Raw genomic sequence first — 72,089 nt, 5'->3', positions numbered from 1 at the left:
TGCCCAAGCAAGACTGTAGGATGGATTTTGCAGTTCCCTGGGTCATCAGTTTAGGTTTTCTAAATATTGAGACTAGACACTATTCTCAGCAGTAGGCAAGGCTACAGATTAGTTTTCCTGTCCTGGCAGGGCAGAAAAATGGGCCCCAGGGCTCACACAGCTCACAGTTTGGAGACCCAAATCAGGAAAGATCATGTGCTGAATTCTCTGGCCTCAGATGAGGCCACTGATTTTGCTCGGCAGATGGAGGGAGCAATGACTTATGCTCGCTGTTCAAGTTCCACTGTACAGAGGGCTGCTGGATGGGCTATGCAGCTTTCTGTGTACTCTAAATAGGTTCAGTGGTTGGGTAGGCTGAAGGCTGTGTTTAGCAATGGGCAGGACTACAAACTAGTTTCCCTGTCTGGGAAAAGCTGGAGAACTGGCTTCAAAGCCAAAAAGTCTCTTTGTGGTCCTGACCAAATTCTAAGGCTGGCAATACTCTTTAAGACCTGAAGCAGACAAACCTTTACCCTGCCAAGTTTCCTGGTCATCCTGCTCCACTGTTTTGGCTCCACTGATGAGCGAAGATGTCGAGTTTGACACTTACTTGGGCACTGCAGGTAGGAACTCAGTCTACAGAGATGTGAGTGCTGATTGTTGCAAGCCCCTACCCACTTCTCCATCACAGTCAGATTTCCAAGGGTGAAGCCTCACAGATTGCCCTGCAATCCCATGAAATAAAACCAGAGTGGGAGTTTCCCTGGAGTGACCCACAATGCTGGGGAGGCAGGATGTCTACCCTGGGCTCTCATGTCCCTCTGGAGGAACCATAGGCTTAGGGGAGACTTCTTAGTGTGGTGCTATACCAGCCTGGAGAAGGGGCAATGTCATTAGTGTGGAGTTACTCCTTTTACACTTCTAATACAGTGTCTTGGTTGCTGTGGTACAAGGGGCGCTTCAGCCTCACCCCTGTGTTCTAGAATTTTCTCAGGTTATCTTGTCTGTGAACAGTTGTTAGTTACTGTCCTTGTGAGAAGGAAGCAAAGTCAGGAATGAGTTGTGTTGCCATATTGGTAATGTCACTCCTCTCTCAGGATCGTTGGACATGAGGCTTAGTCACCTAGCATTAAGTCACATTTACAAGCTGATGCCTCATAAAGAAGAGTGATTGATGTCCTATTGTGGAAAAAAGTCCATGAATGAGAGGTCAGACAACCTGGGGCTTATTTAGGGCTCTGCATTATTTGAATTTATTTGGCTCCAGTCTTCTAGCAAGTTTTTATTAGATTAAGTTTATAGGTGTTCCAACTCTAATATTCTTGGGTTTTTCTTAGTAAACATCAAAATGTCCACAATACAAGAGCAGTTGATATTTTCATGCAAATCTTTTATAATTCGAAAAATAAATGTACAAACTATCAGATTAAATTTTATTCAGCATGATCTTAATTCTAGGTATGTATTATTTTCATATTTAACTTTTAAAATTGGCCATCTACTTATATAGAAGTTTTTCTTAAATATAATTTGTTATTGACTAGCTCTTTATTCAACCTGGTTTATTTTTTGGATATTACAGACTTGACCTGAGCATGAGCTACCACAAATACTTCATGAAAATTGGTGAAATTTACATTTATTTCTCGGTAAAAATAAAGTAGACAAATAGTATCACCATAGATTGATCACGAAGTTGTCCAAGTCACTTTATATTCCAATCAGGAGTCTGTCCAAGAATAAACAGGGATCAATATTAGAGTATATTCATTATACCTAAGGAAATACACAATATTTCCAGAGCACTTAGAAAATTTAATCCCCAAAGCTTGAAATTTACAAATATATCCTGATGTGCTTATCATAGATTGCACCATTAATCTAGCTTTAATCCCTGAAAAATATTAAACACTTAAACACCACTTAGTGGAAAAAAATCATTAAAATGGAATTGAAGTTCACATTGTTATTTGGAGAGTCTTGTATTTATCATGTCCTATAAAAGTTCCAAGAAGACTATAACAAAAATACAAATATTGGCATGGGGCACACCACTTCTTTGCCTGCTTTTAAACAGATGTCTGTGACGAAGTTAATTGACATGAAAGAGAACATTAATAATACCAAATTCTCAAAGAGCATAAAACATAGATCTCTAGTGAAGTGATTTATCAGTTGACGAGCTTTCTCGCTTACCAATGACCACTTCAGAGAAAACAGCAACACTGGCACATCACTGACTGCACCACCTCCATAATATGTTTTCATTCCAAACACGAACAGTTGTATCTGGGAAATATTCATAACATGCCCAAGAAGTCTTTTTTTTAACAGATATTACAAATTTATGGGTCAGTTCCATAGCAGGGAAATGCTTAAAAGAATTATGAATAGATATTATATTTATAAAGAATTTAATAACATGGGGGGAGAGTTCCCTGGTGGCCTAGTGGTTAGGATTTGGTGCTTTCACTGCCATGGCCCAGGTTTAATCCCTGCTCGGGGAACTGACATCCCACAAGCCACGTGACGTAGCAAAAAAAAAAAAAAGGGAAAATGTCATGATATCATGTCAGTGAAAAAGCATAATACAAAGCTGTATATATAGTGTAATGTCCACCATATATAACATCTACAAATATGAATACTAAAAGTACTAAAGGGAAGTTTATTAAAAGGAAATGTACTAAAAGATCATTCACAGTTACATCTTAGTGTGACCTTTATTAGGTTCTTAATACTTTGCTATACTTTTCAAAGTATCTTTAATATTCATAGAAAGGAAAGGTGGGTAAGTATATAATACCAAATTTAAAAGTCTTTATCATGCTGAAAATTTCTAGCCATGATGATTAAAAGTAAAAGCAAAACCATTTAAAGGAGGAAAAAGAGTACTTCCATGCTCAATTTAGATAAATGAGACAGAATCAAATTCAAGTTAGAAAAATAATTTTTTTTAATTCAACCTTTAGCTAACCAGAGAAAAGTCTCTTTACTCAAAATGCTTTTCTTCACTAATAATAATCAACAAAAGACAAGAGTCATTGTCTATGCTCAGAATTGGAGTTTCAGTTTTTTCCTTTTTCTGTACCTCATGTTTCTTCCTACAGATTCCTACAACTCAGTGTTTTTCATGTTACTGAAGCTTGTGTCATCCTGCTGAGAAGCATTTGAGGCTATGTTGTAACCAGGTTTATTATGAGACACCAAAACATTGTTGTTAGGTAGAGTCAGGCACCTATGTTCACATCCTCCATTCAGCACTGAGTGCTACCCAGTTTCTTAACTTTTCCTATCTCAGTTTCCTCACCTATGGAATGGGCATTATAACCTCAGAGGGTTTTAAGATGACTAAAGTGATAATTCTCATAAAGCTGCTAATACCCCTCGCATTTCCCCAAACCTTAGTCTTCCCCATCTTATCTCATGCCAGTTCAGTCCTTTCATTGGCTTGGCCCAAGTCCTTGAAGTCATCCTAATCCCTCCTTTCTCCACACCCCACATTCAATCTGTCAGCAAATTCTGCTGTCTCTACCTTCAGAATAAATTCAGGCTCTGACCACTTCTCACCATCTCCACTACCACCAACTTGGTGCCAGCCGTCATCTCGCTCCTGCACCAATGCAATGGTCTCCTAACTTTCACCCTTGCTCCCCACAATCTGTTCTATGGAAATCACGCTGTAAGCCGCACCATGTCACGCCTTTCCCAAAACCCTTCAGTGGCTGTTCATCTTGCTCAGAGGAAAAAGTAAATTCTCAACCAAGACCTGGAAGGTCTAACAAAAGCTGGTCCTTAACCCCTACTGCTCTCCCCTGTGCCACTCGTCTCCAGAACAAAAGGCAAGGCTTGCTTTAGGACATCTGCACCTGCCGTTCCTTCTGCATGGCTCATTCCTCCCCTAGGCATTTATATTGTTTGCTCCCATACCCTCTTCAAACCTTCATTCACATATAATCTTTTCAACAAGGCTTTTCATATTCAAAATTGTAAATCCTCCCTTAGGACTCCCCATCCCATTTCCTGACTCTTTCTCTCTTCAACTTGTATCATTTTCTCATTTACTGTATAAATTGTTTGCTTATGCTATTTAGAATATCACTCTATGAAGGCAAGAATTTGATATATAAATGGGCCTTTAACAATGCCTCATACCTAGTAGTTAAACTTTTATGAATGAATGAATAAATGGATGAATGAATGAGTACATGCCCTTAGGACAATGCCTAGAGATAGCAAGTACTCTATACATTTTAACTATTCTCATGTTCTGTGAGAATATCATAGAATTGTGAAATCATAAAGTTAGAAAGAACTTAAACCATTTATTTAATCTACATATTTGAAAGGTGATCATTTGATCTTTAAGTAATCTCTTTCTCAATAAGCCATTTGCTACCAAAGAGCACCCAGTTTCTTTTTTTCTATTTGTTAGCCAGTGACAGGCTGTAATGTGTCTCCTGGTAAGTTCTATGCATTGATGCTCTGGTTATATTCTGCAACTACTCTAAGTGTGCCCATCTTCTACATGAGGGAGCATTCTGAATATCTGAAAGTAGTTAGAATGTCCCATTTAGGTCTTTTTCTCATAAATATTGTAAGCTCGTACACATCTTCCATTACACCCAGAAGTGAGCACAGAGGTGGCTACACCAGTATTTTCCATTATTGCAAACCAACCATTAATATTTTATCCAGTGTCATCACACCATTAGCTTATGTTGAACTGGTTGTGGTTTAAGATGGCCAGATGATGTTTATAATTTGTGTATTTTTCCCGACATTAGCTCCTTTTAAAGTTCTCTTCCATTCCATTCTATACATTTCCCACAAATACAGAACAATCTTCATTGAGATCCTGTCCTCTTAAGTTTAGAAATTAAATAGTGTAGTATTACAGTGGTAATGCTATAAACTCTCAGGCTATGAAAGAAAAATAATAAATTTTACCATCTATAATCAGAAACACTTGTTATATATTTAAAGCATCACACAGGTAACTTCCATAAATTATCTTTTTCCACCACACTGTCTTCGGCTAAAATTTTCAGAATTTGTGGTAAAAAGGATCCCATCTTCCGTGAAACATCTTCCCACACCCTCTCAGTAACTCTACACTCTAAACACACCTCATCGGTCTCACTGTGGTAAACCTGTCCTTCTGTCTACCACCAAAGCAGGATCTCAAGAACACATACAACTACAAAAAGACTCCTCACAAAGATTGTGTGATTAAATGATTCTCATGATGTAAACTGAAAATGTTGAGTAGAAACTTTGATTTCATAAATTGCTTTCTTGTGCTATGATTTCTGTAACCTCATTGTTCAACTCCTTTGTTTATCATTAAAAGCATGCTCATAGCATGATATCTAATAATACCAACAGTGGAATTAGATAGCTTTAGTAGGATGCATTTTGAACTCCTTACAAGACACATTATAAATGTATTTATGAGTTGAAGAATAAATAGATAAATTCAAGCAGTTACAAAGTGTTTAATAGCAGAACAAACAGCTTATTCCCTGTACTAAAATGCTTTTCATTTTATCATAACCCTCCCAAAGTCAGCTCTCAACATAGCTAAGGAGAAACAGACTTTATTCTACTCTGAAGATTCAATACATATGTTTAGGTACAAGACAAATTAGTAGCCAGGAAGATGACAAAGCTTACACACCCAGAAGCAGAACCATGTATATTGCCATCAAAAGAGATTTGCTGAATAGATTTTATGCCTCTCACAGAGTTTACACCTAATTATCCAAACCGGATATGAGAGACATGCATACATGCATATGGCCCAGCAGATAATGAAATGTTAATCAAAATATTTTTCATTTTCATTTAAAGGATTTTGGCTAAGAGAAGTTCCCTAGATTTAGCAAGTAAATATAGGATGACCAGTTAAATATGAATTTCAGATAAACAATGAATAATTTTTTAGTTTACATGTCTCCAATAGTGCATAAGACATACACACACCAAAAAATTATTCATTATTTATCTGAAATTCAGATTTAAATGTGTGTCCTCTATTTTATCTGTCAGCCTTAGGCTAAGATCAAAGTAACATGACTGTGATTGGAGTCACATCAATGTAAAGGTGTATAAATAAAGCTTCGGTCTAGGCTATAAAATGGGCTGCATGCCAAAGCTAGGGGCCAGACAGAGGGCAGAACTCACAAATTAAAAAATCACAAAAACTGGTTCCACTCTTCTTGGGCCATTCAGTGAGATCAGAATATAAAAAGGGGGCTTCCCTGGTAGCGCAGTGGTTGAGAGTCCGCCTGCCGATGCAGGGGACACGGGTTCGTGCCCCGGTCCGGGAAGATCCCACGTGCCGCGGAGCGGCTGGGCCCATGAGCCATGGCCGCTGAGCCTGTGCGTCCAGAGCCTGTGCTCCGCAACGGGAGAGGCCACAACAGTGAGAGGCCCGTGTACCGCAAAAAAAAAAAAAAAAAAGAAGAAGAATATAAAAAGGGGTCACAGCGTTCAGAGAAAGAGATATTGTGGGGGACTTTTCTATGGAAAAAGTTGGGCTTGAGCCCTACCTCCACTTCCCCAGGGGAAAGGAGAGGAGTTTGTAGCCCCTCATCTCAGTACAAGTAAGGGGTTCAGCCAGAGCCCTTGGAGGGCCTAATTCTCTCCATAGTTGGGGGATTGCATGGACTAATAAAGTGGCCTATTTCAGGACAAAAAAGAGAGGACAGGGCTAGGTTGGCAAAGGAATTATACTTCTACTAGCAAAAGTCAAGGAATGTTTGATTCCCATGGACCAAATTGTGGGCCTGTGGGGAAAGAGGTGCTCTGGAGCACAAGAGAACTTGGGTGTAGCACCAAGTTGGAAGATCACTGAACACTAGGGCTGAGGGCAGAAGGAAGACATTACTCACGCCATGACAGCTGCCACTACAAAGGGCTACTCAGTGGTCTTTAAAGCACCCACAGGAGAAAGTATCAGCTACAACCACCTGCCAAATTAGAGTGAGAAGCCAGCTTATGAAGATCTCAGTCCCCAGCCAGGAAAGAACTTCCCTTTTCTATTTCCCTTTCTTCCCTACTCCCTTTTCAACCACGGCATGGTCAAAAACTATAGTTTGATGAGTCCGAGTTCAGGAACGTTACCGATAAGTTTCTCTTTCTTCTCTCCAAATGCCCCAGCCTACCATCTACAGGTCTCAGCCTTTTACTCTGGATTAAAAATCAAAATGCTAATTAATATCTTGGATATTGATTATCCAAGATATTAATGGATTATTTGAAAAATTTTGCACCGTGACTGTGTCATATCTCTTAAAGTAATTGCATACTGTAATAATGGGCATAAACACTTTGAGGTCTGCTAAGTTTTAATCTGATAGAGAAAAGTTTTCTCCAACTAAGTAAATTATAAAGGAGCAGTGGGAGACAAAACTAAAACTGCTTAGATTATATCCAGTGATTCAGGTGGTTCATATGGTAATATTGGGACAGAGATGAAAATGCCCTTTCTGTGAGAACCAGGTCGGCTGAAACAGCTTTCAGGATAACTCCATCTGTGTCTACCTGTCCACCATGTTGATTCACCAAGAAAAACACTACCAGCTACTGTACTGGCGGCTTTTGCCAGGCTGCGCTTCTTTTGCTGGCCAAACATAGAGCTGGCGTCAATTTCAGAAGCCTATACACCATTTTATGCATTTAAAAGCATATCAATGAACACTTATTTTTACTCCTGATACTCAGCAACAATGTGAAGAGACTGTACATAAGAATATTTCTAAATTTGTCTGAGATTTTTCAGAACTAAAGGTTTTCCTTTGAGTCACTTTTCTCTCCAAAGACTTCATGTAGGTTTCTTCCCCACTACTTTTTTGTGCCAGTTTCACCCAACTCTTGAGGATTCCTAGATTCCTTTCTTCAAGAAAAGGAACAGGGCTTCCCTGGTGGTGCAGTGGTTAGGAGTCCGCCTGCCGATGCAGGGGACATGGGTTCGTGCCCTGGTCCGGGAAGATCCCACATGCCGCAGAGCGGGTGGGCCCGTGAGCCATGGCTGCTGAGCCTGCGCGTCCGCAGCCTGTGCTCCGTAGCGGGAGAGGCCACGACAGTGAGAGGCCCGCATAAGGCAAAAAAAAAAAAAAAAAAAGAAAAGGAACAAATGTTCAACAGATTAACCTCCAAACACTGAGAACAAGAAAGACATATAAACGTATCTGGAATCTGTACCAAAATCTATTGCAATCATGTATAACACAAGAAAGTCCTGACACAGCCAAAACACGATGCTAGCCAAACACTGCACAATGCTGAAGGCAGCAGTCGAGTTTGAAAATAAAAATAGTAGGTAGTATCAGCATAGACAGAATGCACAAATTCCTGTAATATAATTATCTTACTGGGAATGCAAGAAAAAGCCAAAAGTAGTGACCTGATCTATTACATGCATCTATCTTCTACAATTTGCAAATGTCCAAAATGGATAGAAGCAGCTATCCTGTTATATTTTCTTTGTTATTTTCTTTTATAATAAAAAGAATAATGTCACATTTGGGGGAAAAAAGGGCAAGAGGTACTTTTTAACAAAAGTAAATCGTATATAATATCTTGTGAGTCCCTCAGTGTAATTCAGATTTATATATCTAAAAGTATTATTTTGGTTTTTCTAATTTTTCATCTTTTACTGAGATATAATTGACATACAACATTGTACTAGTTTTAGGCGTACAACAATGTTTTTTTGTTTGTTTTGTTGTTGGGGGTAGGAGTTTATTAATTTATTTTTGCTGTGTTGGGTCTTCGTTTGTGTGTGAGGGCTTTCTCTAGTTGTGGTGAGCGGGGGCCACTCTTCAGCGCGGTGCGCGGGCCTCTCACTGCTGTGGCCTCTCCCACTGCAGAGCACAGGCTCCGGACGCGCAGGCTCAGCGGCCATGGCTCACGGGCCTAGTTGCTCCGCAGCATGTGGGATCCTCCCAGACCAGGGCTCGAACCTGTGTCCCCTGCATTAGCAGGCAGATTCTCAACCACTGCGCCACCAGGGAAGCCCCCCCAACATAATGTTTTGATATATGTACCTACTGGAAAAGGAGTACCACAATAAGTTTACTTAACATCCATCACCACACATAGTTACAATTTTTTTCTTTTGATGAAAACTTTTAGTATCTAATTTTCAAACACACAATAGAGTATTGTTAACTATGGTTGCCATGGCTGTACATTACATCCCCATGACTTATTTATTATATAACTGAAAGCTTGTACCTTTTGACTACCTACACCCATTTTGCCCACTTCCCATCCCCGACCCCTGGTAACCACAAATCTGTTCTCTGTATCTATGATGGTTTTTTTTCTTTTGATTCCACATATAAGTGATGTCATACAGTATTTGTCTTTGTCTGACTTATTTCACTTAGCATGATGCCCTCAAGGTCCATCCGTGTTGTTGCACATGGCAGGATTTTTTTCTTGTAAGTTTTAGGGCAATAACCAAGAGGTGGTATTTATTGTGCTTTTAAACATTTCTGAAAAGCTATGCACTAAGAGAGGCCAGTCCTTCAGAAGAAATTTTAAAAGAAAAAAAAAATACTGTTAGTGGGTTACAAATTAGAAGCCCTGGCTGCCATCTCATAACTTGAATCCTAGTTTAAGTGACTACATACAAACGTGAGAGAACCTGAGAAAATCTGGCGCACGCACACCCACAACCACACTTACCTTTGCTCCTTTCTAAACTGTTTATGGTACAGAAGCATTCATGGCAAAGACAAATTCCACCTCAGAGCCATAGTCTAGAAAGAGTGTCTAATTTAAAACATATTTGTCTGTAATTTCCCCTTACTTCCCACCCTACCCTTTCCCAGTACGAGGTTTTTCAGTGGAATAAGCAAGACTGGATGCAATATAACTGAAAATTCAAGTTAAATTCCAGCTTTCTTATGCAGGTTAATCACGACAAAGTTTTTGAGCCAACTGATTGCAAATAAACTAAGCTCTGCCGCATAACCCTTTTAGTTCTATTATGAGCTTCTCTTTGAAAGCTACTCCTATAACAGCTATAGTAGAACATTAAATTACACTTTTCAAGTGTTGGGACTTTCTTTTGGCCTTAATGGCAATGAGCTTAAGGGGCTCAGGCTCATTTATTACAATTCCCCTTTCTTTCTGATGGTTAAATTTACACTATTGTTATTGCATATAACTTATTTAATTTTTAAATTCAAAACATTTATGAACAGACTTGAAAATTCAGAGAAATAGAAACAAAGGTAAAATCAGTTTTCCTACCAACTACCTTCAATTACTTTTTCTAACAGTTATGGTCTTTTGTCTTCTAAGCCCTTGACAAAAATATGTGCGCTTAAAATAAAATTGTATATATGGCTTTATATCCTATTCTTCTCACTTAGCATTATTCCATTAGCATTTTCCATGTTCTTATATTATCTTTTTAAATATTTTAAGTGGTACATAATATTTTAATGAGTGAATGTATCATGGTTTATTTAATTTTTTCCTTGTTATTGGACATTCTGTTTCCAGTTTCTCACAATTATTAATGATGATCCTATGAACTTCTTTGAATGAAAGCTCCTTTTTATATTTAGGACTGTTTTATTATGGTAGATTCTCAGGGGTGGAATTGCTGTTCAGAGGACATCAGGTTTCTTAAGGCTCTTCGTACATATTGATAAATTGCTATCTAGAAAGGTCATACCACTTAACTCTGCCACCAGCAATAATTGGAGCATTCCGTCATATACTTAATGTTTTCATCCCAGGCTCATTAGCATCTTTGCTAACATGATAGGTAAAAAATTGAATATCATAACAGGTTTTAGTTCATCTAACAAAAATTAGACATATATGCCCATAAAGACTTAGAAACCTTACAAGGCCCTTTAAGGAAATAGTCATCTTCCAAATCCTTCCCTGCCTCACAAACACCCAATAACCATTTCCTACTTCCCAAAGACAGAACATGTTCTAGCCACTGTCGTTGCCTTGTCTTTTGACTGTGTAACCACAAGTTTATGGGCCTGGAGCAACATGAAATATCTCCCTTTCTATTTTGACTGCTGATCTATCAAGTGAGGCAGTCCACCTTGGCATGACAATGAGAGGAAGGTGTCCTTATGTTGGTGTGCAATAACATGCCCCCCTCATAAGGTCAGGATGTTAAAAAATCTTTTGTCTTGATTCTTGTCCCATGACGTTTCACTCAATCATCTATCCCCGGGCCACTCTCCCAGCCTTGTTCCAACAACCCAGTAACCCATAAGAACAATGATCGGGCCAATCGTCCTTGCTTAGCTCTGCTCGTGGAGCTGATTTTTATCATCTTCAACAGTCCAGATGCATTCAGTTAGTTGAATTACTGCTGCCTTCTCTCAAGAAAACCTTGTAGGTATTGGTCCTCTCCATCGTTTACCTTTGTTCTTCCAGAGTGAAGTACTCAAATAGCACACATCACAATGAGAAAATGCCAGAGGCTGGGGCGGGATGGGAATTCTGACCTCTATTATTCTCTGGTGTGACCTTACTGTCACTTTCTGATGTAACTCTGGGCAAGGTCCCTAATCTCCCTGTGGTTGAATTTTCTTGCCTGAAAAATGGGAATAATAATAGTATCTACCTCACAGGGCTATTGTAATGATTAAATGAGCTGCTGTGTATGTGTAACACTTAGAAAATGAGTGTCTCCCACATAAAGCACCATATATTTGCAAGCTATAACTACAATTTCATTCCACTTAATTCCTGCCACCTGAAATGATTCCTAGTTTATAGTTTCTTGCTGTATATGTTTTGTATAACTTAACTCTATATTACCTTCAAGGGTGGCATAGAACCTGGTTATTAACTTTCCTTCTAATGTAACACAGCGGTAAAAGAAGTTTTTTCTCATTGAGCCTGGTAGAGTGGTAAGGGTTTCGTGTGGTGGTCAGCTATTGCAGTCTAAGTACATGGGCTCTGAGACCATATAGATATGAGCTCAACTCCCAGTTCCAAGTTACTAGCCCACTGACTTTGACCCAGTCACTAGATCTCTCTGATTCTAGTTATTTTCATCCTTTCTCAGAGGTTACTCTAAGAGTTGAATAAAACAAAGAAGATGATATAACTGAAGTGATTCTAACATATATTACTTGTTAAATAGATGTTAGGTGTCTCTTTTCCATTTCCCTTCATCTTTAAAACATCACTCTTGAATCTTCACATTTATTTGTTTGACATATGTATAAACTGTATTAAATGACAGCCATTAATTCAGGCACTGAGATAGAAGTTCTCACAGTCTGATAAGAGATTAAACAACTAATTATAGTGTAGTGTAAAATGTGCCTTAGAGTTCAACTAATTCTTAGTGAAAAAATGAACAAATGGTTAAGTGAAAAGCTTAACCTATATTGTGTAACTCTTTCTGGAGATTTCAACTTAAAGTTATCACTTATCCTATATTGGCAAAGACTAAAAATTCCAGTTCATGTATATGTTAGCATAATATGCCTAATGTATATCTGTGGCTAGAATAGAGAAGAGTAAGATCTGGGAGATAGAAAATGGAGTATGTAGACCTTGAAAAGTAGAATGACATCATGGTTTTTGTGCCTCAAAAAAAAAGTGTTTCAAAGTAGAAAAATCTTCAGTAATTTGTTTTTATAAATACCCAGTTCCACATTGGCAGTGTATTCAAACAGTTCCATGAGAAAATGCCATTAGCACAAAATATCTCATAAGACTTCTAAATATCCTTTGACTGTTTCCTTTTCCAAGTTTCCAGTAAGAACTTAATTGTGAGATAAGGCAAAAGCACAAAATTTTTCCAATTTCAGAAAAATAAATAGACATCATTAAAGTTAAATCTAAAAATATATTCACCTATCATCATCCATCTCTACTTAGAAAACAATAGTTGCCTATCCAAACAGAGAATTTGATTGATCCTAGGTTCTCAAAACACACATGAATGGTTTTGGACAGATGTTTCATCAATGACAAATTGGCCTTGAGGGAAATACGACCACCTTGGAAAAAAGCCACATATCCAAATTCTTTTAGTTTCAGCAGCACTCGTTTGAAACTATTTTCTAATCTTAAATTTCTAAGTAAACTTCTGTAAAAATAAATATTAAAGAACTCTTTTAAAATCAGATTTAAATAAATCCTATAAAGGCTAAGATTACGGTTTTAAGTGACCCACTAATCAACTCTCCAATTTTTATGGCAATAATATTATTGGCAAGAGTTTGCAAAGTGGTTGATGGCATCAACCACAGAGCTCTGTTTATAAATACATATTATCACATTAGGGGCACACTGTTTTGATTTTTAGAGCATTCCATTTACGTTCCAACCTTGAACTGATCTGATTAATACTTTTTCTTCTAATCTGATCTACAATACTTAATGATTGTATTTCATTTATGACAACATTCAGTGGGAACAGAGAAAGTATTTCATTTAAAATTAAAGACTAAATATCTAAGATTAGCACTGTTAACACCAAAAGCTGTGAAATTATCTCTTAGACATTCTCCAGAAGTACTGTGGAGGAAAGATCTGTAGTAGCTTTATATAGTGTTTTCAAGAGGCAGCAAGACGAATCCAAGAATTTCATAGCGAGGTAAATCAATAATTACTGAGATGTTTCTCCTGAATTAATGTTAAATGTGTTCTCGTATCATGGTATTAGACCCTCACAAATACATTCACATGCAAACACCACCACCACATATAATGAGGGCTCATTACACTATGAACTTGTTCTCAATCTACCATCTTTTTTGTGTTGCTTTATTATTTCTTTTTATTGTATATTTTACAGCTCCATTATTATTATCTTGAGATCTGTTTTAATGGCATGTTCAAGAAATCACTGGACCAAACCTTAAATGCAAAGGGCAAATGCAGAAACAACAAAATATGTGTAAGATTCTCTTGACCTCATAAAAGTGGATCTATGGATATGTTTTCACATACGGACATAAACGCACATATGCACACACACACATTGTTTTCTTGGGTCAACAGTTCATAATTCAAATACTAAGGAAGATCTAGCAATTCCTGGAGAGTCAGCCATTGTTTGACTTTAAAATTTGTATATTTAATACTTCTTATAGAATATTCTTATGGGGGAGAGGGGATGAGTTGTGATAACCAGGTTTCAGCCTCCCTACTACCATCACTGTTTCAGCAACCTCAGAGCATTGCAGAAATGACTCCCCTTACTAAATTCTGGCCCAGGCCACCCAAGTTCTCTCTCCACCTGCTGCAGGAGATCAGAATGCCTAAGACCTTATATCCAAGGACACTAAAAGAGTCAAAGCTAGCAAGATCCATAGACATAATCAAGTCCAACACTTCTCACTATTTTCTAGAACAGTGACCCTGAGCTTCCCTCCTCTTCACCAGGCTAACACCTGCTCATCCTTCACATCTTTCTCTGGCGTCTCCTTCTCCAGAAATCCTTCCCTGATTGGCAAGTACTTTTCCTGTGAGTTCACTTTGAATTCTTTGTACATCTCTGTCCCTTCCTCAGGGAAATAATATTGAGTAGTCCAGATTTCAACTGCTCCCTCATCCCCATAGTTGAATCACATTTCATCAAAAGAAAAAAAATCACTGTGCAAATTGGTTTACATCACACACTCCACCATTAACAACTTAAAAATTCTGCTTGGGCATCTATCTTTCTTCATAAAAGCCTTTTTTTTTTTTTTTTTTTTTTTTTTTTTTACCAGTCTCCTGGTAGCACCCTTGCCTCCAGGATTCTTTAGTATCCCTTATGCAGAACAATTGCACTGTCAAGCATACCAGAAGCATTTCAGTGTTGAAGAAAACAAGACCATGGAAATAACAGTATCTGCCTTCTCCAGAGGCAATTTATCCAGTGTGGTGTTTCCCGATTTTGCTCTTTGAAATCTTTCCCTATCTGACGAAATAAAAGTAACATCAGGATGTTTCAGTTCTTTGCTCTGGAGCTCTACCAATGTGATTTAGCTACCCTTTATGTTTCTACTTTGTCTTCCATCCTACGTTTCTCCAGCAAATGCTTTCTTCACTGATACTGTCTGTATGACTTGTCTCTGCCTCATGCTTGCTTGCTTATTTGTAGTTTCTTCTTCCCTCATAACTTCAGCCTCTACATTAGATAATCATGACCTCTCTGACTTTTCAATTTATGCTCCCAATACTGCCTACTTCAACTATTTAAACTAAAAAAGCTGATCTCCTAGGTCATCTTTTAAACCTGGTCCTATCATAGCTCATTGGACAATGGATTGTCCATTTGGATTGGACAAATGGATTGATTGCCTCATATGGATTGACTGCCCTTTGTTCAAGGCCTAGCCCTGGTTGTCCAATCATGTGTCGCTTTGATTATCCCATGGTACAAAGATGATCATCCAGACTCACTCCTTCTGCAGCCATTGCTGCTAGCTTAGTTGTCCTTAAATTGGGCCAGAGGGAAGCAACTATTATGACTGTTGTGAATTATGCCAATTGCAGTTCCTTCTTTCCTATTGCAATAGGTAGGTGGTGCCCAACCCATATCCCCCTTTACGATCCAGTGCACCCACCTCCCTGGTCCCATGAGTGTGGCTGTTAAAGGCTTACAGCAGCCTGCCTTTTCCAGGAAACTGTCCTCAGCTGACAGGAGCTGCCTCACCCCACAGATTACTGCCTTTTCCCCGCTTGTTCACCTTTCTTATCCTGCTTTACTTTACTTCCACTCTTACAGATTTTTTCTGAAGAGCACTCCCTGAAAAAAATCTGCATTTGAATTCTTGTCTCAGGCTCTGCGTCTAAGGAACATAACCTCAAACCTGTTACATAAGTTAAGATCCCTTTGTATTGGAAATAAATAATTCTGCCCACAACTTATGATAGTAATAACTTTGCATTTATGTCTTGAAATCCAGGATTCAGATTCTACTTTGATTTCAGACATGCTGTCATTTAAATGGAGATATAAAGCTGCATAATAAACCTGCTAAAATGATGTGCGTGAGGTTGTGGTGAAATAAAATAAAATGAACAATGACAGGCTTCAATTGCATTTGTATGGATCATACTTTTCTTAAGAATCAGATTTCAAGGACTCAAATTCCTTTTTATTATTCAGATATAATTGCTATATAACATTACATTAGTTTCAGGTATACAACATAATGATTCCATAGTTGTGTATATTGTGATATGATCACCACAATAAGTCTAGTTAACATTCCTCATCACACAGTTACAAATTTTTTTCTTGTGATGAGAACTAAAGATTTATTCTCTTATCAACTTTCAAATATATAATACAATTTTATTAACTATAGTCACCATGCTGTACATTACATCCACAAATTAATTTTTATTATAAATGGAAGTTTGTACCTTTTGACTGTCTTCATCTATTTCACCCACCACCCAAACCCCCACCTCTGGCAACCAGCAACAATCTGTTCTCTGTATCTGAGGTCTATTGTTTTGTTTTGTTTTTTTTTTTGACTCCACAAATAAGTGAGAACATATGGTATTTGTCTTTCTCTGACTTATTTCACCTGGCAGAATGCACTCAAGCTTCATCCATGATGTTGTAAATAGCAAGATTTCCTTCTTTTAATGGGTAAATAACATTCCACTCAATTCCACATTTCCTTCATGTATTCATCCATTGATGGACACTTATATTGCTTCCATGTCTTGGCTATTGTAAATAATGTTGCAGTGAATATGGGTGTGCACATATCTTTTTGAGTTAGTATTTTTGATTCCTGTAGATAAATACCCAGAAGTTAATTGTTGGATGACATGGTAGTTTAATTTTTAATTTTTTGAGGAACCACTATACTGTTTTACATAGTGGCTACACCAAATTAACATTCCCACCAAAAGTACACATCCACCTCCTTGGCAACACTTGTTATTTCTTGTCTTTTTCGTAATCTTCAAACAGGTATAAGGTGATGCCCATTGTGGTTTTGATTTGCATTTCCCTGTTTATAAGTAATGTTGAGCACTGTTTCATGTACCTGTTGGCCATTTGTATGTCTTCTTTGGAAAAATGTCTAGTCAGATCCTCTGCCCATTTTTTAATTGGATTGTTATTTTGCCATTGAGTTGTATGTGTTTTTATATATTTTGAACATTAATCCATTATCAGATACATGGTTTGCAAGTATTTTCTCGCATTCAGTTGGTTGCCTTTTCATTTTGTTGATGGTTTCCATTGCTGTGCAGAGGTTTTTAGTTGGACGTAGTCCCACTTGTTTTTGTTTATATTTCTTTGCATTTGATGTCAAATCCATAAATCATTGCTAAGACCTATGTCAGGGAGCTTACCATCTATGTTTTCTTCTAGAAGTTTTATGGTTTCAGGTATAACATTCAAATATTTAATCCATTTTGAGTTAAATTTTGTGTGTGGTATAAGATAGTGGTCCACTGTCATTCTTTTGCATGTGTTCCAGATTCCCCAACACCAGTTACTGAAAACTGTCATTTGTCCATTGTATAGTCCTGGCTCCTTTAAAGAAATTAATTGACCATATGTACATCGGGTTATTTCTGGGCTCTCTTCTGTCCCATTAATCTGTCTCTCTGTTTTTATGCCAATACCATACCGTTTTCATGATTATAGCTCTTGTAATATAGTTTGAAATTAGGTACTTTGTTGCCTCCAATTTGTTCTTCTTTCTCAAGATTGCTTTCAATTTGTCTTCTGTGGTTCCATACAAATTTTAGGATTGTTTATTCTATTTCTGTGAAAAATTCCATTGGAATTTTGATAGAGATTGCATTGAATCTGTAGATTATTTTGGGTAGTATGCACATTTAATAATATTAATTCTTCCAATCCATGAATAAGGAATATATTTCCATTTATTTGTGTCTTCTTCAGTTCCTTTCAGTAAGGTCATATAGTTTTCAGTATACAGGTCTTTCACCTCCTTGGTTAAATTTATTTTTGTTTCAATTATAAATGAGATTGTTTTCTTAATTTCTGATAATTTATTATTGGTGTATAGAAACACAACAGTTTTTATATTGATTTTGTATCCTGAAACTTTACTAAATTTATTAATTCCAACAGTTTTTTTTGGTGGAGTCTTTTGGATTTTTGATATATATAATAATATGTCATCTGCAACTAGTGAGTTTTACTTCTTCCTTTCCAATTTGGATTCCTTTTATACCTTTTCTTGCCTAATTGCTCTAAGACCTCCAATACTATGTTGAATAAAAATGGTGAGAGTGGGCATTCTTGTCTTGTCTCTGACCCTAAAGCTTTTAGCTTTACACCACTGAGTATGATGTTAGATGTGGGCTTGTCCCGTATGGCCTTTATTATGTTGAGGTATGTTCCCTCTATATCTACTTTGTTAGGAGTTATTATTATAAATCGATGTTGAATTTTGTCAAATGCTTTTTCTGCATCTATTGAGATGATCATATGGTTTTAATCCTTCGTTTTGTTAATGTAATATATCACATTGATTTATTTGCAGATGTTGAACCAACCTTGTTTCCCTGGATAAAACCCATTTGATCATGATGTATGAGTCTTTTAATGTATTGTTGAATTTGGTTTGCTAATATTTTCTTGAAGATTTCTGCATCTATGTTCATCAGGGATATTGGACTGTAATTTTCTTTTCTGGTAGTGTCCTTGTCTTATTTTGGCATCAGGGTAATGCCAGCCTCATAAAATGAGTTTTGAAGTACTCTTATATTTTTTGGAATAGTTGGAGAGGATTGGTATTAATTTTTCTTTAAATGTTTTATAGAATTGACTAGTGAAGCGATCTGGTCTTGGACTTTTTGTTTGTTAGAGGTTTTGATTACTGATTGAATCTCCTTACTAGTAATCAGTCTGTTCTATTTTTTTTTTTTTCCATGATTCAGTCTTGGTAGATTGTATGTTTCTAGGAATTTATCCACTTCTTCTTGGTTGTCCAACTTGTTGATGTGTAATTGTTCACAGTAGTCTCATGTGATCCTTTGTATTTATCTGGTGTAGTAAGGTCTCCTCTTTCATTTCTAATTTTACATATTTGAGTCCTCTCTCTTATTCTTGGTGAGTCTAGCTAAAGGTTTGTCAATTTTGCTTACTTTTTCAAAATACCAGCTCAGTTTCATCTTTTCTTTTGTCTTTTTAGTCTCTTTCATTTATTTCTGCTCAGATCTTTATTTCCTTCCTTCTAATAATTTTGTAATTTGTTGTTCTTTTTCTAATTCCTTGAAGTGTAAAGTTAGGTTGTTTCATTTTTCTTAATCTTGATATAGACATTAATCACTATAAATTTTCTGCTTAGAACTGCTTTTGCTGCATCCCATAAGCTTTGGTATGTTATTTTTTAAATTTCTCTTTTGATATTTTTTCATTGACCCATTTTATAGCATAACATATGATCTATCCTGTAGAATTCTTCATATGCACTTGAGAAGAATGTGTATGCTTTTGGATGAAATGTTCTGTGTATGTCTGTTAAGGCCATCCAGTCTTAAACATGTTAAGGCCAATCTTTACTTATTGATTCTCTCTCTGGATGATCTATTCATTGATGAAAGTGAGGTATTAAAGTCCCCTACTATTATCATATTGCCATTTATTTCTCCCTTTAGGCTATTAATAGTTGGTTTATATATTTAGGTGCTTTTATATTGGATGCACAAATATTTACAAATGTTAAATCTTCTTGTTGGATTGACCTCTTCATCACTATATAATGACCTTCTTTGTTTCTTATTACAGTCTTTGTCTTAAAGTCTATTGCTTGATATAAGTACAGGCATTCCTCATTTTATTGCACTTCGCAGGTACTGTGGTGGTATTTTTTTTGTTGTTGTTGTTGTTTAACAAATTGAAGGTTTTTGTCAACCCTGCATCAAGCAAGTCTATCTGTGCCATTTTTCCAACAGCATTTTCTCACTTCATGTCTCTGTCACATTTTGGTAATTCTCAAAATATTTCAAACTATTATTATTATTATATTTGTTATGGTGATCTGTGATCAGTGGTCTTTGATGTTACTGTTGCAAAAAGATTATGACTTGCTGAAGGTTCAGATGATTAGAATTTTTATCAATAAAGTATTTTAAAATTAAGGTATGTACATTATTTAAATATAAGGAGATATATATAGCAAATTTAATAGACTATGGTATATTGGGAATATAACCTTTAATATGCACTGGGAAACAAAAAAAATTGTGACTCACTTTATTGAGATAGTCATTTTACTGTAGTAGTCTGGAATCAAACCCACAGTATCTCCAAGGTATGCTTATATAGCTACTTCAGATTTTTAAAATTTCCATTTACATGGAATATCTTTTTCATCCCTTCACTTTCAGTCTGTGTGTGGTGTGTCCTTTGATCTGAAACAAGTCTCTAGTAGGCAGCATATAGATGGGTCTTGTTGTTTTATCCATTTAGCCACTCTGTATCTTATAATTGAAGGATTTATTACATTTAAAGTAATTATTGATAAGTATGTACTTATTGCCATTTTGTTAATTGATTTCTGGTTATTTTGTAATTTCTTTGCTCCTTCTTCTTTTGCTTGTTTTGTTTGTGATTTGACGTTCTATAGTGGTATGCTTAGATTTTTTTTTTCTCTTGTGTATATACTATAGGTTTTTGCATCGTGGTTACCATGAGGTTTACATAGAACAACTTATATCTATAACAATCTATTTTAAGTTGACAACAAATTTAATTTGAACATTTTTTAAAGCTCTGCGTATTTAGTCTTCCCCCATAATTTGTTTTTGATGTCACAATTTCCATTTTTAGCTTGTATATATATTAACAAATTATTGTGGTTTATGCTTGTTTTTACTACTTTTGCCTTTTAACCTTCATACTAGCTTTATAAATAATTAACCCATCACCTTACAATATTAGACTATTCTGAATTACTACATATTTACCTTTACCAGTGAGATTAATACTTTCATATGTTTTCCTATTACCATCAGTGCCCTTTTACCTCAGCTTAAAGAATTTCCTTTAACATTTCTTGTAAAGGACAGTCTAGTGGTGATGAACTCCTTTAGCTTTTGTTTGTCTGGAAAACTTTCCTTCAATTCAGAAGGAAAAATTTGCTGGATAAAGTATTCTTGGTTGGCAGCTTTTTTTTCTTTCAGTAGGTTGAATATATCATGCCAGTCCCTTCTAGCCTACAAAGTTTCTGCTGAAAATTTTGCTGCTAGTCCTATAAAGCTTCCCTTATATGTGACAAGTTGTTTTTCTCTTGTTGCTTTTATGATTCTCTCCTTGTCTTTAACTTTTTCCACTTTAATTATAATGTGTCTTGGTGTGGGTCTCTTTGGATTCATCTTTCTTGGAACCTTTTTTCCTTCCCCAGTTTAGGATAGTTTTCAGCTATTGTTTACTCAAAAAAATTTTCTGTCCCTTTCTTCTCTCTCTTATACTTTGGGATCCCTATAATATGAATGTTGGTCCACTTGATGTTGTCCCATAAGTCCCTTAAGCAATTTAGCCTTTTTTTAATCCATTTTTGTTGCTCTGATTATGTGATTTCCACTGCAGTATCTTTGAGTTCATTGATCCTTTCTTCTGCATCATCTACTTTGTTATTGAGCCCCTCTATTATATTTTCAGTTCAATCATTGTATTCTTCAGCTCTGTGACTTGACTTCTATTTAATATTTTCTTTTATTTTCTATCTCTCTGTAAAATTTATTTTATTTATTCAGTCTTCTGAGCTCAGTGAGCATCTTTATGACCATTATTTTGAACTCTGTCAGGTAAATCTCTTATCTCCATTTTATTAAGTTCTTTTACTGAGGTTCCATCTTTTTTTATTTGAACCATATTCCTCTGTTTCTTTATTTTCCTTGACCCTGTATGGGTTATGCATTTCTATGCATTAGATAAAATTGCCACCTCCCCCAGTCTTGAAGGAGTGGTCTCCTGTAGGAGATGAATATTATCATTCAACTCTGCCCTAGCTCTTAGGTCTCTCAAATCTTTGTGATTGTCCAAGCAGCCTATTTTATTTTTAGTGGATCCCAGTATTTGAGGTATGCCCAAATCCTGTCAGTGTCCAAAGGGCAGCATCTTAGTCAGCACCTAGATTCAGGCTGATTAGAAGGCAGGTCCTCAGGCAGCAACTTTTAAAATATAAAAATATACACCTTTCAAGGGAAGACTGGGATATGGACATTGCTGTCTCCTCTCTCTGTGCTGAGACCTGGGGTGATAGCCAGTTAAGAATTCCTTCTTACTTTGCCACCATAAACATTGAACCCATAAACATAAGCACGGCTGGCTACTAATGTCAGGCTTTCAAGGGATTATCCTCTGGGTCGCAGACACAAAAGCTGGGACAGCAGACTTATACACAAGTTCCTTTCTTAAAGACACCAATGACCTGGGGTGGAGCAGAATGGGAGTGCTAATATGGTGCCTGCCATCCTCCTCACTCTCTGAGGGGGTTGTAATCAGACCCTAGATGTGTGTCTACTTAGAAGCCTACCCTTCAGGCCACAGCTATAAAGATAAGCTAGTAGGCCTCTTTCACAGAAAGACTGGATACCTTACTATATTTCTTCTCTGCTGTGCCCTGTGGGTGGTAGCTGGTTAAGATCTCTTTCTCCATTTGTTAGAGTCCTGTGGGACCCATAAGCCTAACCCCCACTAGTCACCAGAGCCAGATGATCTAGAGGTGTCCCCTGGGTGGCAGATGTTAAAATTGGGATGACAGATGAGTGTACAAGCTGCTTTCCAGGAGATAACAGCAACCTGACATGAGGCAGAAGGAGACCACAAAGATGGCATCTCTTGGCCTCTATTTTAGGAGAGTATTTAAGTAGGTCACTAGATGTTTGTTAAATTGGATGCTTGGTCCTCAGGCTGATGCTTTGAGATAAGCAAATAAGCCTCATTCACAGAAAGTCTGGGTGCTTTTCAGTTGGCTATCATCTCTGTGCTGGGCCTTGGGATGGATGAATCTATGCACGGGAGCCCTTTAAGAACTGTTTCTCAGTTCTCTATAGCCTTGTGGTTCTCTTGGACCCATGACCCATTGGTTTTCAAAGCTAGAAGTTTTGGGGCTCATCTCTCAGGTGCAGGTCTTAAAAGTTAGGGTGCCTGATGTGGGGTTCAAAACCTTTGTTCATCAGGGGGAAGCTCAGGGTTTTGAGTATCCTCCTGATTATGGATCACTGTACCAGGGATGTGGTTTATGGTAAGATTGTGGCTCAGCCTGTCCTACCCACTTCAATATGGATTTGTTGGGGTTTTTTTCTCACTTCTTCAATTTATAGGAGTCACTCAGTTAGCTTTGGGGTTTTTAAAAAATTTTTATTTTATTTTGGACCACAGTTGATGTATATATCATTGTAGCTTTGACTTGCATTTCTCTAATAATTAGTGATGTTGAGCTTCTTTTCATGTGCCTCTTGGCCACCTGTATGTCTTCTTTGGAGGAATGTCTTTTTAGGTCTTCTGCCCATTTTTTGATTCGATTGTTTGGTTTTGTTTTTGTGTTTTTAATATTGATCTTCATGAGCTGTTTATAAATTTTGGAGATGAATCCCTTGTCAGTTGCATTGTTGCAAATATTTTCTCCCATTCTGTGGGTTGTCTTTTCACTTTGTTTATGTTTTCCTTTACTGTGCAAAAGCTTTTGAGTTTAATTAGGTCCCATTTGTTTGCTTTTATTTCCATTACTCTAGGAGATGGAGTGAAAAAGATCTTACTGCTATTTATGTCAAAGTGTGCTCTGCCTATGTTTTCCTCTAGGTGTTTTATAGTATCCAGTCTTACATTTAGGTCTTTAAACAATTTTAAGTTGGGTAGTTTGCTTTGAATTGGTTAAAGATTCCCTGTAATACTGAATTTCTTTTAGCTTAATCTGAAATATAAGAGGTCTAGCTTTTCCCAAGAAGATACCTTCCATTCTCTTCCAGTCTTTCTATACCATAAGGATTATAGAGCTTACATTCTACATTTTGAGTCCCTCTACCTGGAGTCAGTCTTTAAGACAGATTCCCTCCACTTAAGAGATCACTTATGCATTTTATAAAGGAAAACCCTTTGTCAAATATTGTCATCAATGAAGTATAAATACACATCCAGTAAGGCAACACACCAATCATCCAGATAAGTGAGATACTCACATGGTGTGCTCTAATGTTTACCTTATTATAGCCATTTGCCAAAAATTCTCCATCTCATTTCAATACAATACAAAGAAAACTGTTTACCAAATACTCCTCTGTTGAATAAGAATAATTGGTTTACTGGCTCTCTATTCCATCTGCTTTCTAAAACGTTTCTGTGTGGCAGAGACTGAAAAACTAAAAATTGCTTTTCAAACTCCCTTGCAGTGAGGGTTCTAGATACCAGGCAGGGTTTACAAATGAGATCCACTCATGATGGAAGTGAAGTAGAGGCCAGTGATTTGCTGTAGTGCTGTCTTCTGTGGGCAACCACAGCCAAAGACTTTGGGTCTTTCTAAATTGGCACTCTAGTGCCTGGTTGCTGCCATAGAGATGCCCAGCAGCAGTTGTAAAGGTGTTGTGGTAGCCTTGTGATTCCTACCCCTTGATTGGGGTAGAAGGAACGGCTCCTCTGATTGGCAAGTTCCTCATTGTTACTGTGAGGGTCATTCCTGGAGGACCTGCCTAGAGTCTACTCCTTCCTTGTTTTGAATCCTTTTCTGATTCAAATAGCTAAAGTTTTGTTTCTTATAACTGTATTGTGACTGACAGTGTCTCAGAAAGAACAGTTTAGAAAAGTGTAGCTGAGGTGTATTTAAGTCAGAAAATTCCAATTATATGTTTGAAAGCATTTCCAAGAAACTCAGCCATTGAAGTTTAAATTTTGTTGTAGCTTCCAGCACTTGGTGGATGGGTGATAACTGATCAATCATGCTTGATAGGAAGTGTAGCAAGATGCAAAGAGCAGAGCCTTTGAAGTCAGACAGGAGTGCACAGTCTAATGAGTTTCCAGTTAGAGCTATAGTTTCTAGACAGGCCGGCAAAAGAAATGTCACAAAATTAAAGAAGAAACCTAATCCTTTGATAAAGATAAAAGTTCCATGGTCATCAATGACAGTTTAGTGTTCCATGCCTGGGAAGGTAACCCATGCTAAGCTAGACCAAGTGAATAGACTCTGAGGATAGGAAAGAGAGTACAACCTCTGGAAGGCAACAGTCCTGAGGTCTTCCATTAGTTTTGTTACTTATCAGCTGCATGATCAAGATTTCCCTTAGTCTCTAAGCTTTACTTTCCACAGCTGTAAAATGTGAATATGAACCTTGCTTATAGGGTTGTTTTATTAGAAATAAGGTATGCAGAGCACCTATAGCACCTGGCATGCAACAGGTATTCACAAGTGGTAATGAACTATTATTCCTTCAGCTTTTAATTTAGCAGCGAGTCTAGTCTTATTCACAGAGAAGCAAAAATAATAAAATATGAAAATCGAAACAGAAGAAAGCCAAAAAGATAAATAGCAAGATATAGAGCCAGAAGGGCTAATGATGTCTCATAGGCCCTGAGACACAGGGAAAAAGGAAACATTCTCCTACAGTGAGAAGAAAGGAAATAAAGTAGTCTGGAGCCACAAAGAATCTAGGACAGAGCCCTCCTGCTGCATTAGCGCTGGGTGACTATAAAAACATGAGGTCTGCTCTCAGTAGTAGAGGTATGCATAGTGGATTCTATTATAATTCTGTTTTCACTGAAAACTTGCCCCAAATTTTCTTTTGAGGTGAAACTCTCCAGTATTTTCTATAGCTCAAATTGATTATTTGAAGTAGCATCAAAAGAAAGTAAAGATACTTGTTACTGCAAGGCAAGGAGATGGGAGAAGAGACACGAAATTATAAGATGCCTCTTGTATAAAGTGAACCATGTTAATTGAAATTCAGCATGAGCGATTCTGTGCTCCTTTAAAGCACAGAATATGGACAATACTGACTAAAACACATATAAGGTGAACTCCATATTCTCTGCTTATTTGTGCCAGCATGGCTTAATGTCTACAGCCTACATGCATGGCTTCTACAGTCAACTCAGCACAAAAATAACTGGCTCATTCAGTTAAATCAATCAAACTGTTGGTCAGTTTAGTTTAACAAAAGCACGACCATTGTTTTACCATGCAAATCAAACTCTTGTGTAGAGACAGATCTACAATCTTCTGGGTAATTTAATTTTCATTATTTTAAAAATCATGTTGAAATAGCATAGTGTATGCATAATTATTATAAACTCTGAGTGTGGATTCAGCTATACTTTTAGAAATGACTAACCATATTTCATGTAGTTCAGTCTCCACCTGGCATCATTTTTCTCAAGTTCAGTCTTCATCTGGTACCATTTTTCTGTAGGAAAGTTTCCCTTGGTCAGTCAGAAGTAGGCAGGAAAAGAACAACTCTCTTGAGTTTGGCTCAGAAATATGACGTTCCCTGGGGAGGCCATGAGCTCCAGACACTTCAGGAGACATCAGCAAGTTATACAGGTGATACGGATACAGCTTGGAGGTCCAGCTTAATTCAGAATGTGGTCCCATGCAGGTGTTTGAACAGATTAGGAATCTGGGAATGAGGCACTAATGCAGAACCATAATGGCATTAAGTACTTACCTGGTTACTGGCACTCTTGATATCAGCAATCTCACTGAGACAACACGGAGGGGCTATGACATCTTTACTCTTGGAGGCCAACCTCATGCAGAACCATGTGTTGCTTACTGACATCAAGTTCAAGTCCTCAGAAGGATTTCCTGCCATTGATTTCAACTTTTCCCAGGTAGAAACATGAGTCCTCTCCCTTTCACAAGCTAAGGTTTCTTTCCAGCATGTTGGCAGCTCCAGTCCATGGTTTTCCCCAAGCTACTCCCTGATTCATAGACCCTTGTGCTATGGAGCACATTAGTAAGACTCTCACAGAATCTGGTGTAGCCATTTTATGCAAGAATCTCTACCATTTTCTTCCCAGGGCTTCTACCCTGGCCTCTTCCCAGGGTACTTGTGGCCAACAAATCTTATGTGCAGTTCACACTATCCCCTCAATCAATCTGCACAATAAGATGGTTGGCCTACAGACTGTCCTGGTGGTAGTACAATCATATGCTGTCTGTGGTATAGACTCCATGCCTGCAGATAGGTCTGCTGCAGCCATTGCTTTCCCAATTCATTAGGGGAAGATGGCAAAATGCTAGCATGATGATGTTCCTTTTCTGGTCCTTCCCTCCCTCCACCTATTCTCTTTTCAGTGTCCTTAGCACTTTTATCTTTTAACTCTCCAATCCATCTTAAAACCCATTTTACATCTTAATATTCTATTAGCACTTTAAAATCAGTTGCTTTCATCTGATTCTACCCTGCTTGACATTTTTTACTTAAACTTTAGTTCTATTAAACATTAAATAGTTTGTGGAGTACATATATTATACCATTGAAGTTGTAATTTGATTTGAGACTAAAGAGAATAATAACCATCACAGCAATATTACATATTTGGTCCTTACTGCATCTGGATGCTGTGTTAAGTACTTTACATGTACAATGATGGTACAGAATAATAATTTAAAAGCAGCAATATAATATCAGCCAACAGAGATTTAAATCCTCATTTGGCACTTTACTAGCATTGTAATCTAGGCAAATCAATGTCTCAAAGGCCTTCAATTTTTTCAGGTATAAAATGGAAATCCTGCTGGTACCTACTCCAGGGCTATTCTGAGAATGAACTGAGATATTGCATGTAAAACTCTTAGTGAATGTTTGGTACTTAGCATATTAGCTGTTACTGATACTAGCATTTTTTTTTCCATTTAATGAGATTGATCACTATAACCCCATTATATAGATAAGGGAAATTAAAGTCCAGAGAAGCTAGGTAATTTGCCCAAGATCATGCAACTGGCAATTGCCTGAAAAGGTACTTATGCCCAGATCTGACTGCGGAACCTGGGCTCTGACACAGCACACTGGTAGTTCTTGCCTCATGTTCTTTAAAACTACAGATGTCCCCAGGTATGCCCATGGGGCTGCAGCTGCTCATAGGTGGCTTTTTATTATTTCCAGTTTCACAGATAACTTTAATAACAGCTAAACAACGTACACTGCTTCCCACATACGAATGAGTCTCAAAGCCTTTCTCATGGTGCTGTGATCAGGATAAAATGAGGAGTATATGAAACTCATTTATAAGATTATAACAACTGTCATGTGTCAAGAGCTATTATTTCCCTAATTGATAAAAGAAAGGATAAATGATTCTTAAGGGTAGAATTTCAAAGGAGATTCTTGGTTGTTGGGCAAAAAACCTTGCACCTGACAAAAGGAAAGCTCATAGAAGACCCCTGAGTGGGTAAAGCAGTTTTTTGTGAGTTATGTTCTAACTCTGAGAGAAAATTTGGAAATTTTTTAGGCAAAAATATTAAAGAAAGAAAAAGAAACACACACACAAAACAAGAACAACAACAACCCAAAAGCTCTTGTTCCTTGGGGCAGAACAAGAATTTGAATCTCTGGGGTGAGTCATGCTATGATGTCAACTGATCTTTTCATCAGAAACTGGCAGTTTCTTTGACTCTGCTCTCTCCTCACATCCAGCATCATCAGTCACTGTACCTCTTTCAATCCAGTTCATCTTTCTTCTGTCCTCTTCCACTGCTTCTACTCTAAATCTCATTAACTTCTTTCCTAGAATATTTAAATATGCTCCTGATCCCATCATTTCTACATGCAGACCACAGCCCAGCTTAAAATTGTTTTTCTAGCTGAAGTCAAGTTTCCTTACTTTGCCAGTCAAGGATATCCATAATCTGTCTCTAGCACTAATTTTCCAGGTCTTTCTTCCCCCCCAGTCATGTATTATTCTCCCTGCTGTGTCTTTGTATTATTACATTCAGTTGATCTTCTCTGCTACCTTTCCACATGTTCAAGCTTTGTCCTACTTTCAACGTGAACTTCCAAGACCATTTCCTCCATAATTGTCCTGGTTCCTTCAAGTAAATGTGATCTTGCCATCCCATGAACTCATGTCACATATTATTTATACATTTCTACAAATTGTGGCATTGTGGGGAGGAAAAAAATTTTCCTCTACCGAACTTAGATTCTCCAGCATGGGACCTGGTAAATTAGACTGGCCAGAGACAAATTAACAGGAGAAAAACAAACATGTTTATTAATATTTGTATCATGAATGTACACATGGGAGCACCTAACAAGTAACTCAGAGGGGTGATTAGAACTTTGGTTTATCTCAAGCTAAACGGAGGTAAAGGAGTTTGCAGCTTCTGAGCAAGGGAGGCAGTTAAGGGAATGTGACCAGGGAAAGCATGGTAAACAAGAATTGCTTATTAAGGTTTGTTATGCGTATTTAAGAAGTGCTTTCTCCATTGATAATGATGCCAAAAACTTGGCCTCTGTGCACTGGTGCCGAATTGAATCTTGGAGACAGAGTTCTGGGTGAAGTAGAAAAGAATAGCTTTATTGCTTTGCCAGACAAAGGGGGACACAGTGGGCTCATGCTCCTCAAAACTATGTGTCCCAACCTGGGAGGATTTCATGGGGAGCTTTATAGCAATGACTCAAGAGCAGGGTTGCTGATAAGATTAGGGTGTGTGCAGGGCCAGCACTCCTTTAATCTGGTAATCTGTTGGTGAGTTTCTCTGGTTCCTTTAATCTGGCCTCAGGTGGTCTTCTCTGGAATAAAGAACGCTGACATCTTTCATTTGTTGGGGGTTTTAGTTCTGTAAATAGCTCAAAGATATTGTTATCCCTTAAGATGGAACCAAAACCCTGCCCCAAGTCTGCACTGTTGTTTCTTGGTGCTCCTCCCTTGTCTCTGCATCCCCTCCTGATTAGCAACTGTTCAAATCGGCTCTTTGGAACTCAGGGAAGGTCATGGAGGCTAGAGTCTATTCCCTACAAACAAGAAACAGGAGACACAGAAAGGCTTCTGTGCCCAGGAGACAACAGGGTCCTGCTCAGTTTCACTCTCCCTTTTTCTTTGATACTCCTCAATCTTGAGGAGAACAGATGTTGGACAAGAAAATGAATAATCATTTTGGATAGAGATGTTAATCATAAACTTGGCAGAGGAACTCGGTTTTAGGGAGACTTGGTTTTAATCCCCACTTAGATTTTATCTTTCCCCAAATCTTTCAGGGACGGCAATGATTGCTCTGGCTACTTCCTGCTGAAATGGGGTGTAGTCTGCCTAAATTTGGGGGAATGGATACTGAATTAGAAATATTTGAGGTCCAAGTCCTAGATCTGAGTTTTGTATGATTAAGATCTCAATTTCTTTGTCTGCCATTTTGGCACAACAGACCCAGTTAGAGGTAGGAGGAGTGACAACTGGAACTTTAGACAAAAATACGTCTCATTCTCTTAGGAATTCAGGAAAATAAGTCTGAAACCCAGTCTGGAACTGGTTTGGGGAGACTTGTTGCCAGTTATTTCCACACCATTCCCTGTAAGGGGGCAAACCCACCAAGGCAATCCTGAAGACCCCGAAATAGGAAGCTGACCACATATCCAGCAGTTAGAATTACTGAAAGAATCAGCATATGAATCTATAGTTTTGTGGGGAAAGGTAAAAGGTATGAGAAAGGATAAGAAAACAGAACTTTCATTTCGCTTGCCAGAACAAATACTTAAGGTTTCCCAAAAGGTGAGAGGTCCACTTCTTGGGAATCTGCTCACTGGCTATAGGCAGGCCTGGCTGGTCAGTCTCTGATAATCTTTTTACTCTAGTGTGATGTACCCATGGTTTTACTCCATACAATTTGAGAGGCATGAGTAGTAAGAAGAATGTCATAGGGTCCCTTCCATTTCTCTTCAAGCTGCTGCTCAGGTCCTTGCTCTTTCCACATTTCCAGCAGCACCCAGTATTCTGCTTTGAAGGGATGCAAGGGAACTTCCAGGTGAGGGGGAGACCTCTGGGACACAAACTCATGAGTAGCAGTTAACAGTTGGTCAATCTGTTGTACATACTGTTTAATTTTTACCTCCTGCATGAGAAACGTTTCTCTTTCTTTACTCTTAGAAGCTAAGAATTGTCTCCCATATATAATTTTGTAAGGGCTCAATCCTAGCCTGCTTCTAGGGGCCAACTGTATATGGAGGAGAGCAATTGGCAAGACCTTGTCCCATTTTAGATGAGTTTCCTCCATAGCTTGGTGAGAGTTTTCTTCAGGGTGTGATTCATCTTCTCGGCCTTTCCTGTAGATTGGGGTCTCCATGATGAATGAAGTTTCCATTTTATACCTAAAGCTTTATTTACTGTTTGTGTTATTTCTGTGACAAAAGCAGATCCATTGTCACTCTGAATAGTAGAGGGAAGGCCGTACCTAGGAATAATGTCCTTAAGAAGGGCTTTTGTCACTTCTGATGCTTTTTCCACTCTGGCTGGGAAGGCCTCTACTCAACCTTGATCCACGTATAATCCTCATAAATCTTTAGCCAAAGTCTCGTTGAAGAGGGTGAGGGAATTTTTAAATCCTTGTGGCAGCACCATCCAGCAGTACTGACTTGTTGTTTTGGAATTGGAGTCTTGCCATTCAAAGGCAAATAGCAACCACAATTTCTTTTCTACTGGAATACAGAAAAAGACATCTTTCAAATCTAATACAGTGAAGCAATCATAATCTCCAGGTATGGTTCTTAAGTAAGGTATATGGGTTTGGAACTGTAGGATGAATGTCCTAAATTATTTCATTTATGGCTCACAGATCCTGAACGAGTAAGTATTCATTGGTATGAGGTTTCTTGACCGGAAGAATAGGAGTATTACAAGGAGACCTGCAGGGTCTACTTAGTCCATACTTTAGAAATCCGTTTAAAACCGGCTGGATTCCTTGTATGGCCTCTTTCTTAAGAGGGTATTGCTTTTTTCCTTGGATATGAGGCTCCCATTTTTACAGTGATAGAGACTGGGGAGGCAAATCTGGCCTGTCTGCATGCCCCATCAGCACAGATAGCCTTACTCACTTTTTCTGTGATCTTCTCCAGAATCAGAATGGTTGCCTTTTACTGATATTGGAGAGGGAGGCATCTCTACGAAGAGAAATTTCCTCTAAAAATGTAAATTTCCTTTATAAAAGGAAAACTTGTACTTGTTTCTAGAGCTTTTCCTGCTTGTTCTCAATGTACTTTAGTTCAAAATAGTCCATATGCCAGAGAGGTATTTGGGGGTGATGTATCCTGGTACCCTTCAGCATGCATCATTCATTACCTTATATCTGAAAACATTGAATCTTGTCTCATAGTATTACTATATTTGGATTGTCCTAACACAGATTAAACTTGGGAACATTTCCCTTTCTGCCTCAGCAAGAAAGATGCTTTAAAGGGGGAAAAAATGAGGTCCAGCTCTTTTAAAAGAGCCTGGGTGGGTGGCTGAGGTGGGGTGCACTCTGCAATCACTGAGTCATCATTCCTATCCTCAGGAGAGAAAAGCACTTGGAAACACTAAAAGTTGCTTTACTTAAGGAAGATTGGTGTGACTGGGTGGCCCCACTGTCCTTGGAAAGAAAACAGAACAAAGCCTTTTATGTTTCTTAGTTTAAACTAAGAGCAGCCCCAGGATTGGGAGAGTTAGCAGATGCTCATCCCAATCGTGACCCACCCTCTGAAGCTACTGAAGAGCAACAGAATATGCCACTCCAAAACATACCTCTTGAGCATAAGGATTATTTTTAGCCCATTATATTTGAGGAAGAGCAGACACAGGGGCATCTCTGAAAACAGAATAGAAATTGCGCTTTGGTAAGGGACATTTACATTTATAAAGGCAATCTCCATTTGTAAGGGTGTCTGCCTCTCTGTCCCAGGAAGAGGAGGAGGACTTTCCATCTCCAGAAATTCTTATCAGTGGAGAAGGCAGCAACTTAAATCTGCATAGCAACCCTTACTCTTGTTACCAAGCTTTTCCTGGTAACCTCCCATAACTGGCCTCCCCTTCAAAATGTCTTTCTTTTGTCTTTTGCTGGAGATGGTATTTAAGATGGCAGCTTTGGCCATTTCTGGTAGTTTTACTCAGTTTTTCTGGGTATATCCCATGTATACAGGAGGTATACATGTTGACGAAATAAAATTCCTATTTTATGGCAGGATGAAAACATTTTAAATATAACTTATTTCTTTGCCAGTTTGGGCCTCATGTGCATCTGCATTAACCAGACCTGCTTAGGAGATAACATTCCTTGCTTCTTAATCACATCAAGGGTTACAACTCCTTAGGAGATAACCTTCCTTCTTAATCTTTTAATGGGCCAGGATGACACATGACCCACTATGTGCTTCTTTGTACATGTAGATCTGGATTGTGTAAAGTGTCAATACATCATTTGAAATATAACCCTTTGTCTCAAAAATGTATACAACTGCTTTGACCTCTAATGGGCAAAACAGTCCTCAGAGCTTTCTGAAATACTGTTTTCCAGGTTATAATCCTCAGGTTGTCTCATATAAAATTTTCCATTTCTTTCTTGATTAACTATTAATTTTTCCATCAAGAATGTTACTAAACTTCTGTTGGTTTTTCTCCAGTTAATCTGTCTTTTATTATGGGGGCAGGGTCTCAGTCAGGAACCTAGAAGGGTGGAAGAAAAATTATTTTTCTTCCCTTACCCTGTCCTGTGGCCTGTGAAGTACGAGAATGGTTTTAAAGAGGCATCATCCCAGTGCACCTGCCAGTGCCCTTAACAGAGCACCCTGCTTAGCCCCTGGGCTCACACGTCCCTGGTGACCCTGCCCAGGAGCTTCAGGAGAGAATGGATCTTAGCATACCTGGGGATCTTAGGGTCTGCACGTTAGATTGCTGATCTAAGGCACTTACTCATTCATTAGGGCAGCACTGGGAGTCTGGTTCTGAGTGTTTAACCCCATAGGACCTCCGGGAAGGGAGTTATTTTGGATTTGCTGCTACTCCTAATAGGTAAGGCGAACATTGTCAAACCCATTTTCCCATGATGGATTGGAACCCAACAGTAACAACCCTGAAATGTTGAGGCAAGGGCCACCCCAGTTACAATAATAAAACCGCTTGAGTAGATGGTTTCTGTCTTGTTCAGAGAGGCCAATAGCACCTTGTACACCAGGTGTTAATACTTACTGAACAAAAGTTATACAGTTAGATTTTGGTAATTGATGTTTTACTGTCTTTGATATGCAATTCATCTTGAATTTTTTTTCTAATATAGAGTATAGATGACAACCTTTATATAATAAGACATCAAGTTCTTTGGATGACTCTAAAACATAATTTATATACATTTAATAAAAATATGAACATATATATATATATATATATAAAGAAGTATGCTAGATATAGAATAAGAGTGATGAAAAGCCACAGCCCCTGTGCCTAAGAAACTGAAAAAATATATTTACAGCTTTACCAAATTCATGTATGTAACTTCTATTCATTCAGAAAAAAAAAAAAAAGCATCTTGCTGTCTAGTCAACACCTGGCTAAATACTGGATAACACAGTCCAGCCCTTGACGTAGCCATTGAACAAGAAAAAAATTACTATATAACTATAAATTCTGATGAGCACCATGAAGAAAACGAGTAAGGTAGAAATTAACCCACTCAGTTAGATTGGTGAGGGAAGATCTTCATGAAAAAGTGAGGTTTCAGCTGAGACCTGAAGGTCACGATCATTTATGAGAAAGTTGGTCCAGACAGAGGGACCAGTGTGTTGAAGCCTCTAAGGTAACACATACCTTTTAGATAGATCAGGCAAGGTATTATTAGAGCATGAATATTACAGTGATAGTAGTAGCAGGACAGATGAAGAGAAGTCAGTTGATTTGAAATATGTTTTGAGATATATCTTGCATAATTCAGTGGTGGGATAATTAGAAGGAACTGGAAAGAGGATAATCAAAATGACCAATACTTACCACTTGAGCAGCTGAGTGGTACCATTTACTGAATGAGTAGCTTAAGTAAGAACAAATTGAGATTGGGGTAAGGACCAAAGAGCTCCTTTGTGACATAACTTCATCACATTAAATGCTCAATCTTTTTCAATATTAAAGCAAAAAAACTAAATATTACATTCAAAGATTTTGAATGTTTTCTTTTCAGCAGGTATCTACTGCATGAATGCAATGAGCTGAAAATACAACGATGGATATAAATACAAAAAGTTCCTGCTCTCCTGGAACTTACAATCAGGTGAGAAAGACAGACACTCAGCATGCAAACAGATGTGATGACGATCATGTGATATGGTTATGTGGGCATATGCGGTGGTGAATGGATCTTAGCAAGCCTAGAACGACTGGGGAAGTCCTTTCTGGGGAACTGATATTTAAAACCAGGTTGTGAAAGATAAGTAGGCGTTTGCTGGGTGAAGAGCTGAAAGCTCAGGAGACTGTCCAAGAAGCGGGAACAGCCCAGGTCTATTGATATGTGTTCTCTGGTATATTTGTCAAAGTGGACAATATTTGTTAATTCAGAGGAAGAATGTACAGGAGTAAATGGGGAGTTCAGGTTTGATGGGTGATAAAGAGGTACTGAGACACTGAATACAGAAAAAAAGCAAGAAATTGCTAGTCATAGCTAGGTAAGGAAAGGAGTTGAAGTACATTTGAGCCTGATGGGACATTAATTTTTACTGAAAACCTTTGTGTAAGAATTAGGTAGCCTTTTTTATTCCTGTCATCAGGCTAATATTTTATACTTAATCCCTCTCTACCTCTGAAAGCATAACAATGCATTTTAATTCTTTACAAAATTGCTGTCAATAGGGCATTTGGGTTATTCTTCTCAGGGTACACATTTTGTTTCTTTTCACCCAGAGTTGATATTTCCTTGGGGGGAAAAAATGGAGCAGGTTTTATGAGAACTAAAGTATGTCACAAAACAACTACTACACCTTTCCCCAAAAAAACTTCTAAAGAAATTTTGAAATCAGAACATTTCTGATTTTCTTTTTCTGTCCATAACACTGGGCATGCATTAGAGTAAGAAAAAGATTGCAAAAGGCAAAGGCATTCTTTCACTTAAAAGCACAATTTGTGGGAAAGAAAGATTAAAATATTTATTGTTTTTCTAAAAGCTTTACCAAATGATGGGAAGTCAACATGATTAATCATCATGATTTTACCACTGTGACACTGGATTATCAAAATAGTTGTCCAATTTCAGAAATCGCTGCTTTTAATGTATTTTTATGACACATAAATGGCCCCATGATCTAATGGAACATACAAATATATGGAAGCTGAATTATATTAGCACAGCTAAATGCAGCTGATAGAGGTAATGCATAGAAATCTTGAGCCCAGTGCTTCCTTCTCTCTGAAACCATCCTATCTTCCTTGGAAGACCTGCTTACTTTCTGAACTCAGTCCTTCAATACAGCAGTTGTAATTGATTCTAATTACTGCTCACATGCCTGACTCCTTCACTAAACTGAGTGACTCAAAGGCAGGGAATGTTTATTATTTATCTTTCTAACCACAGGACTTTAGATGCTCAAAAATATATTTCTGCAGGAATAAATATGAGTGAAGCTATTATGACACACTATTGAGGTTATCAAAGATTGGGCCTTTGTCTTAATAACATGCATAAAACTTTAAAGGGGATGTTCATTTAGAAAGACCCCCCCCACCCCGGCAACGAAGCCAACACCCAAAAACCCCTCTTGGCCACTTTGACACCTAGTTCTTATAAATGTTTCCCTTCCTTCCATGTATTCACTCTCATAATCTAGTGAGTGTAAGAAACACAGCCATGTTTAAACATCTGGGATTCATCAGGCTGGTTCTCTTAATCAAAGTTAGGAAATCAGCTCCAGATGTTGCCTAACTAAAGTTACATAAGCATTGTTCATATTTTTAAGTACAATCAGAGTTAAGTTCCCATTTCTTGAAAGTAGCTTAATTTGTATAGGTAGGAGTTAGACTCTGCTCTATTTTTTAAAAATTAACTCTCAACTTAAATACAGAGATAAGGCTGATAGATCTCTCTAGAAGTGAATGAGTATCAATGAGAATTCAAGATATATATTTTGAAATCATACATTTAACCATATTAGCTCAAAGATGCCATGAGAAGGAAAGAAAAAATAATACTGTCCAAGTGCCCACTATGTGCTTGTGTAGGGGAGGGAAAAGAATTTTCCCTCTGCCCTTCTAGGTCTTTGGCTGAGACACCCCTGTAATGAAAGACAGATTAATAGAAGTTTAATAACATGTATACCTGGGAGAGACCCATGGAAATCTGAGTATACATGGAAGATATACCTAGGAAATACCCAGAAACACTGAGTAACTCCCCAAAATGGCCTAAGTCACCACCTTAAATACCATCTCCAGTTAAAGACAAAAGAAGATGTTGCGAGTAAGGCAAAGAAGCCAGTTATGTGGTTACCAGGCAAAGCACAGTAAACAAGGGTATGGTTATCATGTGAATTTAAGTTGTTACCTTCTCCATTGATCAGAATTTCTAGAGATTTAGTCATTCTTCCTGGTACAGAGGAAGAGACTTCCCTTATAAAAGAAGGCTTACCTTATTAATGTGAATGTCTCTTACAAAAGCATAACTTCTACTGGTTTTCAGAGCTTCTCCTGTGTCTGCTGTTTCTTAAAAGTAACCAGCTCAAGAAAATCCATATGCCAAAGAGGCATATTTCAGGGTGGCGTATTCTGTTCACCTCCAGCCCAGCTGTTGAAATTTCTTCAAGGAATTTCATAGTACAGAAGTTGAGTTGAAAGACTTCTCCATATCTATCTCATTGAACCAGTATTAGTCTTGAAATAGGTCAGTTCAGTTAAACAGTTGTGTCTCATTTCAGGAGGCAGTCTTGCAGGTGGGCTCCCAAAGTTAGACCTATATGGTGCAAGCAATTAGGTATTAATAAAGATATCCTGAGGTTCCTGCACCTGCAGGTTTACCCAACTGGTAAGAAAACTTTGTCCTTTTAGCAGATGAAAGAAAATTAAGTTTTACATAAGTATAATATTGATATTAAAGCTTATTTTAAAAATCCTTATAACAATTCAATTTTATCCAGCTTAACAACACAAGATTCTCTCTTCAGAACTTTTAATATCCATTTAGATTGTTATTTATTCTCATCTTTTCCATTCTGAAGTAGCTGGTTGTTCTTGAAGACAAAATTCTTTCATTTCCCTTAACAAAAATGCATCTCCATATCTCATACTTTGTTACCCAATAACATACCCTACTTTCCTTGCATACAAAGATGGAATAGTTTCTCTTACTACTGAGAGTAGTTTTAATTACATTAGAACTCTTAACCTGCAGAAACCTTAATTTCTAGTGAAAACTCAGAAGTAAGCAATTGTGAATGACTTGTTACAACAGTGTTCTTTAGATTGGTAAATTTATGAATACAGTTCATAATTTCTAGAAGTATATGCCTTTTTTATAGTACAGTTTTTCAATGTGGCATGAGACATGTTTACTAATAGACCCAAACATTTTTGGTTTATCTACTTTTTTTATTACAGAGGTACTAATGTTAAATTTTCTTATTTAGAAATGATGTAGATTTCAATGAATTTATATCCTTTAATTTAGCAAAATTTTAAGTTCCAAGTTACTAAAAAGATTTTGGAAGCTTTAAAAGATTTTAAAGGAGACATATCTTATAAAACATTATTGTTGAAAAGTTTATTTATAAACTTCTAGTCTACCTTCAACTATTTCATTTGTTATTAATAATCATATTTTGATTCTTTATGAAAGTTTCATAATTTTCTCTTGCTGACAATTTTTGTAACAGATATAACATGAGCTTAGCTGAGTAGTAAACCCAGGTAGAATAAAAGTTGCACCTCTGCATTGTATTTAATGCTAATAATACTGAAGACATTTCTGTTTTAATTAAACTAACACACTTCAACTAGCTTTCATTTACCAAATATTATTCCAGATCACATATACTTGAAAAACATTAGTTTCTGTATTTCTGTGAGTTTTGGAATACCTAATCCATACAGCGTTTTCCTTCAAGCCAACCAAATAGAGTTTTTACAAATTTTGACAGTACCATCTAGAGATAGAAAAATAACACATCTACAACATACATATGTAGACACACATGATCATATACAGAGATACAAAGAGAAATAGTATAGCTTTTATTCTAAAATTTTAGCCATCAGTCAGGTACAAAACTGACTAATTTATTTTAAAACAAAAACAAAAAACAATTGGATCCAAATTGTGTTTCTGGCAGATAAGCAGGAATAAGTTTACCTGCTCAGATGGCTGAAGCTTTTTTACTAATATTTGTGGAGAAGACACTTAAGATTTCTTATCTGCCCAATTTCTAAATAGCTTTTTTTTTTTCCCTCTAGATGAGAATGATTTACCTACAGTTTGCATTTCAAAGAAATGGCTGTCAGCTCCTACAGAAGACAAGGTAGGCACAGAGAAAGTGTACAAGTTTTCTCCAAGACGAAGTTTTTGGGATACTATTAGAGGTCTAGGGAAATTACTATTTAAAAATGTTTCCTTTTTCTCAAGTGCAGGACAATTCTGTTTCCACTGTCCTAATCTTTTACAATATCTGCAGGCATCTGGAGATCAATAGGGAAGATTTGGGGATTGGTAAGGATAGGTGGACTTTGAATTGCTTCTAGAGCTACATTTCTGGTTTCGTAAAGATTTTAAAGACAAAGACAGTTGTTTTTAATTCCTCAAGGAATTGGATTGTGGGCTGAATTATATCAAGGTCTGCCCATCCAAATACATTATCTTCAATTTCCTTCTTTTATATCAACAAGATTTCCAACCAAGATGGAAATCAAAAGAATCCTATGTTTTGGAACTTCAGGGTTTAATGTGGTATGCTTTTGTAAAGTCTGTATAAATGCTTACCTTTTTTTCTGCATGTTCAATTCAACCTCAACCAGTTCACCTTAGGATGAAAAGCTCTGCTATTGCTTCTGTCAGCTTCTTAACATCAACCTCCAGCTGAGCCATTTCCTGATCATGTGTAAGAGGGCCTGGGAGAAATTCTGTTCATCTGTTACCTCTGTAAGAGGTGTTTTCCCCAGGGGGCCATCTGGCTTTTCTGTTAACTACAGTAATATAATGAAAGAACACCCCTTAGCAGCCCCAATCAAGGTCCCCTGTTAGTAGAAATGTGAATGTCCACTGATCTTTTCAACTCTTCTATAAATTTGGTAGGATCTTTTGAAACTGGAAGTAAAAGGGGGGTTTATATAATTTTGTCTTGTTAAGGAAACCCCTAAGGCTAGATGCCATACTCTTTTGTGTCTTCTTTTCAATGTTATCTTTCCATAGGTATCAATAAGACAGTTGTTTACAACTTTTTTCAAAACAACTTTTTTCAAATATAGAAGTTTTTCCAGTTCAAAAGATCCCTCATCTGGCCATTGACAAGTAGAATCCTCAATATATTTATCTCAGTAGTGACTCAAACCAATAAGCCTTTAATGGACTTAACTATGGACACAAAAGGCATTGCAAAAGATAGTGCAGAAGATAAAGCCCCCATAATCCAAAATGTTCACTCCCAGAGTTGGCCTAAGAAAGCAAAGAGACCTTCACTGTCTCAGGTGCTAAGAAAGGCGGGAGGGAAAACGGGTCTTTGGTCTCCCAGAAGATGAAATGCCTCTACTTATAGTCCTGCTAATCTGTGACACTGGGCATGTAAAATTGGAATGGGACTTTTCGGCACTAATGAGACAATAAAGGCTGAGATGACAAAGGCCCTTTATGGACCAGGACCCCTTAAGACAAATCCCCTGTGAGCCAGCTCTAGTGGACAAAGAGAATGCGGCTTGTCAGTTCATGTCCTGGACCCTCAGACTGTTTTAGCTGGCAGAGAGAATATCCTCATTTGCCACGAAGCCAAGCTCTCAAAACGTTAAATAAGACAAAAGGAAAATTTCATCTTGCCCATGGTTCTCCTCCTTATAACAAAGGACACAAAAGACAGAGACAAAACAATGACCATTTCTGGGAGGAAAGAGAAAACAAGAGCAATAACAAAAATCTTTACCAGTTGCTATATGCAAGAAACTAGTTCACACAAATATTTTTTCCTGCTAATCTAAATTTAGAAAGGAAGGGACAAGAAATTTTTACCTTCTCCTTTAAACTGGGCATAGAGAGAGAGATTTGGGAGAGCTGACTTTGGTAAGAATTTTTACTTTTTGCCAGCTTCTACCAGTCTTCCAGGATCCCATCTGCAGGCTCTGGAGTGAGTATGGTGTCTCAGCAGGTCCCATCATGGGTCACCAAACTGGTGGGGAGGAAAGATAATTTTCCCTCTACACTTCTAGGTTCTTGGTTGAGACCCCCTGTACTAAAAGACAGATTAACAGGAGAAAAACAGAAGTCTAATAACATGGAAAACTGAGTAACTCCCCAAAATGGTCCAAACCACACCTTTACATACCAGCTCAAGACAAAGGAAGATGTTGGGAAAGGAAGGAATAAGCCAGTTATGGAAGGGTATCAAGCAAAGCGAAATCAACAGGGGTATAGTTGCCTTTTCCATTGAATAAGAGTGTCTAGAGATTTAGTGATCCTTCTCTGCCTGGTATAGAAAGGGAGACACACTTATAAATGGACATTTCCCTTATAAATGTGCATGTTGCTTACAAAACGGACAACTTCTACTCAATTTTCAGAGCTTCTCCTGTGTCTTAAAAATAACCAGGTCAAGATAATTTTTATGTCAAAGAGAAATATTTGGGGGGGGTGGCATATTCTGCTCTCCTCACTGGAAATTGTCATATGTAATTCCACATGTACTATTTTGTTGGCCTTGATTCTTATAATAACTGTGTAAAATAGAAATTATCTCCATTTTACAAATGAGGAAATACAGGTACATAGAAGTTAATTACATCATTGAAAATCATATGCATAGTGTCTAACCTGAGATTACAGTGAGATTACTCTGACCCCAAATTTAGTACTCTTTCCATGTGTTGTCTTTCTCTGTAATCTTAGACAATATGGGCCAGAAGGATAACATTGAAAAATATTTTAAAAGTATATCTACAACCTTCTTGGAAACTGTTTTCCCAAGGAAGACCGTAAGTGTGAAACCTATGTCTGCTTTTCATATATAATTTAGTATTTTGTTCATATTTTAGTAAAATAATCAATTTAATGATTTGATAACATAATTGGATTTTTATGAAGCTCAAAAAAGTCTGGAATACAGGGAAAATAAAGTGAATCAATTTAATCCCACTGCTAGGAGCTCTATAATAAGCACTCTCTAATCCAGAAATGCTGTAGGGCTCTAGAAGAAGCCTATTTGCTATCAAATAAAGGCCATGCACTGACTTTTGATGTTAGCAGAAGGATAGGATAGATGTTCCAAATGGTCCTCCTATGGCAATGCAAGTTGATCCTGCATAATTACAACATACTTGTTTTTTAAACTAGAGTTGAGCACAAAAGCAAACAAACATAGAAAATCTCCAAAGGTTAAGATAAGGAAGAGAAAAGATATGTGGGGGAAGAATAAAAAGAACAGGGAGCTAAACCCTGAATAGTGCCAGGAAACAAATACAAAACTCAAGCTTCTCCAATTCTAACAGCAGTCTTGGGCTCAGGAGACATCTAAGCCATTCTCTGCAAGGTAGGGATGCTGAATATTAAGGCAGGATGCTCCATAGGAACTAAAGTGGTTGTAGGTATACATACCTTTGGCTCAGTGAAGCAAATGCAAATCTTCTGTGGAAGAAAGCCACCCTACATTAGCCCTTCAGAATTCTCAAAAGTTGTGTAATTAAAATAAAACTTACAGTTTTTTAAAAAAATCACTTAACAATAAATAGAATAGGCTGCATGAGTGAGTCATGAGAAACAACAAAGAATAAAACTGTCAAAACCTGGAGATATTAAAATTGGCTGATAGAAAATATAAAATGTTATAAAAGTCTAAAAAATTTAAGAAACACAGTAAAAATAAGTAAGAAACAAGTTATTAAGAATCAAATAGAAGCTTTCTAAATAAAAAATATTTATTGAAATTAAAAGCTCAACTGCTATATTAAATCACATGTTAGACACAGCTAAAGAGACAATGAAGTAGAAGCAAGAACTAAAGAATTTGCAGTTGAGAGATGAGGGTATGAAAATATAAAAGAAAGGTTAAGAATCACTGAAGACAGAATAAACACAAGAAGGTCAAACTCCATTTAATTGTAGTCCTTGAGAAAATAATACAGAGAGGCAATAGTGGAATAATTGAAAATCGGGCTGAGAATTGCTGAGTCTTATGAACATGAGAGCCTTATGAGAATTATGATAGACAGAACCATAATAATCACAGGAAAATCTATATGTAAAACTTCAGAACACCCACAATAAAGGAAGTATCTGAAAGTCCCCCAGAGGAAAAAAACAGAACTATAATAAAGAAAATTTAGTCTAACAAACAGTATACTTCTGAACAGCTTCAATGGAAGTCAAAAGTCCTTAGAGCAAAATCTTCAAAATATTGGGAGACATAATTATGAACTAATTGTGTTACAAAAATTCTTTTTCAAGGTCATTATTTTAATAAAGACATTTACAAAAAGAAAAACTGAGTCTACCACCAACAAACATTTACTAATGTACATTCTAAAAGATGTACTTAAATAAGGAAAGAAAGATTATAGATATAAGTTATGAAATGGAAGAAGAAATGTTGATCAAAGAAATTGTTAAACATGTAAATTAATCTAAAAAATGTAAAAATAATTAATAAACAGATAACTTCTTTGTTAAATGATGAACAACTTTTTGTTAAAAAAAGACAATAAAAATACTACTGATAGACTACACAGTCCAACACAGTATCTATTAGCCACAAATTACTATTTAAACTTAATAAAATTAAGTTAAAAATTCAGTTGCTCACTCATACTACCTACATTTCTGGTGCTTAGTAGCCATATGTACTGGAGGTCCTATATAGTTTGTAAGACAAGAGTTACAACAAATATGGAAAAAAACTAAAATGTCACTATTAACAAATGATATGATTGTCTACATGGAAACCCAAAGAATATACCAACAAAATATTAGAATGCTTATCAAAGTACCTGAATATAATATTTAAAAATTAATGTGTTAATATACACCAGCTACAAATTTAAAGCATAACTTAAAATATATATTATTAATAATATAAAAAATACAATGAAACAGATACTTTAAAAGATGATTTGCAAAAAGCTAAGGAACAAAGACTTAATTTTATTGAAAGCTATTTTTTAGAGCACAGAAATATAAAAAGAAATATACCATGTTCATAGATGGGAGGAGGGGATAACTCAATATAATAAAAAAAGTTCTTAAATTTCACTACATATTTAATCAAAATTTAACAGGAATTTTGAGGAAATGAGTTAATTCTAAAACTTACTTGAAAAAGCAAAGTCCCAATAACAGGTAAAGCATAACTGAAGAAGAATAAGGTGGGAAAAATTGTGCTGCCAGATACCAAGCTTTATTATAAAGCTATGCCAATGAATAAAATGTGATATTTATTCAGGGAGAGACCAACTGGCCATTGGTATAGAATATTCAATAGATTAGAAAGCCCCAAAACATCTTAATAGTACTTGGTAATGGCAAAGGTGATATCACTGGAGAAAGGAGCTATGTTAAAAAATAAAATTAATTTTTTGTTTATATAATACATATATATAAATTACAGGATTGACTAAAAAGTTTCCTTTTGGAATTATTTAAACTTTCAGAAGAAAATTTAGAAGATAATTTTTATGATCACAGAATAGGGTAAATGTCAACCTTAAATGAAAAAATATTGCTAAACTCAATTATATTAATAGAATATTAATAGAAAAACTTGTTTATCAAAAGCCACCATAAAGAAAATAGAGTCCAAACCACTAATTATTTGCAGCATATAGACTCAACAAAGGATCAGTATACGTTAAGTATAGTTATGCTTATGAAGCAACATGAAAAAGAACTACCCTTCTCCCATAAGCAAAACAAAACACACACACACACACAAACCAACAACCTCATAAATGACCAAACAGGCATTTCAAATGAGAGAAAATACTAATGATTCAGCCTCATTAGTAATCAGAGAAGTGCAAATTAGTGTCACAATGAAATACATTTTATTTCTATTAAAAAAATTGAATTCTGATATCAATTGCTGGCAAGAAAGCAGAGTGATAAAAAAAATATAAACAGCTTTAGGGGACATATAATTGAAACATCTAATTTGAAAAACAATCTTTTGTAAATCTAAACATGAACGTACCTATAACTGAGGAATTTTACTCCCAGAAACAAAAACCTAGAGAATTGCACATGAGTCCCAGAAGATAAGATTAAGAATTGTATAAATGACAATAATAATTAAAACAATAAAAAAATCAGGTAACGGAAGCATTGACCAAAAAGAAACTGTATACATTGATTATGGCATACTCACTTATAATAGAATGTTATATAGCTCTGAAAATGAGTGAACTATACCTATTGGAACACAATAGATGAATCGTAGAAACACTGTTGAGTGCAAAAAACCAAGTTGAAGAAAATTACACATTATGAAATTATATAAAGCATATACATGCATAATTATATAATTACCTAAGTTAGATGCTATAAATTTTACAATGAGCTTCTGATTTTACTTAGGGATTGCTACATATGTGAAGATTTTATTTAAGAGGGAAAGGGGGCTTCCCTGGTGGCGCAGTGGTTGGGAGTCCGCCTGCTGATGCGGGGGACACGGGTTCATGCCCCGGTCCGGGAGGATCCCACATGCTGCAGAGTGGCTGGGCCTGTGGGCCATGGCTGCTGAGCCTGCGAGTCCGGAGCCTGTGCTCCGCAATGGGAGAGGCCACGGCAGTGAGAGGCCCGCATACCACAAAAAAAAAAAAAAAAAAAAAAAAAAAAGAGGGAAAGGGACGCGGGTTGGAGACAAGATGGGGAAGTAGAAGGACTTGAGCTCAACTCCTCTCACGAGAACACCAAAATCACAACTATCTGCTGAACAACCATCAACAAAAAAGACTGGAACCTACCAAAAAAGATATTCTACATCCAAAGACAAAAAAGCACCCACAACAAGATGATAGGAGGGGTGCATCTGTGATAAAATAAAATCCCATACGTGCCAGGTGGATGACCCACAAACTGAAGAATAATTATATTGCAGAGGTTCCTCACAGGAGTGAGAGTTCTGAGCCCCACGTCAGAATCCCCAGCCTGGGGGTCTGATATCAGGAGGAGGAGCCCACAGAGCATGTGGCTTTGAAGGCCAGTGGGGCTTGATCGCAAGAACTCCAAGGACTGGGGAAAGTAGAAACACCACTCTTGGAGGGTGCACACAAGGCCTCATGTGCAGCAGGTCCCAGGGAAAAAGCAGTGACTTCATAGGAGCCTGGACCAGACCTAACTACTGGTCTTGGAGGGTCAACTGGGAAGGTGGGGGGTGGCTGTGGTTCTCTCTTTGAACATAAAAGCTGGTAGCGAACATATCTGGAAATACTCATCTGAAGGCTGACATCTTGCTTGGGACATTAGCACCAAGACCTGGACCCACCTAACAGCTTATAGGCTCCAGGGCTGGGATGCCTCAGGCCAAACAATCAACAGGGCAGGAACACAGCCCACCTATCAGCAGACAGGCTTCCTAAAATCGTCCTTAGCCCACAACCTGCCTCTAAACACACCTGCTGACAAGGCCCTGCCCACCAGAGGGACAAGACCCAGCTCCACCCACCAGTGGGCAGGCACCAGTCCCTCCCACCAGGAGGCCTGCACAAGTCTCTAGACCAGCTTCACCCACCAAGGGGTAGACATCAGAAGCATGAGGAACCACACCATTGCACCCTATGAAATGGAAACTGTAATCACAGAAAGTTAGACAAAATGAGATGGCAAAAAAATATAATCCAGATGAAGGAACAAGATAAAACCTCAAAGAACAACTAAGTGAAGTGGAGAGAGGCAATCTACGCAAAACAAAATTCAGAGTAATGACAGTAAAGATGATCCAAGATCTCAGAAAGACAAGGCACAGATTGAGAAGATACAAGAAATGTTTACCAAAGACCTAGAAAAAATAAAAAACATACAAAGAGAGATGCACAATACAATAACTGAAATGAAAAATACACCAGAAGCAATCAGGAGCAGCATAAATGAGGCAGAAGAATGGGTAAGTGAGCTAGAAGACAGAATGGTAAAAATCACTGCCACAGAATAGAATACAGAAATAAGAATGAAAAGAATGGGGGACAGTTTAAGAGACCTCTGGGACAACATTAAATGCACCAACATTTGCATTATAAGGGTCCCAGAAGCAGAGAGCAAGAAAGGACCTGAGAAAAGATTTGAAGAGAGAATAGCTGAAAACTTCCCTAACATGGGAAAGGAAACAGTCACCCAAGTCCAGGAAGTACAGAAAGTCCCAGACAGAATAACCCCAAGGAGGAACATGCTGAGACACATAATAATCAAACTGACAAAAATTAAAGACAAAGAAAAAAATATTAAAAGCAACAAGGGAAAAGCAACAAATAACATACAAGGGAACTCCCATAAGGTGGTCAGCTGATTCCTAGGCAGAAACTCTACAGGCCAGAAGGGAATAGCATGATATATTTAAAGTGATGAAAGGGAAGAACCAAGAATACTCTATCCAGGAAGGCTCTCATTCATATCTGACAGAAAAATCAAAAGCTTTACAGGCAAGTGAAAGCTAAGAGGATTCAGCACCACAAGATGAGCTTTGCAACAAATGGTAAAGGAACTTCTCTAGGCAGAAAAGAAAAGGCCACAACTAGAAACAATAAAATTACAAATGGAAAAGCTCATCAGTAAAGGCAAACATACAGTAAAGGTAGGAAATCATCCACATACAAATATGATATCAAAACCAGCAACTGTGAGGAGAGAACAAATGCAGGATATTGGATATGAATTTAAAAGACCAGCAACTTAAAATAATCTTGTCTGTATACAGGCTGCTATATCAAAACCTCATGGTAACTGCAAACCGAAAATCTACAATAGATACACAAAAAAGGAAAAAGAATCAAAATACCACACCAAAGATAGTCATAAAATCACAAGAGAACAAAAGAAGATGGGAATAAAAAACACCTACAAAAACAAATCCAAAACAATTAACAAAATGGCAATAAGAACATACATATTGATAATTACCTTAAATGTAAATGGATAAAATGCTCCAACCAAAAGACACAGACTGGCTGATTGGATACAAAAACAAGACCTGTATATATGCTGCCTACAAGAGACCCACTTCAGATCTAGGGACACATAGAGACTGAAAGTGAGGGGATAGAAAAAGATATTCCACACAAATGGAAAAAAGCTGGAATAGCAATACTCATATCAGACAAAATAAACTTTAAAGACTGTTATAAGAGACAAAGAAGGATACTACATAATGATCAAGGGAATCAATCCAAGAAGAAGATATAACAATTGTAAATATATATGCACCTCAATATATAAGGCAACTACTAACAGCCATAAAAGGAGAAATCGACAGGAACATAATAATAGTGGGGAACTTTAACATCCCACTTTCTCCATACAGAAAATCAAGAAGAAAACACAGGCCTTAAATGACAAAATAGACCAGATGGATATAATTTGTATTTATAGAGCATTCCATCCAAAAGCAGCAGAATACACAGCTTTCTCAAGTGCATATGCAACATTCTCCAGGATTGATCACATGCTGGGCCACAAAGTGAGCCTTGGTAAATTTAAGAAAATCAAATCATATCAAGCATCTTTTCTGACCACAACACCACAGGATTAGAAATCAATTACAGGAAAAAATACTGTAAAAAACACAAACATGTGGAGGCTAAACAATATGCTACTAAACAACCAATGGATCACTGAAGAAATCAAAGAGGAAATCAAAAAATACCTAGAGAGAAATGAAAAAAAAATGAAAGCACAATGATCCAAAACCTATGGGACGCAGCAAAAGCAGTTCCAAGATGGAAGTTTATAGCAATACAGTATTACCTCAGGAAACAAGAAAAATCTCAAACAACCTAGCCTTACCCGTAAAGCAACTAGAGAAAGAAGAACAAACAAAACCCAAAGTTAGTAGAAGGAAAGTAATCATAAGGTTCAGAGCAGAAATAAATGAAATAGAGATGAAGAAAACAATAGAAAAGATCAGTGAAACTAAAAGCTGGTTCTTTGAAAATATAAATAAAATTGGGAAAGCTTTAGCCAGACTCATCAAGAACAAAAGAGGGCTCAAGTCAATAAATTAGAAATGAAAAAAGGCTGTTACAACTTACACCATAGAAATATGTGTTTCTATGCCTATAAAATGGACAACCTAGAAGAAATGGACAAATTCTTAGGAAGGTACAATCTCCCAAGACTGAACCAGGAAGAAACAGAAAAAATAAACAGACCAATCAGAAGCACTGAAACTGAAACTGTGATTTAAAAATTCCCAGCAAACCAAAGTTCAGGACCAGATGGCTTCACAGGCAAATTCTATCAAACATTAGAGAAGGGTTAACACCTATAACATTTCTGAAACTATTCCAAAAAATTGCAGAGGAAGGAACACTCCCAAACTCATTCTATGAGGTCACCATCACCCTGATACCAAAATCAGACATAGATACCACAAAAAAAGAAAATTACAGGCCAGTTATCACTGATGAACACACAAAAATCCTCAACAAAATACTAGCAAACCAAATTAACAATGCATTAAAAGGATCATACAGTATGATCAATTATCCCAGGGATAATTATCACCATTATCCCAGGGATGTAAGAAGTTTTCAATATCCACAAATCAATCAGTGTGATATACCACATCAACAAATTGAAAAATAAAAACCATATGTTCATCTCAATAGATGCAGAAAAAGCTTTTGACAAAATTCAACAATTTATGCTAAAAACTCTCCAGAAAATGGGCATAGAGGGAACATACTACAACATAATAAAGGCCATATACCACAAACCTACACCTAACATTATACTCAACAGTGAAATGCTGAAAGCATTTCCTCCAAGATCAGGAGCAAGATAAGGATGTCCACTCTCTCCACTTTTATTCAACATAGTTTTGGAAGTCCTAGCCACAGCAATCAGAGAAGAAAAAAATAAAGGGAATCCAAACTGGAAAAGAAGTAAAACTGTCACTGTTTACAGATGATATACTTATACATAGAAAATCCTAAAGATGCTACCAGAAAACTACTAGAGCTCATCAATGAATTCAGTAAAGTTGTAGGATACAAAATTAATACACAGAAATCTGCATTTCTATACACTAACAATTAAAGATCAGAAAGAGAAATTAAAGAAACAATCCAATTCACCATCACATCAAAAAGAATAAAATACCTAGGAATAAACCTACCTAAGGGGGCGAAAGACATGTACTCTGAAACTATAAGATGCTGTTGAAAGCAACTGAAGATGACACAAACAAATGGAAAGATATACCATGTTCCTGGATTTGAAGAATCAATACTGTCAAAATGACTATACTACCCAAGGCAATCTACAGATTCAATGCAATCCCTATCAAATTACCAATGACATTTTTCACAGAACTAGAACAAAAAAATCTTAAAATTTGAATAGAGACACAAAAGACCCTGAATAGCAAAAGCAATCTTGAGAAAGAAAAAGGGAGCTGGAGGAATCAGGCTCCCTCACTTCAGACTACTACAAAGCCACCGTCATCAAAACAGTATGGTATTGGCACAAAAACAGAAATATAGATCAATGGAAAAGGATGAAAAGCCCAGAAATAAACCCATGCACTTATAGTCAATTAATCTATGACAAAGGAGGCAAGACTGTACAATGGAGGAAAGACAGTCTCTTCAATAAATGGTGCTGGGAAAACTGGACAGCTAAATGTAAAAAATGAAATTAGAACATTCTTTAACACTATATGCAAACTCAAAATGGATTAAAGACCTACATGTAAGACTGGATACTATAAAACTCCTAGAGGAAAGCATAGGCAGAACACTCTTAGACATAAATTGCAGCAATATCTTTTCTGAACTGTCTCCTAGAGTAATGAAAATAAAATCAAAAATAAATGGACCTAATTAGACTCAAAACCTTCTGTACAGCAAAGGAAACCATAAACAAAATGAAAAGACAACCCAAAGAATGGGAGAAAATATTTGCAAATGATGCAACAAGGGATTAATCTCCAAAATTTATAAAGAGCACATGCAGCTCAATATCAAAAAAAACAACCCAATAAAAAAAAAGGCCAGAAGACCTAAACAGACATTTCTCCAAAGAAGACATACAGATGACCAAAAAGCACATGAAAAGATTGTCAACATCACTAAGTATTAGAGAAATGTAAATCAAAACTATAATGAGGTATCACCTCATACCAGTCAGAATGGTTATCTTCAAAATTCTCCAAACAGTAAATGTTGGAGAGGGTGTGGAGAAAAGGGAACCCTCTTACACTGTTGATGGGAATGTAAATTGCTATAGCCACTATGGAGAACAGTATGGAAGTTCCTTAAAAAACTAAAAATAGAGCTACCATATGACCCAGCAATCCCACTACTGGGCATATATCCAGAGAAAACCATAATTAGAAAAGATACATGCACCCCAATGTTCATTGCAGCACTATTTACCATAGCCAAGACATGGAAGCAACCTAAATGTCCATCAACAGATGAATGGATAAAGAAGATATGGTACACATATACAATGGAATATTACTCAGCCATAAAAAAGAATGAAATAATGCCATTTACAGCAACATGGTTGGAACTAGAGATTATCATACTAAATGAAGTAAGTCATAGAAAGACAAATATTGTATGATATCACTTATATGTGGAACCTAAAAAGAAAGAAGATACAAATAAACTTATTTACAAAATAGAAACAGACTCACAGACTTCAAAAACAAACTTATGGTTACCAAAGGTGAAAGATGGTGGTGGGGGGGATGAATTAGGAGGTTGGGTAACATATACACACTACTATACATAAAATACATAACCAGCAAGGACCTACTATATAGCACAAGGAACTCTACTCAATATTTTGTAATAATCTAAATGGGGAAAGAATCTGAAAAAGCATATGTGTGTGTGTATATAACTGAATCACTTTGCTGTAGACCTGAAACTAACACAACATTGTAAATCAACTATACTCTGGTATAAAATTAAAAAAAAAAGTTTTAATAAAAACCCAGAACTTGAAATAATAATTACCACTATATAGGTTTTAGGTCACAATTCTAATAAAATGATCATATTTACAAAATAAAAAATGCATAGGGAATAATATATTAGTTATCTGGAATGGTAGTAGAAGAATGGAATTTTGGAGGAATACACACATAACTCACTGATGTCAATAATATTCTAGCTTTTAATCTAAACAGTGAGTTCACCATGTTGGTATTATTACACTTCATAAAGTCACATCAATTATTTATATGTATTGAATATTATATGACATTTTAATCAGAGCTTTTGTGTACAGTTTGATGTACTGCATAACTGGCTTGCTAAAAATGGTAAGAAGGGTACATTAATTGAATGACCTTATGCACGAGTGAACGTAAAATGCGTGAATTTGGAGCCAGATAGATCTGGATTGGAATTTTTGTTTTGATGATTGCTAGATTGAGCTGTATAATCTTGAGTGAGATACTTAAGATCTCTGAATATCGGTCTCTTTCAACAATATTTATCGCGGGACTGATATGTGCTAAGTACTGTTCAGGACACTAGAGGTATAGTGGTAAACACAACAGGCAGCACGTCCAGGTGCTACAGAAGTATATGTAGAAGAGGTTACACAGAAGCCTGGAATGGCTTACCACCAATAAGGTGAAATTCTTGGTGTAAGATCCATGTCAGTGCCCTCTGAAATGAATTTCTGTGGAAATTATTTCATAGACCTTTTCTAAATTGGCTGTTCTTCCAACACTCCTGGGAATATATGAAATGTAGACCAGGATATTTTATATACTAATATGAACATAAGTAGTTTGTATAAGAAGCTGGCAATCTGCCTTTTTGTCAGTCTGTCAGATTCCTCATGGTGTGAGGCTAGGTCAGCTAGGGTACAAGGGACTGATTCTGTAGAGAAGGCTTTATTATAACTTTATCATATGCTAATAATCCCTGACTCCCTTGCTGTGTGCTCTTCCCATTTATATTCTCACTCCCTAGTGTCACCAGAAAGAGAATTCATTTCTCCCATCTTGCTTTTGCAGACATCAGAATCAGAGTTCACCCCCTTCCTATCTGCCTTTCTCACTTTCTCTATGGGTCTCAGTTTCCTATTATTGTCATGCTCCCACTGAGCTCTTAGATATTCAAGCAGTCCTGGGGCTACCATCATTGATGCTGGTTTATCAATAACCATCTATCCTGAAGTAAAACTTGCTCCAAAGGGCCACATGGCCAGTTTGAGAGCAGAAAAGCTTTCTATCCTCATGTAAGAAGAACCTTAGAGAAAAATAAAGTGAAAATCTGATAACAGTATGGTTACTATAAAAATAGGATTTGCAAGTATGATATTTATAAGAATGTAATAAAAAACCCTCATATTTAGCAGAAAGGTAGCTTATGGATCACACAAAGAACCGTCCTGAAACCAACAGTAAATTCTCACATTCATTTGAAATACAGATATAAAAGGACTGGGAGTTTGGCGTTAGCAGATGTAAACTAGTATATATAGGATGGATAAACAACAAGGTCCTACTTTATAGCACAGGGAACTATATTTAATATCCTGTCATAAACCATCATGGAAAAGAATACAAAAAAAAGGAATGTCTACATGTGTATAACTGAGTCACTGCTATACAGCAGAGATTGGCACATTGTAAATCAACTATACTTTAATAAAAAATTTAAAAAAGAAACAAAGACAATGATCATTAACTTCTCAGCATCTGAAAAGCAGGGGAAAAAAGAGTAATAAAAAATAAGTCAAAGACATTTGTACAAGTCATAACTGGGAAATTTCCTACAACTGTGAGCAAAACAACAAAATGAGACTTCAATATGTATTCAGATAGTTACTGATGGAAAAGTGTGGGCAAAAAAGCAAGAGATGAGATCACAATCATTTAATTTCCTAAGAAAAGGACATAAGAGAATACATAGTAGAGCTCTTTCAACCCAAAACTCTGGTGGTGACATTGACCTTCCTGAAAGGGCATTCCTCACTCTCAGACACCCCAAAGGGAAATGAACCACAGGGAATGAATCTGTAATCAGGCCACAGGGGAGATTTTAAATATTAAAATTTGCTTTTCAATTGTTTGTTTGTTTTTGCCTCTGGCAATATCTGTATCTAAAACAAGGAGTCTTGCCCCATTCACTATCAAAACAAAATACATAAGCAAAAAACCCCCACCACTCTGAGTCTATCATCTCATTCCAGTTTTCCTAAGTAGTTAATGATTTCCAATGCATGGGATTAGGAGATCTTAGAACTATTGGGCTACTAGCTCTACCTTCTTTGAGATACCTCTACAAAGCAGATCACTGAACATTCATCTACTTTAACTGTGCCTTAGATTTCTTTCTCCTATTGGAATAAATGGGGTTCTGAGCACAAGCAAGAGTCGAAATTCTGGAAAGCAGAGGCTCCAGACACCACACACAGCTCTATCAAGAAACTGAGATGATTTTGAAACTGAGATGGATTGTAGCCTATATGAAATTTATTTTATGAACTACTTATTCTAGCACTAAATAATATCTTCATGCAAATTATGCTTTGCTCTAACCTCTGCATTCTTTATTCTCTGCATAATGAAAACAAATCCCTGAAAATATTCGTTTAATTGGTATAGTACTTCATTCCTTTTGCTGTTTTCACATGTCCCAATGGTGCCTTGTATAGACACACTAAAACTTTATCTGCAAAGTATAATTTTCCATCGCGATGAATGAGAGACTATTTACATCTGGGTAGTATGTGGTTGCAATAGCACTGGAAAACAAAAGTCAGATCACAAATCCCTTTCTCAAAGGCAAATACAGATCAGTTTCTACTTTTGATCCAGGCAGAAAGCCAAACCTAGAATAAGAGAAGCCATATGTATGTCTGAGAGAAAGTTGCCTACATAAGTAGGGATTTCCCCCAAATAATGAAGTTAACTTTATGATGGCTTTTGGAGGATGATGAAAATGTAATGGTCAGACTACAAAACTTTAAAAATGTTTTCCAAATACTTGGAGGTAATTTTTTAAAAAGAAGAAACAGCATGATAAAGGGGCCACAGCCTTCGTCAAGACTGATTAATACAAAAAGGGCAGCTATGGTATTTAAAGGTTCACCAGTTTCCCTACACTCAAATGCAAATGAAACTTGTTCCCAGATATTTATATCCATGTCCAAAAGAAGAAATATCTCTGACTAAATAGGAGAGAGTCTGTAAAACTGCCCACCCTCATGCCCTTTCTGATTTTCACTTATGCTTAAAGATCATAAAAACAAGTGAGTAATTCTAGAATTACTATCAGAAACCCTCTTTTAGATACATCAGGTCAGTTCAAGAAGATTGATCCTAACGTCCCCAGTCTGGGAAGAGTCTAAAGGTCTTCTAAACAAGTGGTTCTCAACTGAGAGCAATTTGGTCCCTAAGGAACATCTGGCATGTCTGGAGACATTTTTGATGGTCACAGTTGGAGTGGGGGGGGGGGGAAGTGCTACTGGCATCTAATAAGTAGAGGCCTGGAATGCTGCAAAACATCATACATTGCACAGGACAGTCCTTGACAAGAAAGAATTAGGGCCCAAAATATTAAGTGCAGAGAATAAGAAACACTGTTTTTAGATCAGTGTCCCCTGGATCAGCCCAATCTGTGAGGAAGAACAATCTTACTGATTTCTGACCTTGGAGGTCCTCGTTGTAAGCAGACGTTTAGAGCCATGTTCCCCCTGGTTTTGGATGTATTCAACTGGTGGCGTTTCTGTCCCTATTTCTAAGCTGTGTGGTCTTTCTTGTAAACAACTATTTGGAGACTATTGCCCTACTCCTTCCTTGTAGCAGACCTGTCAGATCCTGACCTGTTGTGGCCTAAAAAGAAAGGCACAAAAGGGAGGCTAGAACTACATTAGCTGATTTATTTGGCTTTTCTCAGCCCACGTAGAATATTCTAAATTAAGAGAAATAACATTTGGAATTTACTTCCACCTCGAGGCCAAGCAGTATGTTTGACCATGACTATAAACAAAAATAAATTTGAAGAATAGTTTGGATATTTAAATTCCACTTCATAGTATGCAATTATATGTATGAATTCCCAAACTGATTTATTTAATCAAGGAAATGATTACATAGCATATAACAAAACCCAAAAATATGTCTATATTTTCCTCTATTTGAAAACATTTAAATATGTATTTTTTTAAAATAGTGCAAAGTGGCCAATGTTTTTTCCTTGAGAAGAAAAAAAAATATTCTGGGAGAATGTACTGCATTAATTTTGGTGTTAAAGTAATGGTGAAAATAACATCTGTGTATGTTTTTTGTCTGTCTGTAACTCTCTTGCTTAACAAAATAGTAGATTGGAAACTTTTTGTTGGTTCGCCAATTATTCATTTGAAGTTTGGTCCATGAAACTCCAAATTCTGGAATCACTGTTCTAGTCCAGCCAGCAACAAACACTTCACAACCAAATAATCAGAGTCTTTGCTTAAGCAATTCTAATGGTGAGGAATGTCATATTTGGCCAGTCCTACTGGAAAGTTCTTTATGGTGAGGTGAAACATAATGTTTGTAATCATCTCCTTGCAATTTCTTGGCTATTGTTCTACCCTTCAGGCCCCAGAAAACTATATCCAAATCCTACTTCTATAAGACAGCAATAGGCAATGATGAGGAAGAGTTCATGCCCATCTTGAACTCTGTCTTCTCTGAGGCAGGCACATGACACAACTCAAGAGTTCCTCTCATCATTCTGGTCCTTGTCCTCTAAACAGCTTCCAGTTTCTATAAAATTGACCAGCATAAGCTTTGACTGAAGCAAAGTTGAATAGTACTACCATTTTTCTGTTTCTGACGTTTCACTCATACCATTCAGCTTTAGGACAAATTAGGTTTGTTGGCAAGTTTTAGTAGTATTGATACACGAAATTATAGTCAAATCAAATCAGAGATTTAAATAAATTCTTCTTTTATCCCACATGCCCCCTACTGTGTATATATCTAATTATTGTGGTTTCTATTTGATTTAAGGTTAGGATTTTTAAAAATTTATCTCTCCTATTTTTATCTTGTCATTGTCAGCACATTATTCCACCCTGCTGAGATTTTAAAAAATATTTTTATTATAAACTATTTCAAACATATGAAAAATTAGACTAGTGTAATGAAAACCCATGTGCCCAAACTCAGATATAATAAATATTAACATTATTCCATATTTTCTTTTGGTTATTATATTTTTTAGAAAACCAAACATTAAATATAGTTACAGCCCATCTGATGGCTCTAAAAATCCCATCCCCTTCCCTCTCTCCTCAGTAAAACCACTATCCTGAAGGTGCTCTGTATCCTTCTCAACACAGATTTATATACCTAATCCTATATAGAGAGATAGCTATAGACCATATGTATAGATAAACTTTAAATATATGTTATCATAGAATATAAATCACTCTCTAACTTGGTTTTTTAAATTCAACTCTTGCTTCTGGTACTTATCCTTGTTGAAACATGAAGTACCAGCTCTTTCGTTTTCAATTGTCCATTTATCCAGTCTCTTATTTTTTCTATTTCAAACAATGCTAGTGTGAGCATCCCTAAACACATCACCTTCTGTCTCTGTATAATAGTTGCTCTAGGACAGACATCCAGAAGTAAAATTTCTGAGTTGCAGTTATGTATCATCACTGTTAATAGATATTTTCAAATTGCTTTTTAAATCAATAGTGCTAATTTATGTTTCCACTAATAGTGACTGAGAATTTGTGTTACTCCACATCCGTGGCAATACTTGATATTATGGATTCAATTGTGTCCTCCTCCAAAATTCATTTAAAAAACCATGTTAAAAATTTATGTTGCAGTCTTAACCACCAGTGCCTCAAATGTGACCTTATTTGGAAATAGGCTCATTGCAGATGAATCTAATTAAGATAAGATCATATTAGAGTAGGCTAGGCTCCTAATCCAATGACTGATGTCCTTATAAAAAGAGGAAATTTGGATACAGAGACATACATACAGGGAGAAAGCCATGTAAAGATAAAGGCAGACAGAGATTGGGGTGATGTAACAGATACCGAGGAACACCAAAGATTGCTAGAGAACCACCAGAAGCTAGGAGAAATCATAGAACCAATTCTCCCTCATAGCTCCCTGAAAGAGCCAAACCTACCAACTTGATCTGAGACTTCTAGGCTGCAGAACTATGAACAATAAATTTCTATTGTCCAAACCATGCAGTTGTGATACTTTGTTACACCAGCTCTAGCAAACCAATACACTTGCTATCGCATGACTTTTTAAATGTAATAGATATAAAAGAGAATCTTATTTTAATTTTCTTTCACTAATGATACTGAGCATATATATATTGCTAATTTGGATTCCCTCTTCAGAAAATTATCTTTTTAATCTCCTTTGTCTACTTTTTAACTGACTTTCAATTTTGATGATATTTTTACACAAATATTTTAAATTATTCAACAATACTTTTATGAAACACGTTCTTGGTGTCATAGTTAAAAATGTTTCCTATTCTGAGGCTTTAATATCTTCTATAATTTCTTCTAACAATTTAAAGTTTTGATTTTTACAATTTGTTCTTTAATCTACCTGAACTTGGATTTTATATATGAAATAAGGTAGCAATTTATTGTTTTTTACATTTAGATCATCAATTTCCCAAGAACCATTTATAATTCTCAGTTCTTTTTCATTAATTTTATTAACACTTCTGTCATAGTACGTATTCTTACGTGTATATGACCTTGTTTCTGGGCTCTCTATTCTATTTGTCTGTTCATCTAATTCTATTCTAATACTGTGCTATCTTAACTATTATAGCCATGTAGAAAGTTTTCACTGATGTTAAAGAAAAATTATACTATCATTTTCTTCTCAATTTCTAATTTCATTGCATTGTCATTAGAAAACATAACTAGCATCATATTGAATATACAGTAGAATATTAAAATGGGTCTCTTTCTGTCTATTTTAAAAGAGTCCCCGAGGCCAAGAACAAAATGAAGTACCTATTCTGAAGTGAAGGAGTAAATACCTTTGAAACAGTTGTGAAGTAGCTGGTAACACTCAGCCCAAAACCACATCAAGGACAATTATCTTCAGGTTAAAAAGGTAAGGAGAGAAAACTTTCATGGTAAAAATTTTAGAATAGCAATTTTTTCCTCTCCCTGAATAGGTTAAAAAAAAAAAAGAGATGTCCCTTTATGCCTAATGAGGAATTTTAAGGAGCACTGGAGAGCTTGATGCCAGTCTTCTGGAGCTCGAAGAGCAATGCTGCAGAAGGAAGGGAACATTGACCACTAGAGGCAGAAGCTAAGTGTGGAGGGAAGAGGTAATAAGCAGCCAGCCAACAAGTCACCGCCTATACCAGAGAGTCATAGCCAAGTGAGGAACCCCTTGGAACTATTCTCAAGAGAAACGTTCAACTTTGAGCATCCACTGACCATCAATATGGATGTGGAAAATAGGCATAGGAGGCTTTGAAAAGTTCGCACCTATTCCTGGGTATCTAGAAGGCTGCACATATGTTGAGGGTTGTGCGCATGCTCAGGGCTGTCTACGTGCTCCAGAAAGACCTGAGAAAGCCCTCTGCAGTTACCTCTGGCTGACCTTGACTTCAAGGAAATAAAGGGTAAGGCAGAGTTGTAAAGTGCCTGGCTGACTGTGGAAAGCTTGTATGAACATGCACACACAGACCCTTGGCAAAGACTGGGAGACTTATTGGTTCCAGGCATTTAAGGAAATCATTGTCCAATCATAATCTGAGCTTCAACTGAGTAGAGACTTCAGTGATTCCACACAACAAAGATCACAGAATTTACAGAAATAGTTCAGGAACATCACTAAGCAAACAAACACCAACCATGACAAAAAATAGTAACAACAAAGTCTGAGGGAGCAGAAGATTAGATTTTCAAAGTTGCCACATTATGCAAAATGTCCAGTTTTCAACAAAAAATAACTATGGGACATGGAACAAACAAGGAAGTGTTGGTCCATACACAGAAAAATCATCAGTCAATAGAAACTGTTCCTGAAGAAACACAGTTGTTGTACTTAATAGACAAGATTTAATCAACTATTTAAAATATGTTTAAAATACATATGTTTAAAATAAGAACTAAAGGAATTCATGCCTCAAGAACTAAAGGAGGGCTTCCCTGGTGGCGCAGTGGTTGAGAGTCCGCCTGCCGATGCAGGGGACACGGGTTCGTGCCCCGGTCCGGGAAGATCCCACATGCCGCGGAGCGGCTGGGCCCGTGAGCCATGGCCGCTGAGCCTGCGCGTCCGGAGCCTGTGCGTCCGGAGCCTGTGCTCCACAACGGGAGAAGCCACAACACTGAGAGGCCCGCGTATACAGCAAAAAAATAAATCAATAAAAATTAAAAAAAAAAAAAGGGGAAACTTCAATGATACAAAATTTAAAAAAAAAAAAAAAAAAAAAAAAAAAAAAAAGAACTAAAGGAAAGTATGAACAACTTCTCACCAGGTAGAGATTATCAATAGAGACAGAATAAAGAGAAATTCTGGGGTTGAAAAGTACAATATTTGAAATGAAAATTTCACCATAGGGACTCAAAAGGAGATTTGAGCTGGAAGAAAAAAGAATCAATGAACTTGAAGATAGCTCAAGAATAGAACTGAGGAACAGAGGGAAGAAAATGAATACAGCCTCAGAGACCTGTGGGATGCATTCAAGTGTTCCAACATACAAATAATAAAAGGAAAGAGAGAGAAGGGCAAAAGAATATTTGAAGAAATAATGGCTGAACACCCCCTGATTTATGAGAAACATAAATTTACACATCCAAGAAGCTCAACAAACTTCAGGTAGGAGAAACTCAAATACATTCACACCTAGACACATCATGATCAAACTGTTGAAAACCAAAGATAAAGAAGGATTCTTGACATTGAGTAATTATTGAGAAAACTGACATTTTTGCTTTAAATTTCTTCCAAAAGTACTAAACATTGAAAATTCAAATATTCTACAAAAGGCATTATATACAAATGTCAAATTATTATGAATGTATTAATAATAGGAAACATTCTGTGTCTCACCCAGTCTGACTTTGGACACCCTACAAATACTGATTGAATCTACCTCGCTTGACCTTGATAATAAATAGAATCACCTGGAATAGAATCATGTTGATTGCAGAATCTTTTTATCCTCTGTGACAAATGATTCCTACCCAGACCGGTCTTAGTCACAGTGCCAATACTCAGTCATAGATGTCTTCAGAGTATGCATATCCTAGAGTACAAACAAGTCCCAGTCTTACAAACAACCCTCCACCCTACTGCCAGTGATACAATGAACTTTAAAGGGCCCATAGCAAAAAGGACACAGAGGAGGAGCCAGATACACTGAGAAAAAAATTACAGTAATTTTACAGTTGGTTCTACCCACTAGAAACAGCCACAGAAAAAGTGATAAACTATAAAGAAGAGAAAATCAGCCCATCCATAAGCTCCGCCCCCACCAAAAAAACCCTCCTGTCATATATTTAGTTAAAAAATAAGCAAAAATTATTCTCAGTGTATTACTTCCTTTATAGGTCCCTTTATAGGTCTTCAATGTCATGTTTCCTTTGTTTTTCTGAACAAATACCATGGATTCCCCTCTATTCAAATATATATTTGACTTTCTTGCGAATATATTGTATTAGAACTCTCTTTTCAAATAGCATCTTTATCTTTTGTTAACTTTTCATAAGGACTACCTTCCCCATCCTTGATGAGCATCAGGACATTTTATCTTTATCTATCTGAGTGTCAAGAGACTCTCCACCCTTGCTCCAAAGGCAGAGCTTGCAGAGAGTTTGGGGTATAGTCAGATATAGTAGCAAGCCTGTAATTCTGAATTGTTAAGAAGGATTTGGGGGTTATTATCTCTCATTATTCTTTTGGCTAGCATATATCAGCTGGGTGTTTTTTCTGTTCCACTTGGCATTGTCTGGGATCACTTATTTGGGGCTAGAGTTTCCAAGTTGACCTTATTCGCATGTTTGGTATCTTATGCAAGCTGGGCCTCTCTATCTGGAAGGTCAGACTTTTTTAGCTGGTGCCTTAGGCTGTAAGAGAGTGAGTGCAGAAGCTTCCAAGACTCTTAAGGGCTAAGCCTAAATTGGTATAACATTTCTTCTGTTATATGCTATTAATCAAAGGAAGTTATAGTCCAGTTCATTCCAGGAATATAAGGTTGGCTCAGTATATGAACATTAATCAATATAATACACCATATTAACAGAATAAAGGATTAAAAACACATTATCATCTCAATAGATGTAGAAAAAGCATTTGACAAAACCCAACACCCTTTATTATAAAAACACTCAATAAACTAGGAATAGAAGGGAACTTCCTCAACCAGGTAAAGGACATCTATGAAAAATTCACTGCTAACTTCATACTTAGAGATACCAAAAGTCTTTCTCCTAAAATTTTCTCCTAAAATTAGGAAAAAGACAAGGATGTCTGCTCTTGCTACACCTATTCAACATTGTGCTGGAGGCTATAGCAAGGGCAATTAGACAAGAAGAAAAAATAAAAGGCATCCAGATTGGCAGAAATTCTTGAAATTCAACAACAAAAGGACAAATAACCCAATGAAAATATGAGCAAAGAAATATTTCTCCAAAGAAGATATACAAAAAACTATTAGGGAAAAGCAAGTCAAAACCACAATGAGATACCACTTCCCACCTACTAGGATGACCGTTATAAAAAAGACGAACAAATAAGTGAAGGTGAAGATGTGCAAACTCTCATGTATTGCTGATGAGAATGAAAAAAATGCAGCTGCTTTCAAAAACAGTTTGACAATTCTTCAAGAAGTTCAACATAGTTAACTTATAACTCTGCAATTCTACTCCTAGGTATATAGCTAAGAAAGATGAAAGCATATATCCTTACAAAAACTTGTATCCAGATGTTTATAGTAGCCAAATATTTCATTAAAGCCAAAATGTAGAAACAACCCAAATGCTCAACTGGTGAATAAACAAAATATGGTATATCCATACAATGGAATATTATTCAGCTCTAAAAAGAATGAAGTACTGATACATGTTACAACACCGAAGAACCTGGAAGATACTATGCTACATGAAAGAAGCCAGACATGAAAAACAACATATTGTATGATTTCATTTATATGAAATGTTTAGAATGGGCAAAACCATAGAGGTGGAGAAAGCAGCTTGGTGGTTGCCAGGGGCTGGGGGTACAGGGCAATGAGTAACTGCTTAATGGGTACAGAGTTTCCTTTGGGGGTGATTAAGATGTTTTAGAACTAGATTGAAGTAGTAGTTTCACAGATATATAGATATACTAAAAACCACCCAACTGTACACTTTAAAAGTGATTTTTATGAAATGTGAATAATATCTCATAAAAAAATGACAATGTAAGTTGCCACATAAAAAGGCGGGAGTAATGTGATTGCCTCAATAAAGACAAAAATTTTTTGAAAAACTTCCAAATTAGAAAAAAAATCACAAACTAGGATGGAAGGAGACCACCTTAACTTGTTAAAGTTTATATTAACACCCACACACAGAAAACCCAACTATGATAAACAGAACATTTACAGGAAAACTTAAAAGTTACTCCATTTTAAAGAACAAGGATGTCCACCGACAACAGTGTCATTTAACATAGTACCAGAACTCCTGGCCAATACTATAAAGTATTATAATAATAGCAGCAACAACAATGATGAGGAGGAGGAACTAAAGTGTAAGGCAAGATATAAAAATGTTGTTTGCAGATAATCTCATCATCTACCTAGACAAACCAACTAAATTAAAAAACAGGAAGAGTAAGAGAGTTCAGCAAGGTTGACAGAGACAAACTCAATATACAAAAACCAATGGCATTCTCTATAACAGCAAAAACAAACTATAAAATACAGTACGTATATATCTTTCCAATAGCAAGAAAAACTTAAGGTACCTAGGCATTTTCTTTATCAAGAATACACAAGGGCTTCCCTGGTGGCACAGTGGTTGAGAGTCTGCCTGCCGATGCATGGGACACGGGTTCGTGCCCCAGTCTGGGAAGATCCCACATGCCGCGGAGCGTCGTGGCCCGTGAGCCATGGCCGCTGAGCCTGCGCTCCACAACGGGAGAGGCCACAACAGTGAGAGGCCCGCGTACCGGAAGGAAAAAAAAAAAAAAGAAGACACAAAACTTCACTGAAGTATGTAGATAATTACCTGAATAAATGGAGTATATTCTGTTCTATGGATAAGTCCACTTAGCATTATAAAAATATCAGTTCTCCACAATTTCATCTATAAACTCAACTGAATCCAAAAAAAATCCATGTGGAATATTTAAAGAAAAAGCCAAAAATATTCTAAAATTTACATGAACAAATACAAGTTTGCAAATAACTAAGTTGACCTACATTAAAAAAAGCAAAGATGAACACTTGCTTTTCCAGTTATTATATAATAACCAGTAAATAGACAAATGGACAGATGGATCAAAAGAGAAAGCTTGGAGACAGACCCACGAACATATAGGAACTTAACACATGATAAAGATGGCATCATACATTAATGTACTAAACGGAAGGAACAGATAATTTATTAGATGCTTTGGGGAAAGTTGGTTCACTATACAGAGAAAAATTCAAATAAGTTCATTTGTTAATATAATTTGCAAAGATGGAATCATGGTTTATAAAATACCTATATGTAAAAGTTAAATTATAAAACTAATTATCGATGATGTGAGAAACTATCTTTGTGACAGTGGAGTGGAAATGAACTTTTTAAACAATCTTAAAGCATGGAATATCAGACAAAAATTTTTTAATTGCTTAACCTGATTATATCAAAATAATGGCTATTGATTAGGGAACATGATGGCAAAATTAACAATGTCTGAAATCAATCAGAGACTCTTTCAGGTGAGAAGTCAGTGAACTTTTTCCATAAAGGGATAGCTAGTAAATATTTTAGGCTTTGTGAGTCATATAATCTTTGTTGGAACTAAACTCTAAACTCCGTCATTGTAGCATAAAGCCAGCAACATACAATACGTAAATGAATGAGCATGGCTACGTTCAATACAACTTTATTTATGGACACTAAAATTTGATTTTATATAATTTTCATGGGTCACAAAGTATTATTATTCTCTTCATTTTTTTACCCTATCATTTAAAAATGTAAACTTCATTCTTAGCCTGTTGGCTGTATGAAAAGAGATAGCAAGTCAGTTTTGGGCCAGAGACCAAGATTTGCTGACCCTTGGTCTAGACTGTAAATGAAGCTTTGCAAATGAACAAGACAAAAGAAGAATAGCAATTCCAAAAAGGCAAAAGGCAAAAGCAAGCAAAATATAAAAAGTGAAATTTAAAAGGCCTCAACCTTTAAATATACACTCAGACTAACTAATAATCAGAAAAATAAAATGAGATATCATTTTATACCCTTCAGACTGTCAAAAATTAGAAAGCTGGATAAGGCCAAATGTTGGCTGGAATTAGAGACATAGGGATCTTCATGCCTTGCTGGTGGAAGTGCAGACTGTGTAATGCTTCTGAGAAATCTGTTAAATTAAGTATATTGATATCCTTCCATCTGGGTATCCTTCTCTTGCCTCTATAAGAAGTAAGTCTGTAAGGTCTGTAAGGGGAAATATATAAGGAAATTTATGCAGATTTGTTGCAGGGAGTTGAACATGATCTGGGTGCCCATTGTTGATAGAATAAATGGATAAACATGGTAGATACATACATACTACTAATGAGAACCAAGCCAATTTTGAACAACAAAATTGATAGTCATATAAGCACAGTATTTTGTGAAAAAGTGAGAAACAGGTGCAGATGTAATTTATGTTACCATTTATGAAAATTAAAAAATAACAATGTACATAAAACAATTCATGTTTCACAGGCATATATACAAACCAAAGGACACCTGCCAAACTAGTTAGAATTGAACTTGGGATGTGGGAGGGGAACAGGTGGAATAGAAAATGAGGATTAAAAGGAATAAATATATAAATCAAACAAAGAGAGTAGGGCCTTACAGGACCATCAGTGATTCTGCACTGTGTATTGAGGTGTGTGATTCACTCAGTCCTTTGCCTCTGAGGTTGATAGACATACACAAACAAATAAAAAGCACAAATTACTGAAAACATTATAGTGGGGGATATAACAGATAACTTTCAATCTTTAACAGATGAAGCACACAAACAAGAAGAGGAAGAAATAAAAGGTTTTTGCGTAAATAAATAAAGTTAAATAAAAAGATATAACTAACTTCCTATCCTACAAAGGAAAGAAAGACTTTCATATTTTGTCAAGGGACATTTGCTAAAATCAATCATCTCTTCAACCTTAAATAAAACCTTAAAATCTATAATTCTCCATAATGTAAAAAAGTTAAACATTAAAACACAATAAAATAAAGCAAATCCCAACCATGGGAACTAAAACTTAATTTTCTAACCATAAGAACAAAGAGAAAATCTAAAACAACAGCAGTGACAATTTATACAATAATAAAAATGATACTACCATATCAAAAGGTATAGAATGACAAAGGTATAGTAAAAGTAACTTTATATCCCAAATTAACTACTAAAAAGAAATGAAACAAAAAAAGACTTACACCTAACTACCTATAAAAAGAATAAAATTTGTCATTAATAATTGAAGGAGAGTTTTCCAGACAAGCAAAAGCTAAAGGAGTTCATCACCACTAGACCAGCCTTACAAAGCATGTTAAAGGGACTTTTTAAAGCTGAAATGAAAGGTGCTTGGTAAAGAGTAACAGGAAAATATATGAAAATACAAATCTCACTGGTAAAGGTAAATATATAGTAAAATTCAGAATAATCTAATGTTGTAAAGTAGTACATTAATCATTTATAAGTCTAGTATGAAGGTTAAAAGACAAAAGTAGTATATATAACTATAACTACAATGATTAGTTAATGATATACTATATAAAATGATGTAAATTAAGACATTAAAAACATAAAATGTGTGTGAGGGTACATACATAGAGCTTTGGGATGCATTCCAACTTAAGTTGTTATTAACTTAAAATAGACTCTTATAAGTTGTTTTACATGAGCCCCATGTTAACCACAAGGCAAAAATCTAAGGAAGCTAAGCATAGCACTACAGAACATCACCATCAAAAGGAATACAGCAAGAGGAGAAAGGACAGAGAAACTACAAAACAGCCAGAAAGCAATTAACAAAATGGCAATAAGTATATACCTATCAATAATTACTAAATGTGAATGAACTAAATTTTCAAATCAAAGGACATAGAGTAGCTAAATGGATAAAAATCAAGACCCATCTTTATGTCGCCTACAGAAGACATATTTCAGATATAGGGACACACAGACTGAAAATAAAGGTATGAAAAAAGATATTCCATGCAAATGGAAACCAACAGAAATCTGGGGCAGCATACTGGTATTAGACAAAATAGACTTTAAGACAAAGACTTTAAAAAGATACAAGGAAGGTCATTACATGATAATAAAGGGCTCAATTCAAGAAGAGGATATAACATTTATAAATATCTATGCACCCAACATAAGAGCATCTAAGTATATAAAGCAAATATTAACAGACCTAAATGGAAAAATAGATAGTACAATAATAGTAAGGGACTTTAATACCCCACTTTCACCAATGGATAGATGATCCTGTTAGAAAATCAATGAGGAAACATTGGCCTTAAACAACATGTTAGATCTAATGGACTTAACAGATATTTTCAGAACATTCCATACAAAAGCAACAGAATACACATTTTTCTCAAGGGCACATGGAACTTTCTCCAGGAGAGATCATAAGTTAGGCCACAACACAAGTCTTAATAAATTTAAGAAGACCGAAATCCTATCAAGCATCTTTTCTGACCTCATTGGTATGAAATTAGAAGTCAATTACAAGAATAAAAGTGGTACCAAATGTAAAATAGATAGCTAGTGGGAAGCAGCTGCATAGCACAGGGAGATCAGCTCAGTGCTTTGTGTCCACCTAGAGGGGTGGGATAGGGAGGGTGGGAGGGAGATGCAAGAGGGAGGAGATATAGGGATATAGGTATATGTATAGCTGATTCACTTCATTATACAGCAGAAACTAACACACCATTGTAAAGCAATTATACTCCAATAAAGATGTTAAAAATTTTTTTTTAAATAAAAGTGGAGTATTTACAAATATGTAGAAATTAAACAACATGCTGCTGAGTAGAAGGTCAAAGAAGAAATCAAAAGAGAAATTTTTTAAATCTTGAGACAAATGAAAATATAAAAGCAACATACCAAAACTTATGGGATGCAGCAGAGCCATTCTAAGATGAAAGTTCCTAGTGATAAATGCCTAGACCAAGAAATAAGAAAAATCTCAAATAAACAACTTAACTTTATACTTCAAGGAACTAGAAAAAGAACAATTGAAGCCCAAAGGTAGTACAGGCACAGCTCATTTTATTGAGCTTCACTTTATTGAACTTTGTGGATATTGCATTTTTTACAAATTAAAGGTTTGTGGCAATGTTGCACTAAACAAATCTATCTGTGCCATTTTTCCAAAAGCATTTGTTCACTTTGTGTCTCTGTGTCAGATTTTGGTAATTCTCACAATATTTTAAATCCCCACCAGCAAAAGATTATAACCTGCTGAAGGCTCAGATGATGTTTAGCATTTTTTAGCAATAAAGTATTTTTTAATTAAGATATATACTTTGTTTTTTAAGACACAATTCTATTGTACACTTAATAGACTAAGATAGAGTGTAAACATAACTTCCATATGCCCTGGGAAACCCCAAAATCCATGTGACTCACTTTATTGTGATATTCTCTTTATTGCAGTGATCTGGAACCAAAGTCACAAAATCTCCTGAGGTATGCCTGTAGAAGAAAGGAAATAACAAAGTTCAGAAAGGAAATATATGAAATAATAGAGACTAGAAAAAAAAGCAGTGCTATTAGCTGATTTTTTGAAAAGTTAAACAAAATTGAAAAAACTTCAGCTAAACTCCCCAAGGAAAAAAGAAAGGACTGAAATAAATAAAATCAGAAATGAAATAGGAGATGTTGCAACTGATACAAAGGATCATAAAAGACTACTATGAACAATTGTATACCAACAAATTGGACAAAGTAGAAGAAATGGATAAATTCCTAGAAACACACAATCCACTGACTGAAGCATGTAGAAATAGAAAATCTGAACACATTTATTACTACTAAGGAGACTGAATCAGTAATAAAAAGCACCCAACAAACAAAAGTCCAGGAGCAGATGGCTTTACTGGTGAATTCTACCAAACATTTAAAGAAGAATTATTACCAGCCTTTCTCAACAGAACAGGAGGGAACCCTTTGAAACTCATTTTACAAAGCCAATGTTACCCTGATACCAAAACCAGACAAGGATGCCACAAGAAAATTACAGACCAATATCCCTGATGAACATAGATGCAAAACTCCTCAACAAAGTATTAACAAACTGAATTGAACAACATGTTAAAAGCATCCTACGCCATGATCAAGTGGGATTTATTCAAAGGATACAAGGATGGTTCAACATCTGCAAATCAGTTAATGCGATATACCACTTTAACAAATGAAGGGTAAAAATCATATGCTTGTCTAATAGATGCAGAAAAAGTATTTGACAAAATTCAACATCTATTTATAATAATAGCTTTCAACTAAGTGGGTATAGAGGTAGCACACCTCAACATAATAAAGCCATATAAAACAAGCCCACAGCTAACATACTCCATGGTGAAAAGCTGAAAGCTTTTCCTCTAAGATCAGGAATGAGACAGGGATGCCCACTCTTGCCACTTATTCAACATAGTATTGGGGACTTCCCTGGTGGTGCAGTGGTTAAGAATCCATCTGCCAAAGCAGGGGACACAGGTTTGAGCCCTGACCTGGGAAGATCCCACATGCCATGGAGCAACTAAGCCCGTGCACCACAGCTACTGAGCCTGTGCTCTAGAGCCCACAAGCCACAACTACTGAGCCTGCGTGCCACAACTACTGAAGCCCATGCACCTAGAGCCCGTGCTCTGCAACAAGAGAAGCCACCGCAATGAGAAGCCCATGCACCACAAAGAGTAGTCCCCACTTGCTGCAACTAGAGAAAGCCCACGCAAAACAACAAAGACCCCAAACGGCCAAATATAAATAAATTCATAACAAAAAAATAGTACTGGAAGTCCTAGACAGAGCAATTAGATAAATAAATAAGTGAAATAAAAGGTATCCCAATTGAAAAGGAAGAAGTAAAACTGTCACTATTTGCAGATGATATATAAAAATCCTAAAGACTCTACCAAAAACACTATATTAGAATAAATGAATTCAGTAAAGTTGCTGGATACAAAATCTTTATACAAAAACCTGTTGTACTTCTCTATACTAATAACAAACTATGAAAAAGAGAAATTAAGAAAACAATCCCATTTACAATTGCATCCAAAGAACCCCCAAAATACCTAGGAAGAAATGTAACCAAGATGGTGACAGACCTGTACACAGAAAACTTTAAGGCCTTGATGAAAGAAATTGAAGAAGAGAAACAAAAAGATATTTCATGCTAATGGATTAGAAGAATTAATACTGTTAAAACCTTCATATTGCTCAACTAATCTACAGATTCAATGCAATTCCCATCAAAACTCCAATGACATTTTCACAAAAATAGAACAAACCAACCTAAAATTTATATGGAACCACAAAGACCCTGATTAGCAAAAACAATCTTGAGAAAGAAGAACAAAGCTGGGGGCATCACACGTCCTGATTTCAAACTATATTACAGAGCTATAGTAATCAAAACAGTATGGTATTGCCTTTATACAGACACATAGATCAATGGAACTGAATAGAGAGCCCAGAAATAAACTCACATATATATAATGAATTAATTTATGACAAAATAACCAAGAATATACAATGGTAAAATGACGGTCTCTTCAATAAATGTTGTTGGGAAACTGGACAGTCACACACAAAAGAATGAAACTAGACCATTATCTTACACCACACACAAAAACTAGCTCAAAATGGATTAAAGACTTGAACAAAGACTGAAACCATAAAACTAGAAGAAAACATAGGGGATGAGCTATTTGACTTTGGTTTTGGCAACAACTTTTTGCATTTGACACCAAAAGCAAAGGCAACAAAAGCAAACAACAACAACAGGTGGGGCTACATCAAATTAAAAAGCTTCTACACAGCAAAAGAAACCATGAACTAAGTGAAAAGGCAACCTACTGAAAGGGAGAAAAATATTTGCAAATCATGTATTTGATAACAGGTTAATATCCAAAATGTATTTTTAAAAACTCAATAGTAAAACAAAACAAAACAACACTAGAAAATGATTTAAAAATGGGTAGAGGATATAATTAAGACATTTCTCCAAAGAAGATATACAGAAGGCCAACAGGTACATGAAAAGGTATTCAACATTGTTAATCATTAGAGAAATGCAAATCAAAACCACAATGAGTTAGTATCTTGTACCTGTTAGAATGGCTATTATTGAAAAGATGAGAAATAACAAGTGTTGGCAAGGATGCAGAGAAAGGGGAACACTTGTGTACTGTTGGTGGGAATGTAAATTGGTGTAGCTACTATAGAAAACAGTATGGACTTTCCTCAAAAATTGAAAATAGAATTACCATATGATCCACTTCTGAGTACCTAACTGAAAGGAACAGAAATACTAACTGGAAAAGATATCTGTTCCTCCATGTTCATTGCAGCATTATTTGCAATAGCCAATCATGGAAGTAACCTAAGTGTCCAATGATAGATGAATGGATAAGGAGGTTGTGTATGTA

At 36.4% G+C, this 72,089-nt stretch overlaps 2 long non-coding RNA genes across 2 annotated transcripts in view; both read right to left on the bottom strand.

Moving 5' to 3' along the window:
- Positions 1 to 29,889: 29,889 nt before the first annotated feature.
- Positions 29,890 to 42,139, bottom strand: LOC113633432 (uncharacterized). The gene is made up of 3 exons (XR_003438198.1): positions 39,834 to 42,139; positions 37,494 to 37,814; positions 29,890 to 31,557 (listed from the first exon to the last, which is right to left on the bottom strand). It is a non-coding gene; the product is annotated as an uncharacterized LOC113633432 (long non-coding RNA).
- Positions 42,140 to 68,512: 26,373 nt separating this feature from the next.
- LOC113633431 (uncharacterized) overlaps positions 68,513 to 72,089 on the bottom strand; it is a 204,945-nt gene continuing 201,368 nt past the window's right edge. The window contains exons 5-6 of the long non-coding RNA XR_003438197.1: positions 69,067 to 69,132; positions 68,513 to 68,599 (exon numbers count right to left, since the gene is read on the bottom strand). This is a non-coding gene — a long non-coding RNA (uncharacterized LOC113633431). The remainder of the gene's footprint in view (positions 68,600 to 69,066; positions 69,133 to 72,089) is intronic.

The sequence above is a fragment of the Aethalodelphis obliquidens genome, unplaced genomic scaffold, assembly GCF_003676395.1.
Source record: "Aethalodelphis obliquidens isolate GAN/ISIS:26980383/991018 unplaced genomic scaffold, ASM367639v1 scaffold39, whole genome shotgun sequence".
NCBI classification, from domain to species: domain Eukaryota; kingdom Metazoa; phylum Chordata; class Mammalia; order Artiodactyla; family Delphinidae; genus Aethalodelphis; species Aethalodelphis obliquidens.
This window is presented reverse-complemented; position numbering and strand designations above follow the sequence as displayed.